The sequence below is a fragment of the Sceloporus occidentalis genome, unplaced genomic scaffold, assembly GCF_023333645.1.
Source record: "Sceloporus occidentalis isolate IW3139 unplaced genomic scaffold, rSceOcc1.0.p SCAF_165, whole genome shotgun sequence".
NCBI lineage: Eukaryota > Metazoa > Chordata > Lepidosauria > Squamata > Phrynosomatidae > Sceloporus > Sceloporus occidentalis.
In genome coordinates this window covers 44,505-116,593 of record NW_028317145.1, presented here as the reverse complement: position 1 = coordinate 116,593, position 72,089 = coordinate 44,505, and the positions used below count along the sequence as shown (strand labels likewise).

The 72,089-nt window shown below is 42.1% G+C and overlaps 2 protein-coding genes across 3 annotated transcripts; both read left to right on the top strand.

Annotated features, from left to right (window-relative positions):
- Positions 1-6,012: 6,012 nt before the first annotated feature.
- On the top strand, positions 6,013-6,816 carry LOC149279452 (thyroxine 5-deiodinase-like). Its single transcript, XM_089501159.1, has one exon. The coding sequence runs from the start codon at positions 6,013-6,015 to the stop codon at positions 6,814-6,816; it is 804 nt and encodes a 267-aa protein (XP_089357285.1).
- Positions 6,817-32,346: 25,530 nt separating this feature from the next.
- LOC149279451 (serine/threonine-protein phosphatase 2A 56 kDa regulatory subunit gamma isoform) lies at positions 32,347-65,037 on the top strand. 2 transcript variants are annotated; one of them, XM_089501137.1, is made up of 16 exons: positions 32,347-32,373; positions 34,094-34,159; positions 35,775-35,934; positions 53,408-53,607; positions 54,106-54,216; positions 54,738-54,830; positions 54,928-55,058; positions 55,604-55,663; positions 56,732-56,840; positions 57,817-57,870; positions 58,419-58,589; positions 58,964-59,091; positions 59,293-59,394; positions 60,960-61,032; positions 63,279-63,395; positions 64,906-65,037. In XM_089501137.1, exons 1-16 carry the CDS (start codon positions 32,347-32,349, stop codon positions 65,035-65,037), a joined length of 1,734 nt encoding a protein of 577 aa, XP_089357263.1. The 2 variants fall into 2 exon arrangements, with proteins under 2 accessions (XP_089357263.1, XP_089357264.1); XM_089501138.1 differs by lacking the exons at positions 32,347-32,373; positions 34,094-34,159; positions 35,775-35,934 and adding an exon at positions 45,799-45,862.
- Positions 65,038-72,089: the final 7,052 nt, after the last annotated feature.

The following is a 72,089-nucleotide window of genomic DNA, read 5'->3' as shown; positions in this document are numbered from 1 at the left end:
ACCAAACACATAGCACTGAGACATACCTTTAGACTGAAGACTGAGACAAACAGAACACACAGGTGGGGCACACCTTATAAAGGATACAGAGCTGAAGCAAAGAGCTGATGCAGAAGCAAGGAATGGAAGATCAGAACAAAGCAAAAGGAAATCCAGGAATGGATCGAAGCAAAACAGGGAAACTGAAACAAGACAGATATGCAGCTCCACAGCCTGGGCAGAACGTGACAGTCCCGAGCAATCCGGACATACAGTGTCCGTTGGGTGGTTCCAAATTCAGCGGGAGGCAACGGGAGGGGTCAGGGAATAAATTGCTGTGTGTTGTGCTGTCATTCCATATCCTCATTGATTGAGCAAAACAGGGACATAACTGGATGCCCCAATCCAGACCTGAGGTTCCAAGCACCACTCCCTGCAAGGAACCACCAATGATCATACCACCACATTAACCCCTTGGATATCTGGCAAGCTACCGGCCAATGACTGTGACTAATGCAGCAACACCACACCAAAAACCCAACCACATAAGGGGAGGGAGAGTGGGACAAACTCCAGGTAAGGTTTTACAAAAAAGCTTCTTACTCCTGTGACCACCAACCTTAAATACCCTCCCACCAAAAACTCCTCCCCCAAATTCCAGAATTCCCACCTTAGACTACTCCTTTCTTGCCCCGTGGGCTTCATGATTATAGGATCATAACACAGCCATCAGGTAATTAACATAAGCAAAAATGAAGCAGTTGGTTCACGGCCCTCCTTAAGGGCCCACCTCATAGGTGTGAATCCTTTCTGCAATTTGTAATATAAACTTGACCTTAAAACAAGCCTCGTGTGCAGAGCCGGCCCAAGACATAATGCCGCCTGGGGCGAAGTGTAAAATGCTGCCCCCCCATTATCTACCCTATCCCTCCCCCTTTGTACTTACCTTTCAGCAGTCCTGCAGCGAGTCTCCCTGCTCGGTCTCGGTTCCGGCTTGTAATGCTGAGCGTCGGAAATGACGTCATCTTCTGGCGCTCAGCATTACAAGCCGGCACCGAGCTAGAGGGCTCGCAGAGGAGAGAGAGAGAGAGAGGGGCGCCGAGCGGGTACTGACAACTTGGTAAGCAAAAATCACTTGGCGCCCCTCTCTCTTCTCCAGTTTAAAAAAAAAAAGGGCTTGGGGCGGCAAAGTGCCGCCTCTTCAAAAGTGCCGCCTGGGGCAGTTGACCCACTCGGCTCCATGGTAGGGCCAGCCCTGCTCATGTAGCTCTGCTCTGCTGCCTCATCCCACTGTTTCCTAATCTTCACATCAATGCCCAACAAAATCTGACATTAGTTTCCCTAAGCTTGATTTAAGAGACATAGTTAATTTTTACCTTTACAGTACAAGTACGTACATTACATAGAATATACTGCACACATGAAGCAGCCATCCTCCTCCTTCTGAGAATGCACCTGCATTTTTCAGCACTTGAAATATCCAGCTCCACAATCTTACAGCTCATGTTCTGCACAACCTAGCAATTTATTGTAGCGGGGAAACGATGATATGTGAGCTATAGAAGCAATGCACTTCGGCATAGCTCAAACATACAGTGTGAGGGACCCCAGCAGACCAAACAAAGACGCTGCACAATCCTATCCTACAGAAAAAGCTTTCTGCAGACTTATAGGAAACATGGTCCAAGCAGCTGCAAAGACACGATGACTCCATGCAGAACAAAATGGCATTCAATTTTGTCTGTAATGCATCTATGTATTAAAATAGCGACTAGAGGTTTATCTTGAATAATATACAATGTACACACAGTTCGCTAGCGTGTAGAGAAACTTTAACCATTCAAGAGCCAGACGAGCTGTAGTTCACGGTTTGAGGTTGATGGCAAACTCTGGTCCGTAGAACCTTTCAGGGTTGCCACCAGGATAATTTAAAAATATAAGACTAGTCACTAGACATAAATGTCTCCAAGATAAAGAGTGAAAGCAATAACAAACAATTTCTTGACTAAAATGGCCATTCATCACTTTTAAACTCAATATTTTTCATTTTTAGTTTTTAGGTAATGCAAACGGCACAAAATTAGGAATCGTTCCTGAGACTTAAGCCTTTCTAAAGTGGTTCCCAGACCCCAACATTTTTGAAAACCCATTATACAGCGCACAGAGTATGATAATACTTTATAAATCAATAAAAAATAATCATTAACAAGCCTGAGGGACAGGGGGCAATTCCCTCCCGGGACGGTCTAATATTGTTCACAAAGGGCCGTTCCCTTTGTGAACAATTTTGGACCGGCCTGGGGAGGCAGGAATGTAGCGGGGTTATGTAACGTGATGTTATGTGAGGTAAGGGAGTGATGGGGTGAATGGGAGAGTAAGGGAGGAAAGAAGTATGTATGTAGGTATGTTAATGTGAATGTATTGTGAGTGCATGTATTGGGGTGTGTGTGTGTATGTGAGAGCATGAATGTGTATGTGTAAGTGTGTGTGTTAGCATGGATGTGTATATGTATTTGTGTGTGTCAGCATGAATGTGTAATTGTGTGCGAACATGAATGTGAAAGTTTGTGAGTATGAACGTGTATTGGCAAGTGTGTGTGTTAGCATGGGTGTGTATGTGTGATTGCATGTGTTCGCATGAATGTGTAAGTGTGTGTGAGTATGAACATGTATTCGTATGTGTGTGTTATGCACACAGCAGCACTGAAATGAGTATATTAAAGGAATATCAGATGAAAGCATGGGTGTGTATGTGTAATTGTGCGTTAGCATAAATGTGTGTGTGAGCATGAATGTGTATGTGGAAGTGCTTGTGTGTGAGCATGAATGTATATGTGTGAGCTAGCATGAGTGTGTATCTGGAAGTGTGTTTGTTAACATGAATTTGTATGTGTGTGTGAGCAAGAACGTGTATTTGTAAGTGTGTGTGTAAGCATGGGTGTGTGTTAATGTGTGTTAACATGAATGTGTATGTATGTGTGAGCATGAATGTGTATGTCTAAGTGTTTGTGAGCATGAACATGTGTGTGTTAGCATGAATGTGTATGTGTAAGTATGTGTGTTAGCATGAATGTGTGTGTGTATGTATGTATGTGTTCCAGCCTGTATTTGATATATTAGGGTGCAAGGGGCTAATGAGGGATCTTGGCTTTACCTACCCCCCTAGACCAGTAGGTGGCAGCCCTCACAGTAAGTGATATGCTACCAGGTCAACTCTAACTGAAAAGTGAAATATTGTATAGAAACAAATTGAGTTTAACCCCTTGTGCCATATTGTCCTTCAGATAATTCCACTACCCATCTTTGACATATGTTACAAGGCGTCAACTGTCAAACTTCACTGTTTGACCCTCCAGTAAATCTCTTTTCTGCTTCTAAAAATGTTAATGACATTCCCATTGCACAAAAGAAAGTGACCCATCTGTATTTCTCCTATAATAATCTTCTTTATAATAGATTGATGACTGGTTGTTGAGAAAAGCCAGTGGTCTGTTCTTGGGTCTGGCCATGCACTTTACAGGATTGGCTTTAAACACACTAGAGGCACACAGCTCTGAAGTAAGTAGGATTGTGACCTAAACGGCACTCTATCCCTGAATGTTCCCTATGAGTGTCAGGATTCACTATTTTACCCGAATCCTCTAGTCTAATTCTCATAGTGCAGTTGGGGACATAGGTGGCACTAACCATATAAGTAGCTTAAGTGTGGAGCTATAGAGTCTTCTTCAGGTCTGGGAGGTCAAGAATGATTCCAAATGCCTTTTAAGGTCACTTTAAATGTAAAGGCTTCCATAAAAAAAGTTAATTTATCAATAAAGCTTAAGAAGAATAGCCCTTTAACCTTTAATGTGCCAGAAGAATAGAACTGTTCACCCTTGTAATATAAAGGTGTAAGTGTATGGTAAAGTCTAGGATAATAGTGAACCTGAGTACATTTTATCTTTCATTAAAATTTTGCTGGATCTGGATTTCTCATATTCAGGCATTTTAAGGTATATTTGGCCATAGGATTACTGGTTATAATAGATAAGATTAGTAGTTCATTTTTTGGTCTGATTTCCATACATACCATGTCAATTGACTTTGAAGTCACATATGGTTTCATATAAGCATGAAGCATTTATTGCAATCAATATTTGAGAATTTTATGGAACATAGTCACAAGTTCACAACCCCATATATTTATTTAGGGATCTTCCATTATTCAATAGCACTTTTAATGACAATCTATCACATGACCACTTTGGCCATTTAGTTACCAGGACACCGCAGTATGTGGAATATAGAAACTCACACTAAGTAATATATATATATACCTGTCTTGGAGAAAATGGTCGATATGATCACTTTAATTCTATCATCCATGACGAAAGAGTTACATTAAATTTTTACTTAAGTCTCCCCTTAATCGCTCTCCCCTACAATGGGCATTTCAATCCACATATTTCTCGAATAATTCTGGATCATTCTGGAACTAATACAATATTACTTGGTGTATATTTTGGAAATTAATTATTTTTTTACTAAAACAAATATTTTACAATTATTTTATTTGAAATGTTATTTATTTTAAAAATGGTAAATGAGCATCCTATTGTTCTAGAATGTATTTGCAGAATGAAATTGAGTTTTAAATACAAGACAAACTGCTCTACCCTATGGCTTCCTTTATTTACTTTGCATCTAGTAACTGCATGGATTACAATGAAATGCATTTTATGACACACTAGTTCGGACTAATACTGACCCTCTTTGCCATTGTAGTACACTTATAGGTTAGGGTGAGGTAATGACCTCTGTAGACCTTAACTTGGCAGATGGTAATCTGTTTTTGTTGTTGCGGCACACTCTTAGTGTTTCCATACAGGTTTTGTATATTCCATAAAATTCCCAAATATTGATTGCCATTTTGCTGGGAAATATGACACTTATGTAACATTACAAACCCTCCAAAAAAATCAGGTATCACAGCAGGTGGGGGTAGGGGTAAAGTCTGCAATGCACACAGCAGCACTTAAATGAGTAAAGGAATATCAGACAACAGCTACCTCTAGTGGTAAAGTGAGGAACTGCACTAACCAATTTCTCGCTTGCAACAGGTTGGTATTATTGCTCCTTAAAAACACATTAAGAAGATAAAGTGTCTTTTAATCGCTAACAAGGGCTGACTACATGAGGCACTTTGACACCGTCAATCAACCCTTTTGCAACATATTACAACCTTCCCAGGACCAACAAGGTCAGTCAACAGATGTGTATTGGCAAATGTGTTTGCTGATATTTCGCAAATAATACAAAAAAACTGTGATAGGACATTTAAAGGACAAGTGGCTTTCATCCCAAGTCTTATCACATATTATGTAATATGTCATGAACAGTGAGGGTCACCCCTGGGGGAGGAGGTTGCAAACGTAACCCCTCCATTCCTGATCCAAATCCTGGGGTTGGGTTCTGAATAGGGAGATGATATTGCTTTAAATCAAGTAAAACTTGTTGCTATGCCCTGGAATAACATAACTTGGTTTATGCAAGCAAATCAAAGCTTCTCTTCAATGCATGGAACATATAAAAAAATCAATGCACAGCCATTTATTTGTTTTAAATGGGTATTTGTACCTAAAAAGGAGCCCCTGACCACTGGATATCAGAAGCAGAATCTTACAGTAGAAAAAAGTTGGATAATCAATAAAAGAATGTGATCGGTTGAAATAGGTGTGCATGGATTTGGGGGCTGGCTGTGAATTGGCTCACTCCTGTCCCGGTGGCTGCTTCCCGGCAGGGAATGCGCTTACCCCTGTTGAGGGCACATGTATGTGACTCATAGCCCTTTCCTAATGGGTCATTGGAGTGGATGGGGTAGGTAATCCCCAGGCTCAAGTACGGAGAGGCGGGTACTGTCCGGAGGTGGAGTCATGCTTTTCATTTAAACGTGTGGCTATAAAAATTGGGAAAAGGCAGAAGCGTGATCTCAGATGTGCCTGAGAGCCCCTGAGGAGGTAGGTGGAGGGGTCAGCGGTGCCAGGCGAGGTCATCATGCTGCACTGTGCCGGACCCCACACCAGCAAACTTGTCAAACAGGTGGCCGCCTGCTGTCTGCTGCTACCTCGCTTCCTGCTCACCGCTCTGATGCTCTGGCTCCTGGATTTCCAATGCATCAGACGGAAGGTCCTGCTGAACGCCAAGGAGGAGAGCACCGAGCGAGATGACCCTCCGGTGTGCGTGTCGGATTCCAACCGAATGTGCACGGTGGAATCCCTCAAGGCTGTGTGGCACGGCCAAAAACTGGACTACTTCAAGGCAGCCCACCTGGGATGCTCGGCTCCCAACACCGAGGTGGTCACGCTGGATGGTCAGAGCCTCCGCAGGATCCTGGACTTCTCCCAGCGACAGAGACCCCTGATCGTTAATTTTGGGAGTTGCACCTGACCCCCGTTCATGGCTCGCCTGCAGGCATATCACCGGCTGGCAGCCCAGCACATTGACATTGCAGATTTCCTGCTGGTGTACATAGAAGAAGCCCATCCTTCGGACGGCTGGGTGAGCACCGATTCCTGCTACCAGATCCCAAAGCACCAGTCCCTCCAAGACAGGGTGAAGGCAGCCCAGCTGATGCTCCAAGGTGTGCCAGGCTGCAGGGTGGTGGTAGACACCATGACCAATGCTTCCAACGCTGCCTATGGAGCTTACTTTGAAAGACTTTATGTCATCCTGGATGGGAAGGTGGTCTACCAGGGGGGCAGAGGACCCGAGGGGTACAAGATCTCCGAAGTGAGGACCTGGTTGGAGCTCTTCCAGCGAAGCATGATGGACAGCAGCTCTGTGGTCATACAGATCTAAGTGTCATGCAAATAAATCAATAAAAATTCAAAGTATTGCAGTACTGTAAAGTGTGGCAGCCCAGCAGTATTATACATCGGAGAAAGGATGGGCAACTCTCAGCATTGCAGATTTTCAGCGAGCTCCAACTCCCATCACCCTCACGCATCCCGTGGAGAGTGATGGGTCGCAGCTCACTTTATCTGGAAGGCTAATGGTTGCTTGTCTGTGCCACTAATTTTTATTATTATTTTTCATTTTTAACGCCCCCCTTTGCTGACAGAAAAAGAGGGGGGAGCATTATTGCTCGGGAAGTAAAGGGTTAAAGACCACACATGTCGATTTGTACGCTGCAGAAATAAGCTACATAATGTTTTGTATGTCCATTATTATTATTATTATTATTTTGTAGTGTTCATTCTAGTCGGTTTGGAGGAGTATATTACTTATTACTGTAACAGTGCTGGATCAGCTGGTATTTAAATGACGACCGGTTTTTAAATGGTTATTATTTCCCAGAAAATCGTTGTCTGATGTCCCCCAAATACCTGCAGCTCTTAGTACCAGGGACAGTATAGAGGTTTATTTATGTGACTTTTGTAAGCAGACTTTTATATAAAATATTTTTTACGATTAAAACTGAAATATTAAAGTGTGTGTGGTTTTTTTTGTTTTCATTATTACTAATCTGAACTGAATTGGCACTTGCAACAACTTGTCCACTCATTTATTGACAGTGTGATGTGTAAACACCAGGGGGCGCACTCACCAGGAGAGCTTTGCCAAAGTTCTATATGTGGGGTCTGTAGGGCATCCAAATAATAATGGAGATATGGGGAGGGGTATTGCTTTGATGGATGGAGACAAAACATCTTTGGGGACACTTTACTTTATTGTGTGAACTGGGGTCAAGTAGGATTAACCCTATGCATGCCCAAGGAACAAGAAACCAATTGGCACTTAAACCTGTACAGGTTCCTGCTTACAGGTAGGCTTGGTGGACTTTGGATAAACATTGTCCAAAAGTATTCCAGAAACACATTCTAGAAATGGGCATAAAATTACTTTCTATTTCTTCTCAAAAGCTACTATTTGCACTTTTTTCACTCTCTTTTTCTTTCCCCTCTCTTGAAAGTAAGCATTGTGCCGTGTCTGCGTACATAGGTATTTGCTTTTTTTGTGTTTCTGAATAAAAAGGGACATGGGTGTGTGGGTGGAAGAATGTAAAGAATACCTACCTCTTTATTATGTCCTCTTCTGACTCTTTCTAGGGAGGTTGTGTGCTTCAAGGTATAAGATACAGTGGAAAAACCTCATTGTTTAATAATATAGAAGGTAATATTTCCCACGCCACCTGCCCAGAAACATACTCATGAATGTGTTTCCTTAATCGGATATGCTAACGTTTAACTCCCACAAGCAATCTTTGTGTGTGTTCATAGCCCTTTGTATTGGGAATGTAAAAGTGGAACTATTCCCCATATTTCCACATTTTAATGTTTAGCTGCTTCAGTGGTACATGGGGTATATGGGATTAGTGCAGAGAGTTTATCCAGGATTTATCCAGGATGCAGAATAATAATTTATATGGGATGTTCGCATATCCCTCGCATATTCCCCTATGAGTCATCCGAAGTTGAACTTCATTTTTGAAATACTAACTTGCATTCCACAGAAAGCACCCCCACCTCGTGATTTCTCTTGTGTTCAGGAGCAGATGTGTGCCACACTACAACTATATCACGAGAGGCAGACACGCTGTCTCTCCAGTTATACCAGGAAAAGGAAGAAGAGACCTCCGAGGTCCCAAACGCTTACGGGATCTGTATTGCCCCAATAAAAGGTATCACTTCGGAATAAACACTCTATCCTTTATTACACTACAACTGCCACAGACCTATACTGCATGGGTAGAAATAAGATACGTGTCGATGAGTTAAGACTCTATGGGTTAAGATATGATCACTTAAGAAAAGATATATGAATTCATTCATTTGGAGGGAAAGGCTTTTTAAGTGGACCGAACATGTGCCAGGTTTTCTGGATGACTGTACTGAAGCACTACGGGGTAATCCCTGGATCCTGAATTGGCGTGTTTTCCGGGCTGCTGGTAAAATTCACAGTTTAAGAATGAATATGTTGAAGATGTCATCATCATGTGGTCAGAGTACTCAGCTTATTCATCATCATCATGTTTAAGTCCTTTTAAAATGTGAATCCCTGGTGACTTCAGTGAGGACTCAGCAGTTTTCAGATTTTTACCCAGGAGTAGGTAGGGGTTATAAGCAATACGCATGCTTCCTAAATATATACCACACTCGATCGGTGTATGGACACTGGGCTGTACCAAAAGCCACTCACCCTTATGAGGTAGAGCTCTGGGATATGATGTCATATCCTGGCACTCAGCAATAAGAATAGCTAATACAGGGGTAAGTATTGGGTTCATCGCTGGCCTCACCCATTCTCCTACAGACCCAATAGTTAGAACTTGGATGCTGTAGTAGGCAGCTTTTCTGGGTCCCATATCGGCCTACCTTTGAACTCTCCGGGTTTCTGGGAAGGCCTGCTTGCAGCATGACTGCCCACCAATGCCAGCGGACTGCCAGCAATGTCAGCGGGACCTCCTGAGGGCCCCGGGTAGCCGGAGCCATAGAGTTCCCAGGTACGCATACCAAGACACTGGAGCACATATGACATCACACAGGTATAAAGTTGCAGCATTGAGATATTACAGGGTGTTGCCCATGCAAGTCGCCTTCAGGCCTAGGGTAGCACCCTTTTTAATAACTCAAGATAACTCTGAAAGGAGGAACAGAAGAGCATCAAATTACCAGAGGGAATACTTGGGATGATAGGGGTCCTTGCGATCTAGAGCTTGAGACAACTTATCCGTGACAAATATTACTGTGACTCTACATTGGGATAGGGAACGTCTTATTGCGCTGAACATGAATCAACAATAATATGTTAAGAAGCAAAATGGATAATATCTATGTAGTTATATTGGACTTCCACAAAGGGTAACCATATCCCAGCTTGAAAAGCAGCTGTGCCTGTCAAGCCAATACAATGAAAATCTTCTGCTTATGTTGGAGTAACTTGAAAAACTGGCCCGAGTCAGATATCCAGAGACTTAAAATAGATTTATTAACCCGTTAAAGCTTTTTGACATGTAAGACGTGTGCACATGTATTTTAATATGAGGGTTTGGCCATTACTTTCAGGACACTTTAATGTAAATTATAATTTGGCTGATGGCACTGACAAATATTTTTCACTTTATTTTGGTGTTGTTCAAAAAATAATCGTGCAATATTTCAGTGTTTTAAATATTTTTTAAAACACCTTTAATGCTAAAAATTTGTCCGAATCATTTTTGGGCCATTTGCACAAGTCTAATACACATATCGAAATGAATAAGCACTCATAGGGATTTGATTAAATAATCAAATAGTACTTTATATAAAGCTCAGCTTAATGATATGATCCCAAAAAAGAGATCTGGGACCCAGAATTGTGCAAAATAAAAATTAAAAATAAATATGAAAACCTCAACAAAATGTATCAGCCTCCCAAAGAAAAGTTGCCTTATATCTAAAAAACATGAGAGGGGAAGATTTTCATTAAGTCTCTTTGGTACAACAGTGTCCAGTGTCACAATCCAAACCCTTGTCTGTGTAGTAGTAGTTTAGATCTGTCCCATGGCTATGAAATGTTTCTCTCAAAGTAAGATCTTCTACAGACTTATGCTAAGCCACAAGGCTAGGTGCTCTTATATATGACATGATCTGTCATAGACGTAATGCTATGTCATATGGCCACATGTCACACAACCTAAACACCTATAAGAGCCCCCAGTTGTAACCAGGGATGTAACTAAAAACCACAGGGCCCTGGTGCAAAAATTGCCCCACCCCCACAACTTCACCAAGCAACATGTCCCACAGTGCCACCTTTGCCCTAAATAGCCTGTGAGCGCCACCTTTGCCCTAAACAGCGTGTCTTTTACCGCAAGGAGCTTATCGGTGCCATCCTATCCCCAAAACAGCCGGTTTGTGCCACCTTTGCCTGTAGCTTGTCAGTACCCCAAACAGCTTGTTTATGCCATCATTGCCCCCAAATAACTTGTCTGTACCTTCTTTGCCTCCAAACAACTTGTTTGTGCCTTCTTTGCCCCTTGCCCCTCTACCAACATACACTCTGGCACACATTTGTAAACACACATACACAAATTACACACAGTTACTCATACTCACTAACACACACTCCATCTCACCCTATTTACAAATATATACTCACAAACAAACACATACACATCCATGCTCACACACTTGTATGCTCACATACATACACACACACACGCCCCTACCATCCGGTACACTTACCCCTCCACTCCTGCAGCTTTTTGTGTGGTGTGAGCAGCTTCGGTTTCACAGCGTGGCCCTTTCTAAAATATTTTGAATGAGTATGAGGAGACAAGAACATCTCGGGGTCACGAGAGGTTTCATAAAATGGAATGATCAAGGTGATCACAATAGATGTCCAGAGTTGGGTGAGGATTAAAATGCGTCAGTTCTGTTTTACTAGATCCCAATAATGTAATTTTGTTTAACTTAAATTCCTACTTTGCATTTTTCAGGGTTTTTTTCTATTATAGCACATGAAGTGAAGATCCAATTAAGATGTTGGGTTATTTAAGGTAATGCGAGTTTTTCTTAAGATTAGGCATTCTGTTTAATTTTTGCATTTGTTAAAAAAATAAGCTCTGAGGCTGTGGATAGCGTGTTAATAAAAATAGTCATGCTAACTTCTGACAAAAAAGGTTTTTTGCGGTCTATCCTCCAAGAACAATATGTCTGTGGTTATTATGCCTTAATCGTTCGAGACTTGGACACGCTAAGGACATGCTGATGCTCACATTGTGTCCCTTTGTAAATGTCCATCTTCTGAACGGAACGTGAGGCCAAGCTAATTAGAATTAAAGAGAGCCTGCTTGTAGGATGTGGACTCTATTGAGCCGCGTAGCAATTCTAATCAGCCAGCAGGACTCATATGGCCATTCTATCCTTGCTACCAGCTGATGTACCGGTTGCGTGAAAACCATGATATCAAAAGTACCTTTGAAGACAAGGTACCTTCTTCATACTCATCACCATCTGTTGTCATGTGTGTGACAGTTGTTAACTAGAGTTATACATCTACACAAGGCTATGAAGAACACATTTAGTGTTAAGGGGAAAACAAAATGACAGCACCATGTACAAATAATGGAATACAGGTGTAACAACATCCTTCTGCCTCCACACCAGAAATAGACCATAGTCTCTTTCTTGGGATAATGATTTACATCCTAAACTTTCTCATTGTGGTCTAAGTAGGAGAATAATGGGTCACAAGTATGTTAGTTCTGCGGGAATTACATGGGAATGGGTCAACATGAGATCTGGCTAGCTTTCATTGACACTATATTTAATAGGAACTCTTTTAAGGGGATGTGGCCAGCTCCTAGTTATTAGGGCTTTGTGGTACTTTGGGTTTAAATGAACCTATGGCTTCCAAGTTTGTTGTTAGAAGCGTGAGTGATGTATTATGAATAGGTCAATTATTTCAAATAGGGCAGACAATGGCCTCAAAAAGGGAGTAAGCTCAACTGGATGGCCCATTGATGGCAACGCAGTAAGAGGGTGTCCCAAAACCACATTGTAAGCACCGAGGGTTACCAACACCTAGTAATACCCCATAGCATGAACTAGACAGAAAGTGTATTGTATAATCAGAGATGGGTTCCGCCATTTTGGAAATGCAACCAAATTACATCACATAATAAAGATGCCCCATGTGGCCTTATCCTGTATTGCAAGCATATAAAAGCAAGTTAAGGTTTTCTAGGCCAGTGTATGCGTAATTACCCTATGACCCTGCTGCTTAAAGCAAAATAGATCAGTGCTTTTTCTTATTTTCTTAGTTATTGAAAAAAATAAAGTGTAACCAGTTTTTGTCAATTGATGAGCATTTTCACACTCAGTCATGCCTTGTCTACTTTACAAAACTGAATGCGGAAAAACTGGATTCCACTACATATCGCAAATCCTTAAGGTGTTACAACATCAGGTTATTGAATGCCAGTCTTAGTTATTGTATTGTTTATTGAGGTCACCTGTGTGATTTTAGGGTTAACATGGGGTGCAGCCGAGGGGCCTGATAAATTGACATCCCCAAAATTGACACCCTTAGGGTTCAACATGATGAAGCAGGAAGAACCTGATAAATAGTAAAAGATTTCCCTGCTCCCTCATACTCTTTCCCATAATGTTATCTCGTTACTGTATGTTATATACTGTTATGTCCTGCCTACCCTTTGAACAGCGCTATATAAAACAACAAGGTTGACCCCAATGATGTGTATAATTGAGTTCTAATTTCACACATGTTCGGAAATGCAGGCATTCAGATCCACAATAAGATACGAGTTCACGGAGGCCCCTAAAAACAGCTTGGAAGGGGGCCTCAACATTTAGTGTTACCCCTCTGCACTAAGGAACCCTAACTCCGTGTGAGGCAGGGTGAGAATCAGACCCAGTGAAAGCACATGTTTCTATCGTGGCTATCGTATTGCGAGGAAACACTTGGATCGGTTCCTGACAGTCCATCTCGATTGAGGAGACTCAAGTGACAACTGGCAGCTTAATGAAGGTGAGCTGACCAGATGAACAGAGGCCACTCTAAGCTTTCCTCGTGTCATTGAGGACCACTGTTTGGAGGATGCCGTAGAGCATCCTTTGTCACTATACTGTTTAAGAAGGTAAATTAAATGTATTAGTTTGGTTCTAAATACATACGTAACTGCTAGTAGGTGAGAAAATACAGCCATGTCTATTATGAATATTTAGAATTAAACGTAAAGCAAGAAACTGTAAACTTTGCAAAATGTGGTCGTTATGGTACCATTTTTTTGCCGCTTATGCACAATGTTTTTGATTAATTAGCCGCTGAGCAAAGAAGTGGATGTTGAGTTTTGGATTTGGTAGTAAAGTAGGAATTATCTGTTTTATTTCCCTGTATTACTGCGGTTACATAACAGAGTTTTTGGAACGTTGTTGTAAACCAAGTATTGCTAAACAACTTGCATCCTACACAGAGCCTTTTTTATTTCAAGCAGTATTGTGATGTGCTTGGCTCTCTCAGGTTTATTATTAACTCCTTCCGAGGACCTGGAGTACCTCAGTCTTAACATTTAAAGGTGCTTTTCCACTTAGACAAAATATTAAGTAATTAATCTACTTAGTGGAATAACAAAAACTGTTGGGGCTGCCCTGTGTCCTACACACGGCACAGGCACAGTAACATACACACGCATACTAACATGCACACACTAAGACATAAACAGTAAAATACTTACACACACACTAACACAACTTACATACATATCTCCTAACACACACACCAAAATACTAACATACTTACACAAACATACAGTAACATTTTCACATATATTCACATAATAACATACACACACATACTAACACAGAGAGTAACATACTTACACACACAAACATACACACAGTGACATATTTACACACTCATATAGTAACATACCTGCACACAGACTAATAAACACACAGTAATATACTTACATAGTTACAGAAACATACAGTAACATTTCCCCATGCATTCACATAACATACATACATACATACATACACACACATACTAACACACATACATACTTACTAACACAAACTAACATATACACATAGTAACATATTTACACACACATACAGTAACATACTCACACACATACACCTACCATTATATGCCTGGCCTGGGTAGTGGTTGGAGGGGCTGTTGTTGGGGGGGCCCACTAGACAGGGCCCCTCTGCCCTCTTTATATCAGTGTATCTACTACATCAGGGAAATAAACCTTAGCAGCTCTGTCATTTTATTCTTTCCTCTAAAGATTCTATTACATAAAAACAACAAAGAAACTTAAGGGGATCTTTTAGTTTCTATGGTAACAACCCATCAGTGCTGCTTTGGTGTCACATGACAAATTAAGTGCTCCCAGCAAAAATGATGAATGAGGCAAAACTTTGCTTGATAAAATGATTATTTCAGGCAAAGGCTTGGACGTTCAATGTTTTTAAATGTCGCACAAATGTTTTAACAGTCAGCAGCGTAGGTGGAACAGCACCTGTGTAGGATACAGAGAATCGGCGAATAGGGTGTGAATACCCCCTGAGGAGAAAGTCTGGATGCGATGACAGGAAAATGCATGAATAGGTGGGAGAGAGAGAGAGAGTGGGACCTGTTTGTCTTGTTACCTCTCTTCCCTTTCACATTCCCTCTCTTTTTCATCTGGTCATGAGCCAAGTTCAGTTAGCCTTCTTTACTAAGGATACTCAGTACCCGGAAACCTTGACATTTTTACCATATATTTGTTCAGCCATGATTCCTTTTTATACTACTTTTCAATGAATAGCCCATCATTTATTAATAAAACATTAAAACTGAAGATATTTGAACCGTAATTCACACTTTTGCATGGTTCTCAATTAGTTGAGTTGATAAAAATATTATACGTGTAATATAAATGTGAAAGGGAAATGTATACCCTGTCTGATTTTTATATAGCTTATGGAGCTTGACCCCCATACTTCGCCCTCATGGAAGGGATATCCTGCCTAAATATAAGCCTCCCTTTGTATAGCGTCAGGGACTTGTTGATGCAGATATTCTGCTGCAGGGTGTAGAAAATAAAATGGAAATAAATGAGACAGGTGGTTTCATTTGTTTCTTTGAATTTTGTAAAGCCTGTCATCCAACAGTTTTTTAGAATGATTTATCGAAGAGGATGCTGCATGGTAGAACATGGAGGCAGCGTACCATGTGATCTCTGTGATTAGCCAATCACAACAATTGCATTACATATCTGGGTGCTGATTGGTCCCTCTGGACAGCTTCCGGTAGATGGGCTCCCATTTAACGTCTCATAATGTGTGTCACGAAGAGCAAAAGGGTTGCTATGCACGTTTTCCAAAGGGGCCCTAAGTGGACAGCGTGTGAGGAGCGAGATGGCCGGAGAACTAATAATGTTACTTTTATGTGCTCCGACCACCAGGAGAAGGTTGTCTATGTTTTCCACGAGAGTCTTCCAGAGAAACCCTCCTGTGATATCTTCTCTCTTTCTAGGTCAAACTGCTGCCAGAATGTCTTTGAAAACTTAAGATAAATGATTCTTTGGCACAAGTTTTATCATATTACAAGACGTTCCTTTGACCAAGGTCGCTATAAGGCACCTCTTGGCCATGGCGACATATTTAAATACTATCTGTCTCTGCTCTGAACCCATAGGAAGGAATTTATCAAATGGTATCATGGAATTAACAATTAGTGCAATGTTTTCATAAGGTCTTCTAAATCATTGGTCTTCTAGAATTAATATAAATATATGCTGAATTTTATTTCCTCCTACATGGCACATCCTATAGGTTACATACACCTACTTAATTAAAAGTAAAACCTCTGACAAAAATTAAAAGTGTTATCTGAGTAAAACCTAATTGGCCAGTCTGAGAGGAGCATAGAAGATACATTACAAAGCAGACCTGGATCATAAATACTCACCGTGGCCCAACTGTGTATGGTCATCGTACAAGCATTCAATGACGTAATCTGGTACTGGAGATTAAAAACCACTAAGATTTAAGAATAATTTTGGTTTCCCAGAGAAAAGCCTAAGTATTGGGAGGTTTTGTTGTTACTTCTTGGATTTTTTTTTAAAAAAAATGGCATACAATTATTTTCTGCAGCTTCCCGATTTACAGATTATGGAATGTGTTGAGACCCAGGTATCATCCAACGCCAACCAACAGATTTACTGCGTCTGCAGTATGCAAACCCTACTTCTGCTCCCATATACAGGGATCTCTAATAAAGCGACCGTTATATCATAAAATGGCTCAGCAGTCATGGATAACCTAAAATGTTATCAGCTTTTGAACAAAGAACTTGAAAAATCCTATTTTACAGACTAGTCCTTATCCAGGATGGAAAAATATAACATGGTGTTATGTAAATAGAGGATCTTACCCGGAAAAAAAATGCTTTCTGGCCAATACCTCCATGATATCGTGCTTACTTTTCCAGATTCCGTGGTTTTTTTCGATGGGCACATTTATCCAAAACAAGCCCACTAAAAATGTACTACTTCCTCTGACTCAACTATAAAGAGCAGACGGGACGGAGAACGAAAGGAAATTCTATTGAAATGGTTTAGAATAGATTCTAGAGGATTAATTCATTATAGCATATGGAAATCATTGTCATTGATTGTGCTACCAGGAATAGTCAGTGATCTTTCCTGGTGGTCTCCCAACACTTTGAAATAAAAAGTCTCTATTTCCTATATTTCTACCACAAAATAATAATAATAATTTCTTGCAAATTATACCACATTTCTGTGTCCCAATGTATAATTTTTTTCAAATAATACTTTACGTTTTATAGTCCTATATTCCCAGCCAGCACAACGAGATGTATATATATACATATATATATATATATATATATATATATATATATATATACATCAACCATAACATTATGACCACCTGCCTAATATTGTGTAGATCCCCCTTTTGCCGCCCTGACCCCTTGAGGCATGGATCCACTAGATCTCTGAAGGTGTTCTGTGGTATCCGGCACCAAGACGTTAGCAGCAGATCCTTTACGTCCTGTAAGTTGCAAGGAGCGGACCTGAACCATTTTTCCTTAGGTAGGCAGCACGTATGAAAGTAACATCCACATAAATTGCAGGACCCAAGGTTTCCCAGCAGAACATTGCCCAAACCATCACGCTGCCTCTGCCTCTTGCCTTCTTCCCATAGTGCATCCTGGTGCCATGTGTTCATGACAAGGGCTGTTGTAGGGAGTTCCCAGTCTGCAGTGGTCGGTACCTGCCAAAAGTGGTTCAAGGAAGAAAAGGCTGTGAACCTGCGACAGAGTCATGGGCGGCCAAGGCTCATTGATGGACGTGGGGGGGTGAAGGCTGGTCCCTGTGGCCAAATCCAACAGCTGCTGTAGCTCAAATTGCTGAAAAACTTAATGCTGGTTCTGATAGAAAGGTGTCAGAACACACAGTTTCTTGAGTATGGGGCCATTTGGCACACTGGAAAAATGAAGCTGTATGGCCACCAGCAGGTTATGGATGGTCACAGACCATATCCCATGGAACGGGGGAAGAGGGATATCACTAGACCCCACCAATACTACAAAGCAAAACAGTCACCAAGAGAGCAGCAACATCTGGGCATCCCAACTGGATACTCTTAACAACATACTGGCCTCCAGTGCCAAGACCCCCAAGAGTACATCATGCACAATACATCAGCACTTATTGTGTGTTGTGCGCTATTCACATTTTTATGAATCAAACATTTTGAAAACAACGCAAACGACCCATGGCTTGGTGATGCACTGCACCTGTTACCTAAAAAGGAGTAATATGTATATGTAACTCCTGTGAGTTTACGTGACCTATCACTGGTGTTTGGAACATGGCATTTACTAGCATGTACATGGCTTCCTTCCTTGGATTGGCTTCACCAAGGTTGGTCTTTTTGAATAATAGAATAGAATTCCATACCTGGGAATTCTCCGGATGTGGCCAATGGTCTCTGGATGAAGCCTTGACTTCCCAGGTCTCCTGGTCAGTTTCTTCTTTCTCGGGAAAGGGAAACCGTGTGTGGCCAGGTGGGGTTCCTTCTAAGGAGTGCCTTTGAGTTTATTCTGTATATTCTATATACAACCACATGATGAATAACATCCATTCCTAATTCTTACTTTTTGGTGTCTCATAATCAGGTGCATCCTTATATTCTGAAATATAGAGTATTATTGATATTTTATAGGTTATTATCAATATTATTTTGTGACAGAATACACAATGTTTGTTTGCTCATGGATATCCCCATGGTTAATATGCAATTCAGGATCAAACATCAGAGGGTAGAAAAATGTATTCAAAATTACTTGATGGAAAAAGTGAATTTAAATTATATGTTTTTGTCCCAAATGTTTTTTATTGTTCTTTTATGTGAGCAGAAGTACAAGTAACGGGATAGATTATTTTAAATGGGAGTGCCACTTGCTCTGTGTCTTTCTACTGTACTGTAATAAAAAAGAAACAACTTTCTGTTGCCCCATACTGTAAAATTCAGTTTGCCAAAGAGTAGGCCAAGACGTCATCATAAGTATGATGCTAAATATTAACCCCAGAGTGGGGTAAGTTTACCAATTATACTTATTTGAATAAGTGTTTGGTCCGCAAGTTAGTTGTGGCAAATCCTGTGGGTCATGCAAAAAAATACTTGTTTATGCTGTCATTTACCACTAGGGGGCAGAATTGTCATGCTGCTGTATTTATGGGTCTGATCAAGGCACTGTCCACAGGCTTTGCAGCTAATTCTTTAAAGAACACCCTGCATTTCTTTCTCCTCTCCTTTGGGTTTTTGATTCCATCAAGATCTCCTAGATATGTGACACAAATGAAATGTTCAGGAATCTACCATTAGACCAGCAGCTGTCCAATGTCTACTGATCTGCTGAAAATCCAAAAGCCTCCAAAATGCAAAATCCAAATGCAATGAGCAAATAGTTGCCAACAGCCTTAGTTTACAGGGTCAGTCTTGCAATAATAACAATGGGCCTTGTGTACATGTAAAATAGGCCGAACTAGAACATAGGGTGGATGTAGCGTAAAATGACATCATACTGCAGGGTCAACCTGCCAAGGACTCTTGTTCTAACATTTCTCCCCCATACTTTGTTAAATCCCCCCTCTCTTCTCTTCTCTGAGCTATACGTATTAAGATTCCTTAGTCTTTCTTGGTAAATTTTAATCCAGCAGACCACTTACCATTTCACCATCAATATCTGCAGCCCATACTGAGATTTGGGTGTTTTTTTGTGATTTAAGGATATAATAATCCTTCCTGGGCATTGGAGATCAGCAAACCTTTTTGTTGCTGGTACCACTTTAATTTACAGTCAGAAAACATTTCTCTTGCAGCGATACATGTGCAATGGATGTGTAATAATAAAAAGTTATTTCTCTGTGTCTGCAATTGAATGTGCAAATTAAATTAAATGACCTGCAAGCCACGGTCACATTGTTCTAATAATAAAACAATTAAAAAAATAGAAAACAAGATTTCATTACAAGGTTGGCAGCTGATCTTGGCATCTTTACAGCTCAGTTGGGTTTGTTATGCTGCTGGTATAGTTGAAAGTGATCATAATAGAAATCTAAGCTTGGATTGTATTTATTGTATATGAATATTGTATTTCGAACCAAGTGTATTTTACTACAATAAATTAGAAAATAAACATGTTTTTACAAACTCAAGCAAAATTCCCTATATCACATAAGGAATAAAGAATCTTCTTAGCCGTCTGCAAACAGGACAAATTCCCCTCTTTGAGACAAACATTTCTTTCCATCTGCTTTACACAAGGCTATTTGGTTCATAGCTGTGTCCTTTCCAGGCCTTCCACTAAGTGTGGGATCTCCCTCTTCTGGAGCAGCATCATGTCGGAACACAAGAGCCTTTAGTGGGCGGTAACTGGGCGGGGCCAGGGGAAGTGGGCAGATAGTAGGTGGAACATGGAAAGGCAGTGGGCATGGCCCTGTGCGGAGAAACTGACCTGGGAACAATATATAGGGGCACATTACATACCACAGTCAAAACTGGGGGGCCACTAATAAGTTCAACTACTAAATCATGCCACTGAATAAACTAAATAAATATATATAAATAAGATGCCAGAGTATTGCAGTATGCAAGGATACCTTTTTTATTGGATTAACATATTACTTCGAAGACACGTTTCAAAAGTGTTCCTCTCTTCCTCAGATATTGCTTCCGACCTGAGAAAGAGAGGAAAACTATCGAAAGTTGTTCTTTAAAGTTTACAAATAAGTGTAATAAAGTGTAGTTGGCTCCTTTTGCACCTGAGGCAAGAATGGAAAATTGTACCCCCTCACCTATTTTACGGTTATGTTTTTGACACTGCCCTCACACACACCTGCCTATAAACACACATATACACATACACTACCCATACACACGACTGCCCATATACGCTGCCTTTATACATACCTGTCCATAAACATACATATACACATACACTGCCCTTACACACAACTGCCCATAAACACACACATACACTACGATTACGCACGACTGCCCACACACACTGCCTTTACACACACCTATTCAGAAACACACATATACACATACACTGCTCTTACACACACCTGTCCATAAACACACATATACACTGCCCTTACAAACACCTGCCCATAAACACACACATACACTGCCATTACACACGACTGCCCACACACACTGCCTTTACACACACCTGTCAATAAACACACATATACACATACACTGCCCTTTCACACGACTGCCCATAAACACACATATACACATACACTGCCCTTACACACACCTGTCCATAAACACACATATACACATACACTGCCCTTATAAACACCTGCCCCCACATACTGCCTTTACAGAAACCTGCCCATAAACACACATATACACATACACTGCCCTTACAAACACCTGCCCACACACACTGCCTTTAAAGCAACCTGCCCATAAACACACATATACACATACACTGCCCTTACAAACACCTGCCCACACACACTGCCTTTACAGCAACCTGCCCATAAACACACATATACACATACACTGACCCTACAAACACCTGCCCACACACACTGCCTTTACAGAAACCTGCCCATAAACACACATACACATACACCAGCACACAAAGACCTACACTGTCCTTACACACACCAGCTTACAAACACATGCATATATACACATACATTGCCCATACACCCCTTTCTCCCCATCTCTTACATATTTCATCTTCCATGTGAAGACCGGCCCAGGGGAGGCAACCTCACTGCTCGCCCCCTCCCCTATAAATACGCTACTGTTCTAGGGGATCATGGTGAATCGCATTGCTGATTGCCCTCTTGGGCGATCAGGCCCCCCCAGTGTGCTGCTGCTTAATTGGCTAGTTACAGGGGTATATAAATGTAAGTTCCAAAAAGCTGCAATTTCTTTTGCTTAAGGCACACACTATCAGGTGCCTACATCTGTTCTGCCTACATCTGTTCTGTTGATTAATAATGAGGTGAAGAATAAGGTGATCTTAATCACATGTTAGTCCTTCCTAGGCCCCTTGCTAAAATCTGAAGATATTAAAGTGATGAAATAATAAAAAAAAACAGAGGATTGGGCCATAGAAGAAATAGATCCTACAGATCACTTCATTCTAGGTCAGAACTAGAAACCAAAGTTTGCATTATTCAAAAGCAATCCATTCTAAGCAAGCAATAGATACCTTCAGAGACTGTAACACCAGTCAGCAGAGAGAACGGATACTGATTGACAACATGGGACATACAGTATAACCTTTTATGCAACAGCAGGGTCTCCTGACACACTGTGCTCTGCTCACATGGGGATGGATGAAAGGAACAAAGGTAGTGGCTTGTAGTGGCTGAGTCGGCTGATGAACGCAAGCCCTGCGGAAACTGTTAGCAAAAAATAAACCCTTTTTAATTAATAACAAGATTTTTCTATGCATGTGTTAGCATTCAAAAATAGCATGGAGCCCTTGGAAGCCGGATTCCAAAATGCATTATTTTTGTTCAGACCACAGATTCCACTTAAAGAGACAGTTTGGGGTCACTGACAGCTCCACTAAAGAACAATGCATATTAAAGTATATCATTCAAAAACAAAAAAAAATCACTTAACTTAGCTAGAAACTGCAGCTTTGTGGCTGCATTTGCCCTCCACTTTCATGGGCCACTGATTTCAAGCAGACAGTTAGTGGCAGGAAAGCGCATGTGCATGAGGGTCTGAACTGATCTACAGTGTTTGCTGAGCATGAACTGGAGCTGATTGGAGGTAAATATTTCACATGCATGGAGATATGTTTGACTGAATGCAGACATATGATGTGATGGAGTGTCCCTTTAAGCCCTACCTACACAGGTCACAGAGAAGATAAAATAACACAAATAAAACACTACATTTTGCTTACGTTCCACAAATCTCTGGCTTGCTCTTTGTTATTATATCAGCCATGTAGAATTCCAAATTTTTGTTAGCCTTTCAACGATATATTTAAGTGCCAGACATGGGCGTAGGAACCCCTAAAAATCTGGGGGGACAGCATTTCCCCCCATCAGATCCCCACTTTCTCCCCATCTCTCACACTATCTACCCCCTCTCCCCCTTCTCACACTTTTTTTTACTATCTACTCCCTCCCTACCCTCCCTTTTCACACTATCTACCCTCTCCCTACCCTCTTCTCACTAGCTACCCTCTCCCTATCGCCCCCTTCTCACTAGCTACCCTCTCCCTACCGCCCCCTTCTCACTAGCTACCCTCTCCCTACCGCCCCCTTCTCACTAGCTACCCTCTCCCTACCGCCCCTTCTCACTAGCTACCCTCTCCCTACCTCCCCTTCTCACTCGCTACCCTCTCCCTACCGCCCCCTTCTCACTAGCTACCCTCTCCCTACCTCCCCCTTCTCACTAGCTACCCTCTCCCTACCTCCCCCTTCTCACTAGCTACCCTCTCCCTACTGCCCCCTTCTCACTAGCTACCCTCTCCCTACCCCCTTCTCACCAGCTACCCTCTCCCTACTGCCCCCTTCTCACTAGCTACCCTCTCCCTATCGCCCCCTTCTCACTAGCTACCCTCTCCCTACCCCCCCTTCTCACTAGCTACCTTCTCCCTACCGCCCCCTTCTCACTAGCTACCCTCTCCCTACCTCCCCCTTCTCACTAGCTACCCTCTCCCTACTGCCCCCTTCTCACCAGCTACCCTCTCCCTACCCCCTTCTCACTAGCTACCCTCTCCCTACCCCCCCTTCTCACTAGCTACCCTCTCCCTACCCCCCTTCTCACTAGCTACCCTCTCCCTACCCCCCCCACTTCTCACTGTCTACCCCAGGGGTGTCCAAGTTTTTTCTGCAGTGGGACACTTCATCAGAATTGTATACGTGCACGGGCCGCACTAACTTTTCACTGTGAAAAAATATGGCCTTTAATAAAATATGCAGATTAAAATAAAGTAAATGACACAAAACCTTTACTTTTTATTTATTCTAGGGATGCACCAAAATGAAAATTCTGGATTCACGGTTCACTTAACCAAAACCGAAAATGACCCCCCACCTTTAAAAATAATAATAAAAACTCAAATTTTTTATAAAAGTAGGTAACACACCACAATTGGACAAAAAAAAAATAGCAATATGACTTGGCATGATAGGAGTGTGATTGCTAACAGCAATCACACTCCTATCATACCCAGGCAGCCAGTACATGCTGGTACAGGGTGGCTGTAAGTGATGTGCAGACCCCATATTGCTGGCAGCATCAATACACAAGAGGGCAGCTAGCTAGGTTTCAGCATGTACTGGCTTACTTGGCATGATAGGAGTGTGATTGCTAACAGCAATCACAGTCCCATCATGCCTATGTTCCAGCACTTACACATCCAACCAGTAAATGCTGGAACCTAGGCATGATGGGACTGTGATTGCTGTTAGCAATCACACTCCTATCATGCCAAGTCAGTCAGTACATGCTGGAACAGGGTGGCTGTATGTGATGTGCAGACCCCATACTGCTGGCAGCATCAATAGAAAAGGGGGACAGCTAGCTAGGTTTCAGCATGTACTGGCTGACTTGGCATGATAGGAGTGTGATTGCTAACAGCAATCACAGTCCCAACATGCCTAGGTTCCAGCACTTACACATCCAACCAGTAAATGCTGGAACCTAGGCATGATGGGACTGTGATTGCTGTTAGCAATCACATTCCTATGATGTCACGTCAGCCAGTACATGCTGGTACAGGGTGGCTGTAAGTGATGTGCAGACCCCATACTGCTGGCAGCATCAATAGACAAGGGGGGCAGCTAGCTAGGTTTCAGCATGTACTGGCTGACTTTGCATGATAGGAGTGTGATTGCTAACAGCAATCACAGTCCCATCATGCCTAAGTTCCAGCACTTACACATCCATGCTATCACACACACACACACTCATTCATTCATATACTCATTCATTCACAGATTCATTCCCTCAATCACGCATACTGATTCAAAGACCCTCCCAACCCCCTTACCTGCACTGCAGCTCCTCAATGCCGCTCACAGACTTCAGCAGGGGGCGCGGCCTCCCTCTGCGTTCTCTGGTACTGCACCGAGGAAGCAGGGTGTGATGTGATGTGATGTCACGTGAACTCTGCTGGTGTCCGCTTCCTCTGTGCAATACAGAAGACTCTCCCACAGGTAAGTAGCAGAGCTCGAGGTGCGGACCGCGTAAGATCGGTTACCCTGGCTGCCGCATTTGCGGCGTTTCTATTGGGGGGGTGGCCTACGGCTCTGGGGGGGATTTCTTCATTATCGGTCCCCCCCGCATGAGTTACTGGGGGGGATCTGACCCCCCATCCCCCCCAGTTTCTACGCCCATGGTGCCAGATATAGAGACATGAAGGTGGGTGGGGGGCTGTCAGGGAGAACAGCAGTAATTAAAGGGTCATACATTCTCACTGCTCTGATTAGCAGTGGTGAGACAGTTAGCTGTGAAAATGAAGTGGAGATAAGGGGCAGCCTTGTCTAGCTCACAGCTAATCAGAACTGTGAGAATGTATGACCCTTTACTGCTGTTCTCCCTGACAGCACATAGCCACCTTCATGTTTTCTTTTGGGTTTTTTTATGCTTGACTTTCGTGTCACTATATCTTGCACTGAAACATATATTTATCAAGCCTAACAAACTAAACAAACAAAAAAGTTGCAGCATTGCTACAGTAACCGTACCGGCCAGCGGGTGATGCCATACAGACTCATTTAACCCCTTAAGGACCGGGCTCATTTTTCGTTTTGTACCCTGTGGGACCAAGGCTGTTTTGACACTTTTGTGGTGTTTGTGTTCAGCTGTAATTTTCTCCTCACCCATTTAGTGTACCCACATAAGTTATATATTTTTTTTTCAGGACAAGATGGGCTTTCTTCAGATACCATTATTTTGATCGTATCATCTTATTTACTATAAAAAAAATAGAAAAAACATGGTGAAAAATTGAAAAAAAACCACATTTTATGACTTTTATTTGAAAAATCTTTTACTCACCTAAAAAAGCAAGTAAAAAAACTAGCTAAATAGATTCTACTACTTGTCCTGAGTTTAGAAATACCCAATGTTTTTATGTTTTTTTGCTGTTTTTTGTAAGTTATAGGGCAATAAGTACAAGCAGCGTTTTATGATTTCCAAATCTTTTTTAACAAATCTGGTCAGTCTGCCTCCATCTCCTCTTTGGAACATCTTGGAAGCCGGTTAACTCAATTTAACCCATTCAAACCATATATTTTTGAAAACTAGACACCCCAGGGTATTCCAAATGCTGTTATTTTAACCCTTTCCATGCACCAATTATACAACTACACTTTGTCAAACTTTGTAATAGTAATTTTTTTTATTTTTTTTTCCACACAAATTGTACTTTAGTTATAGATATACAGGTGCTGGTATATGTCACTGTCAAACAACACCCCAATATGTGTTCAGCAACATCTCCTGAGTACAGCGATACCCCACATGCATGGGTTTGTCAGATTGTTTGGCTGGTAAAAGGCTACTTTTGGGGCATGCGTAATTCAGGTGGTCATTTGGTCATTGTGCCTCCCTCTCCTCTTTGGAATATCTTTGAAGCCGGTTAACTCAATTTAACCCATTCAAACCATATATTTTTGAAAACTAGACACCCCAGGGTATTCCAAATGCTGTTATTTTAACCCTTTCCATGCACCAATTATAGAACTACACTTTGTCAAACTTTGTAATAGTATTTTTTTATTTTTTTTTTCACACAAATTGTACTTTAGTTATAGATATACAGGTCCTGGTATATGCCACTGTCAAACAACATGCCAATGTGTGTTCAGGAACATCTCCTGAGTGCAGTGATACCCGACATGCATGGGTTTGTCGGGTTGTTTCAGATTTAAAATGCCACATTTGGGAAGTGCGCTTATTTTCTCCATTTTGGTCAGTCTGTACCTATGCCCTATATTTGAGCTAGGCCACTCCAATTTACCCCATCAGCCATTTTTTTTATATATTAGACACCCCTTGGGTATTTGAAGTGCTTTTACTTTAACTCTTTGTTGAGATTTTTGAGAATTTTTAGCACTTGCTCAAAATAATAAACTTTATTTTTTAATTTTATTTTATTTTTTTAATACTTTTTTTATATTTTTTTTTACACATTTTGCTGGTACTGGATGGTTCATCTAGTGACATCACTGCATAATTATTTTTAAATGTTAGCACTTTTTTTTAATTTTTTTTTCCATTTTTTTTTTTTTATATTTTACTAATCACATAGTGATTAGAAAGCTGGGCTCCATTGACTTGCATGGTTGAATGCAGTACCTGTATTCAACCAGCAAGTGGAGCCAGTTCTCTAGAGGGTCTGGAGACCTTCTAGCGAACTTTTTCGTCTTTATTGTTTTATTTCCCGGGCCGCCGCCATCTTGCTTGATGGCGAAGATCACCGGCAGCGGCGGCTGTGACCGCTCTCCGGAGCGGTCACAGCCCACCCAGAGGTAAGTGTTTGGTGTCGCTGGATGCCTCCTGATCGAGGCATTCCAGCGACACCATTTAAGTTTAGGAGGCGATCGTTGATCGCCTCCTAAACGCTTTTAAAACGGGCGTCCGCCGCCATACAATGTATGGCGGCTGTTGACGCCCCGGGGAGGGGCCAGACATGGCCCCCGATGCCGATCTCGGCCTTGCTGAATGCCTCGACATCGAGGCATTGCAGCAAGGCCGTTTAAGCGAAGAAAGTGATCCTTGATCACTTTCTAAGCTTATTTAATTTTTTGACGGTTCAGGACCGTCAAAGGTCATTTAGTGACCTTCTTGTTATGACGGTCCTGAACCGGCAAAGGTCGCGAAGGGGTTAATCTGAGCAGACAATATATCCCTATACACTTTACAATTCATCCGGCTGCTTCTGTCATATCAATAAACACTAGTGACCCAGTGCCATTGGAAGCCATGCATGCCCATGCCATCACATTGCCTGCACCATGATTTACAGAGGATGTGGTATTATTCGGATCATGAGCCTTTCCAAGTCTTCTCCATACGTTTTTCTTGCCATGATTCTGATACAGCTTGATCTTAGTTTCATCTCTCCAAATAATGCTGTTCCAGAACTGAGCTGGCTTTTTTAGATTAGTTTTGGCAAAGTCTAATCTGACCTTTCTAATGAGGCGTATGAATGGTTTGCACTTTGTGGTGAACCCTCTGTATTTATGGAAGGCTTGGATAATGATATTGCTACCTCCTGTTGAGCGGTTTTCACTTGGCTGGATGTTGTGAAGGGGTTTTCCTTTACCGTGGAAAGGATCCTACGAGCACCACTGATGTCTTCCATGGACATCAAGGCCTTTTTGTGTTGCAGAGCTTAGCAGGGGGTTCTTTTTCTCAGAATGTACCAAACTGTTGACGTTCCTGATATCTCGGATCGGATTTTTTTTTTCTTTTTTTGCAGCCTAAGGATGGCCATTTTTCACTTGCACTGAGAGCTCCTTTGACCGTATGTTGTGGGTTTAAAGCAACAGCCTCCAAATGTGAACGCCACACCTCAAATCAATTCCAGACCTTTTACCTGCTTATTTGATGAAGAAATAATGAAGGGACAGCCCACATCTGTCCATGAAACAGCTTTTGAGTCAATTGTCCAATTACTTTTGGTCCATTGAAAAAATATTAAATAGCCATAACTCCTAAACCCTTCATCCAATTTGGATGTGAATACCCTCAAATTAAAGCACATATTGATTATTTAACTGTAACTTGAATTTATTTTGGTAAACAGCTGAAATAAAACTTGCGCCAGTGTCCAAATATTTCCGGACCTAACTGTATATATATATATATATATATATATATAGCTTTAACCTTTCAATGTATGTAAAGCAGCTGTTGTAAAGCAGATCACCCGTGATAAAAGCAGGTAGTGGTTTATCTGCACTCTTTGAAATACTAGAACGTGCAGAATAGGAAGTACACTGAAGACCTAGCTCAGGATGTTGGTTTCAAACAGACTTTTCATACAAGTTATGCATAAGACCTGCTATGAAATGTAGCAAATACATAAACAGATTAAATTGGGATAGAATGAACATAGTCTATAATTCTATAATGAGGTCATTTATTTATTCGATCACCTATCAATAAGCTTAGATATTAGTCTTTAGGGTTTATTCACTAAGAGGAAATGTGCCCAAGAATTGTGACATTAGCACCCTGATTTCAAGTGTATGCTCCTGCACAATGCAAAGATAATGTGGAAACATTTACATTAAGTTTAAGGGTTGACCTTCATAATTCAAATCAGCCCTGTGATCACCCAAGTAAATCTCTGCAATTACCCATGTGTCTCCCGATGCCAACATCGTATGTATCATAACATATCATGTTTTTAAGAATCTACCTCTAAGAGATCCCCATTTCTAGCTTAGTAGTCAAATAAAAGAATAAAGATGGTATTTACAGGGTAGACATATTTTTTTTTCATTCAAAATACAGTTCTCTGATAATTTCATAAGTATTCTTCGTTGGCATTTGGTTGTGTGTTAATATTAAACACAATATGTAGGTTAAGCTTATTTTTGTTTATATTTAACAATTCTGTCTCTTTAATTCCCCATCTGCCTCCTTGGATCATGTTTCTATTTTAGTCATTTTTATAGCACGTGACGTCTAAATGGGAAACAGAAGTCACCTTTCCTTGCTCTCTAAATCTCTCGCCGAATAGCATAAATAACCTGAATCACAATGCGTTTTTCCTTATCTTCTGGGTCCCTGGGTGACCAAGCGATGACCTGGAGATAGATCTAAAATGTGTTTTCACTGATCTGTATAACTCAGTGTGTATGCGGATCTCACAGGTCTCGGCGTGTATACGGATCTCACGGGTCTCGGCGTGTATACGGATCTCACAGGTCTCGGCGTGTATGCGGATCTCACAGGTCTCGGCGTGTATACGGATCTCACGGGTCTCGGCGTGTATACGGATCTCACGGGTCTCGGCGTGTATACGGATCTCACGGTTCTCGGCGTGTTTACGGATCTCACGGGTCTCGGCGTGTATACGGATCTCACGGGTCTCGGCGTGTATACGGATCTCACGGGTCTCGGCGTGTATACGGATCTCACGGGTCTCGGCGTGTATGCGGATCTCACGGGTCTCGGCGTGTATGCGGATCTCACGGGTCTCGGTGTGTATGCGGATCTCACAGGTCTCGGCGTGTATGCGGATCTCACAGGTCTCGGCGTGTATACGGATCTCACAGGTCTCGGCGTGTATGCGGATCTCACAGGTCTCGGCGTGTATGCGGATCTCACAGGTCTCGGCGTGTATACGGATCTCACAGGTCTCGGCGTGTATAACAAATCAACACATCTGATTCAGTGCGATCATCCAGTGATGGAAAAGGACAGATAGTCTGCTCTGATTTATTGGCTTTGCACAAATCGATAATGCCAGAGGACATAAAAAACTGAATCAAATTACCCAACTGACACACGTTTCCATCAAAAAAGCTCTATGATTTTATGCCAGCTCCCCTTCTATAATTCTATTTGTGCAGGGATGGAGCTGCGTATCATATATTAGCTTCAAATAAATAGTAACCTTGAGTCTATTTTGCTACAGCTCAAGGTTATTGATGTTAAATGGCCGAGTGTGGCTGATTAAGTAAAGCAGCTTTAATTATAATTTAGGTTCGAGGAAGTCAATAAGAATGGAGGGAAGGCAGTAACATAAGGAAAAAGCGGGCTGCAGAAAGGTTAAAAGAAGTCATAGCGTAGAAACTTTCCACTGGTGATGGACCACCAGCAGAAGACATTAGAGATTAAAGGAGATTTTATCTTGCCCCTCATATGTTCACCTGGTGTTTGAGACTAAGAACCATCTTGCATAACAGACTTGAAGATATTCTAAATTCAACATTGTGATGGGTTTGGATCAAAAACTGGAGGCAAAAAGAGTAAAGCAGGGGGCAGGGAGGAGGCAGGAACAAAGTTGAGGGTGGTAAGTGATGGAGGAAAAACAAAAGGAAAATGACACAGGATAGAAAATTAGAAAAAAAAATGGCAGATCGCAGAAAGACCAAATCTAATTAACTGAAAGGTAATGTATAGCACTAGACTTGTGCATTCGGAAGGTGAATGATGGCGACACTGAATTTTGTTTCTGAATGGAAAAAGCAGTACCTATCATCATATTGTCAAGACTCCACTCCCGTGACCCGGAGGATTCGGGACTTGACCCGGAGAAGCGGTGCTCATCCGGCAATCTCTGGGTCAAACCTGGAGAGTTCCCAGGTATGCATATTACACTATTTTTTGTTTGTTTGTTTTTCCTTATGAGACATTTAGACACACCTTTCTGAAGCTCTACACACTACATTTATTGCTTCATATACCTCAATAATAGTAGTATTCATTTTTCATTATGTTCACACTCATTGGGTGTGGAAAGCGCAGTCACCGGGTGTTTATTATGAATAAGTTCAAATCAAATGGAAACTTTATTGTGTTTACAAATATACACATGGCGTCACCTCAAGGCAAAGACTGTGCATGTATGTATTATCCATAGGCAGGATGGGGGGCATTCGAAGATTAAACATTAACAATCATTGCCACCCTGCCTGATGCATCTTTCATACACCCTCCCTTAAACCTACCAAAGGGCTCATTGGATATACAAGTAGAGCAAATCCGGAACGCCGCTGCTGCTGCTGCTGCTGCTGCTGCTGCTGCTGCTGCTGCTGCTGCTGCTGCTGCTGCTGCTGCTGCTGCTGCTGCTGCTCAGTCTATATAACGCAGGGGTGGCTCACATGTAGATCTTCAAATGATTTCAATTACAACTCCCATGATCCCCCCACTAATTCTACTTTGCATCAGAACGATCACAGCCCATACACGCGATAAGTCAAGCGATTTAACCCACCCACTATCCCAATGACTGCCCTCGCCTACCCCTAATACCCCCGTTCCCTTCCGTGCCCCCGCCGCCTGCGTCCAGCCGCACACTGAACGTTAACGAGCACCGCTCGCGAGACCTGCCTGTCAGCGAGAAAGGGGTGTGGTTGCGTTCACGGGCCAGCATGAGGGAGGAGGGGCCCTGTAGAGAGGGGGTGTTAGAGCACGTGACTGGGGAGAACCAATGGCAGAAGGCGTGGCCGGAGGTGAGCCGCTGCGGCTGCTACAGCCTGGGAAGAAGAAGAAGAAAAAAAAGGGGGAAGAGCGAGAGTAAGCGGAGGGACGGAGAAGCTAGTGAGGCAGGCGGGGGAGGGGTGAGTGTCACCGGACTCCGACAAGCACCACCACAGGAGGGACACGGATCGTCGCCATGCCGAATAAAAACAAAAAAGAGAAAGTGAGTACACCTCCCTCCCGGACGGGGCTGCGCGCTACCGCTTGCCGCTACTGGGCCACTGTGCTGCGACTGTGACAGGAAGAGGAGCCGAGAATGCGGGTGGGGAGTTGGCGGGGCAATCACTGAAGGGAGGTGGGGCAGTGGGTGAACTTTAGCTGGCGCTCTGGGCCTAGTCGCCGGTTGGTAAAGTGACAGAAGTTGTAAAGGAAGTGGCTCGTCAGCTGGAGATGCTCAGCCTGGCAGCTCACTCCCCGCCCTCAGCGAGGGGAACCTGGACCAGCGGTGCGGAGAGCACAGTCCGTGATCAGCAGAGCCAATGAGTGATGCCCCTAGGGGCCAGGGAGGCTGCAGCTTTCCCCAAAAAGTTTGGCCCCCGCAGCTAATACTCTGCCTGTGATATTCCTTCAAGTACCAAGAGCTGAAAAGGGAAGCTGCTTGTTGTAAATGCAGTACTTGAATCTGTGCGACTCCATCACTCTGCTACAGCTGGGGGGGACCCCCGTCACTCTGCTACAACTGGGGGGGACCCCCGTCACTCTGCTACAACTGGGGGGGACCCCCGTCACTCTGCTACAACTGGGGGGGACCCCCGTCACTCTGCTACAACTGGGGGGGACCCCCCTCACTCTGCTACAACTGGGGGGGACCCCCCTCACTCTGCTACAACTGGGGGGGGGACCCCGTCACTCTGCTACAACTGGGGGGGACTCCCGTCACTCTGCTACAACTGGGGGGGACCCCCGTCACTCTGCTACAACTGGGGGGGACCCCCGTCACTCTGCTACAACTGGGGGGGGGGGACTCCCGTCACTCTGCTACAACTGGGGGGACGACTCCCGTCACTCTGCTACAACTGGGGGGGGACTCCCGTCACTCTGCTACAACTGGGGGGGGGGACTCCCGTCACTCTGCTACAACTGGGGGGGGGACTCCCGTCACTCTGCTACGGGGGACGGCCTCACACTTAGTAGAAAATTGCATTTACGGCTATTTTTGTTCGGTGTGTGAAATCTCGATGTGTAATGCGGTAGGAAAAAGCAATTTGCATAAAGGCCGGGTTAAAAAAAATAAATAAAAGAAACCGGTGCGGCTACTACAGCAGATCGCGGTAATTACGTGGGTTAGGAGGTGTTGGAAAGCAGCTTTGTCGATGCAGAGCTTGCGTTTTCACGCTGGCTTCATAAACGAAAGATTGACAGCTGAGCAGAAGTGAGATCATCAGTGGTTAAAATGTTTCACGTCTAGCTATCTACACGCAGCCATAATTCGTCATAATCCGTGATGCCAATTGGTGACCCGTTTGTTTTATTGTAGTACCCATTGCACAGAGACGGAGAACGGGAGGGTGGTACATTAATCAATAAATAATAGTACGTCATGGATTTTATTAGGCTCCAGCCAATCGGCACGGAAAGCCGAAAGATCTTTAGCCCACTTCATTAAAGCACTGCATTAGAGTGAAAATAAACTATATTTAATCATGATTATACTTAAATCGTGTTAGCTACAATACTAGAATTTTGAAGACAAATTCTAGTATTTTGTAGTTTTTATGTAATAAAAAAATATATAAAAATCACTAGACGCACTCGTACCACACCTATAGAACGTAGGGTATGTGAGTAGGTATGATGGAAATGGAGAGACATCTGCTGTCAAATGCTATGTTTTCTGCCAATAAGTGTATTAATGTTTTCCTTTTTTTTTTTTCTTCTTCGAGGAACCGCCTAAAGTTGGAAAGAATATTAAAAGTGGAAAAGAAGGCCAAGATAATCCCGAGCATGAAGTAAGTTCTGCTCCAGATTTGAAGCTCGCAGGCAAGGCCCTCTCTACCAAATGTATCCGTTTGCCCTTCGGTTCTGGTTTACATGTATTGTGTGAAGCGCTGTGTATATTATTGGCGTTATATAAATATAATAAGTATTGTCAATAGTGCGCTCAAGTTTATACACAAAGCTTTTAGTGATGAGGCTGCTCTTCAGGATGATCTATATAGCCACTAATGCAGGGTTCCTATCCAAATTAAGAGATCCGCAAAAATTGTAGATGACCTCAAATGCACGGGTTTTACCCCATTGTTTCTAACTTGTAGCGTATCATATATTAGTTTATTATACAGGTGTTTATCGACTAACTTACTGACATTGGGCTGTGTGTATAAGTAGCAGTTCTAAATATACTAGAACCAGCGAACCACAACGGTATTTGACTAGATTCACCTTTGGGGTATTATTCTGGGGCATAACGAGGTCGTTGACAGAGTCTTCACGCAGGGACATTTGCTTTTGTGCTTATTTTTGATACACTTTATAATTCCATATGTTTAAGCCATTTATTTTTTTTTAACTGTTTAAAATGTTTTTTGATCTGGGGAACTCTGTATTTTAGAAAATTAAATTAAGTATTTAAAAGATACTCTCAGCCTGTTGTACCGCACTACAGAGTTTGATGGCACTATATAAAACAATAAATAATATTATAAAACAGCGAGATACTGTTTCTTCTTTTATGCATTGCAATAAATTCACAGTTTAATGTTATAACCTGTAACTTTAGTAATTGCATCTGGTATACATATAAGAGAACAGAATTTGTTACATATTTTAGAATTTAAATCATTCAAAATTCTGCATTTCCGCAGATATAATGAAAAATGAATCGATGGATAAAGCCGTGTAAACATGCTGTATCGGCAGTATTGATTGTAACCGATCTCTTGCATTTAGAGCATACGGTTGAAAACATACATACATACATACATACATAAGTTTATACAACTTATAGGCAGTTGGTTGTAACTTTGTAAAGACGTTCACATTATTCTTGAAGCAGAGTTTGTCGGGTGCTGCACGTTTCTAAGAGGATATTGTGTTGGCGGAATTGGTCCTTGACGTAGCCGTTTGGTGCTCTGGAAAGAGAGGCTGTTTGCCATTTCCAACAAAATACAGCCGTCACGCTTTAAAGGATTGAACGTATTTGGCCTCAAACATCCAATAAGCCAACCAAAGTTTCAGAAAAGGCCAGGGAAACAAATATATTTTGTGCTACAAGACAATAATTATTTATATCAACAGCCTTGTAGTGATCTAGAAGTTCTTTACAATCATTCATGAAATCTAGTCTTTCCAACCCAAGATGCAAAGAGCAAAAATGACTTCTAATTGATCAGCATAAACAAACCATCGACTTCTGTAGACATTTAAAATAGTTTTCATTTGGTCACATTAACCCTTTATCGGTTAAATCGCATTTTAAGGTTCTTCTTTGGAATATTGAGGCCTCTTTAACTTTTAAGCGTCCTGATAAAATATCTTGTTTTCCACACAGAGCACCTGAATAATATATTGTCGTCCATGTTTGTTTAACTGCCCGCAAGTCTCATGTTTTCATATCTGTTATAGGGATCCAACAAGAAGGCAAACAGTGCCCCTCCGCCGGCTCAGGTGTCAAAAATAAAGGTACCGACTCCCCAAACCGTTGTAAAGAAGGAAAAGCGACAGAGTTCCTCAAGATTTAATGTGAGCAATAACCGAGAACTACAGAAGCTGCCGGCTCTTAAAGGTTTGCCTTTTCATCTCCTATTTTAATTGTCAGCTTTTGGGGTGTGTGTGTGTATGTGTGTGTGTATATATATATATATATATATATATATATATATATATATGACATACTATTTTATGTATGCTTTTTGATGTTTTTGCCACTGTAGTTTTATAGAAATTACATATATTTTGCCTTTGCTATCCTGGTATACCTGCCCTTGGCAATGTACATTTTGTGAGACTGAGCTGGTACCCGCCGGTGACGTGTTTCTCCCTCGTTATCCGATGTCTGTAGTTGTATATGGGTGTAATGCTGAACTCTGTAGAGACGTACCTGCCGCAGGAGCCTCCCACGTTCAGTTGACGTAAAACTATAATAAAGAACTATAAATAATGTATGAATTGGGGTTGTTTTAAAATTTCCCTGACACCACCACCGCTCTTGAGTACTCTAATAAGCATTCTTCCAAAACAAACAAGAAGAGCACTTAAAACAGAAGAGGCAGCCCTGCTGCAGCAGCTGCCTACCTCCTTAATTATATGAGTACTTTAAGCAGCTAAATAGACCCCATCAAGCAGCGTTCCATAAGCGAGTGCTAGAGGTGAGTATATCATGATATAGGTGATGTTTTCTGATGAACACATCTGCTGCAAAGCATTTGGCTGGGGTGGTGAAAAGCGAATGGGGTGGGGGGATTCTGGAGAATAGCTAGTGCCTGTCATGTAATGTTCTCCTTCCGGTTCCATGCTCCTCTAATGAAGACGGTATTGGAACCCAGTGGCCAACCTAGTTAGCAAATTGTAACACCCTAACTGTGTTTTTGCAGAGAGTAATAGATATTGAGATAAGTTACAGTTTTTCTGTAAACTTAATGCTTCCTATAGATGAGGATGAGACGGCAAAGTCGCGCTTTATTGGACAGCAAAATGGCAGCTCTCGTGCGGCTCAGTGCAGAATGAGAACGTATCGTACTTAAGAATATGGAATGCGACCGTTTCCCTTAACATGACATTGGCATGTCAACAATGCAAAACCACTTAAACCTTTGTTGTATTTTGTTATGTGTTGGTCTTTTTTCATACAATGATGTTTAACCTTTAAGTTGTCATTCCGGGGTCTCCATCTGCGCCGCACAACCAGTGCTTGCAGCGTGACCTCCCGTTCTCATTACCTGCAATCTCCCGGTAAAAAGCCAAAACATGAGCACATACATGCACAAGAACAAGAAAATCGCTCATCCAAGCCACCCAATGTGTCACAAATTCGCCGTTTTCGTTGGTTACATGCGTGGCATAATATGCATGTCTTGCTTTTATTAATGATGCTTCATTGGGATGGGGGCAGCTCCGCTTTCCCAAACCAAGCTTTAGAAATATGGCAAGCAAAGTCAGCTATTGGCATGGGAATCGTGGTGTCCAGCCTATAGAGGCGATATCTGCGTTCCATCAGGAAAAGCCAACGGTGATTCATGGGCTTGATATGGAGCCTAATATTAGGATATAATTCCACAGGATGCACGTGTGGCGTCAAAACATTGGGACTTGTTTTTAAAGTTACTTTCTGCCATCTGTGACTGAGTACACATGGGTGCAGCGTCTCGCCAGGATCTGAAGCCTTTTGTGGTATATTATCGCTGTAAATGCAGTTATCAGTGGGGGTGGGGGGGTGAAAGTGCTTGGCAACCCTATGAGCCCTGGCATCTAACATGCGGCTACTGGCACCTGACTCAAAGTAGTGTATATAGAAATCTGAGATATCGACTTGAAGCCAGTTGTGCCGTTTAGCAGGGATGGGATTGGCAGCCACTACTCCCAATTATTTTTTCTTCATATTCTTCATTCACGTCATGTTTACAGTTACAGAGAAAAAGAGAATTAGCTTTTTATTTGACTTTAATGGGAGTCTGGGTCTCGTTGAGTTGAATGCTACGGCGCATGTTCTGGATGTATAAGGCAGGGGTGTGGAATTTTTTTTTAAAAAAAATCTCCTTGTCTAAGGGACTAAAATGTTAGCCCAATCTACTTGTCCCTCATGACAATCTATTTGTCTAGATACAAAATAATTTTAATTAAAATTGTGTTTAATAAGGTCTATGTAGTATATAAATTAAATATGGCGTATGTGTTAACGGCTAAATAATGTTATATTATTATTATTTTTATATAGATCCAACAGTTTACGCAGCGCTTAATATAATACGTGTCTTGTCATACCCCTTGAATATGAGAATTGACTAAGACAAACAGATACATTAGGTGGAGAGAGCCCGGCTCGCAAGCTTACAATCTGGAGGGAATGGGGTGACAAACATAAGGCACAGAGAAAGGGTGAGAGGTAGTGCGGTGGTTGTTATCAATGACAAGGAAGTTCTAGCAACTAAGATGGCGCGGCTTCTCTGAAGAAGTGGGTTTTTAGATGTTTCTTGAATGTTGGGAGGGTGAATGCTGAAGGTTCCTTGGGAGTAGATTCCAGAGATATGGGGGCGGCCCGAGTGAAATCTCATAGACGGGAAAAGGTGAGGAGGAGAGCCTTAGCCCATGGAAAGAACGTAGGGATCGAGTAGGAGAGTATTTGCTTATGAGGGCAGAAATGTATGGAGGGCCTTATGTTAGTACCAGAATTTTAAATGTAATTCTAAAGGTAATTGGGAGCCAGTGGGGGGTTTCACAGAGGGAAGCGGCGTGCAAGGAAGATAAGCCTAGCAGCGGCATTTAGGACAGACTGTAGAGGAGAGAGTGGAGACAGTGGAGTGCCAACCAGAAGAGTGTTGCAGTAGTCAAGAAATAAGTGAATGAACCAGAGTTTTTGTGGATTATTGGGTGAGGAATGGGCGGATACGAGAGATGTTTTTTAGGTGCAAGCGGCAGGATCTGGCGAGGGACTGAATGTGAGGGATGAAGGAGAGGTTTGAGTCAAGGATGACCCCAAGGCATCGGGCCTGCTTAGTAGGAGAGATAGTCGTGTTGTTAATGGTGATAGAGAATTCAGGTAGTGGAGTGGATATGGAAGGAGGGAAGATAACAAGTTCAGTTTTAGAAAGATTAAGTTTCAGGTAGCGTTGTGACATCCATGAAGAAATAGCAGACAAGCAGTTAGTAATACGGGACATGAGAGATGGAGAGAGATCAGGAGAAGACACGTAGATTTGGGTATCATCTGCATATAGATTATACTGGAGGCCAAATGAGTTGATTAGCTTGCCAAGAGATGAAGTATAAAGAGAGAACAGCAGAGGGCCAAGGACTGAACCTTGGGGAAGCCAACCGAAAGTGGAAGGGGTGATGATGTCTTGCCAGAGAAGCTGACAGAGAAGGAACGGTTAGACAGATATGAGGAGATCCAGGAGAAAGCTGCATCTCAAATGCCTGTAGAAGCAAGTGAGTCAAGAAGAAGGTGGTGATCGACAGTATCAAAAGCAGCAGAGAGATCCAAGAGTATTAGAATAGAGAAGTGACCTTTTGCTTTGGCAGAGAAAAAGTCATTGGAGACTTTTGTTACACATCATGTCCGCAGATGTCAACCAGCATGACAGCATTCCTCATACGGAGCCCATCATCCTGGGGAATTCACCTCAGGAGTTTCTCCTCACATCCACTAAAATGCGGACGATCTGCTCCCCGGACTATTTCCTCCTCCAAGCTCCAGAAACAAACAGGGCTGCAGGAGGGTATCACGCCGGATATGAAATGACATCATATCCAGCGCAGTCACAACATAGCGACCTGCCGCTAACTGGGGGATATCCGTAGGGCTGCAACTAACGATTATTTTCATAATCGATTAGTTGGCTGATTATTTTTTCGATCGGATAAAAACAATATGCACATTTTTCATTTATTTCAAATAGTTTAATGAAGACTGGGTGTTTAAAACCAAACAGCAGAATAGAAAACGTAACATTTACATTAACGTGTCACTGTACACTGTGCACACAACACTTTTATCTCCATCACAATGGCATTTCTCTAATCACCTTTGTAAAAAGCTATATCTTAAAGGTACAAGAACCCAAACACAATATTTTACTAATTAATTTACATGTAAAAACATTTTTATGCCCCCCCCCCGGCTTGCCCCCGTGCTTCAGACTCCTTGGTATCTAGTGGGGGCAGCTGGTAGACCTCTGTGCGATTCACGTAGACAACCTACGCTGCTGCCCGGCACTTCCGTCGAGGGCTTCTATGACAGCGCACCGAAAGGTCACGTCACACCGGTGCTCCGTCATAGAAGCCTCGGCGGAAGTGCCGGGCAGCAGCGTAGGTTGTCTACGCGCATCGTGCAGATGTTAACCGGCTGCTGGAGAGGAGGATCCGGGTCCCCTGCGGCGCTGCGGGGGATCTGGGTCTTAGTGTTATAGTCAGACTAATTCAACTAATCATTGACAACAATATTCATTATCGATTAGTTGTTGCAGCCCTAGATGTCCGTGCTGACTGTTGGGTGGATACGGGTCCCCTGCAGAGCATGTATGATGAACACTTTTTCATACAATAATCATATGACAGACGTGACTATTTATAGCATGACAACGGCTGACACAGCTACTTAATCTTTAAATTATGCATATTTCTGTGATTTCTTACTCGTGATCAATGTTTCTTCATATTACTCATAGCTACCTAACATACCTTGTTACACTCCACTCAAAAGAACAATCTAGTCCCCAAAAGAAGTGTGTTTTGTATGAGTTCCAATGCATTTTACTGCCTGATAATTGGGGTTAGAAAACGAGGCTTCTGTGTTTTCTGAAACCCGAAATTATTAATACATGCACTTCTTTCTCGGTAATACTCCCATGCAGGGCAAGACAAATCCCAGGCGCCATGGCGACTCAGAATTTTGTCCTGGCGCCTAGGAGTTTGTCAACCTCTTACATCCACAAAAAAATGCCCCCGCGTCACCACGCGGGGGCGCTGCTGCTGCTGTCTGCCCAGGAGTGTGGGCAGACAGCACAGCCACTCAGAGCCCGCCCCCGAGCCTGAGATCCCTCCCACGGAGTGATCCTGTAGGCTGAAACCGCGATTGCAGGAAAACCTGCAATAGCGTTTTCAGCTGCCACAGGCAGCTTCAGGAAAGGGGGTTGAGTGTTGATTGGGTCCCCACACGAGTGTGGGGACCTGACACAACATCCCCCTGCTGCCTGACCGCTCCATGAGAGCGACAGGGCAGCGTTAACCTCTTCAATGCCACGGCATTTAGGGGTTAATTCCCGTTTTGTAAGGGGCTCTGCTGCTGGTGGTTCCAGGCAGACCAGCAACAGCAAAAACGAGCCCCCACAAGCTCTTTGATGATTCCTGTAGGCATGGAAGCCTACAGTCGTCATCAAAGATACTCCCCCTGCAATGGCTGTTCTATAGACCAGCAATTGCTTCCCAGCTGCCAGAGGCAGCTTCAGGGACAGGGGAGAGGGTTCTTTGGTCTCCACATAAGTGTGGAGACCAGCCCCAACCCTCCCCTGCTGCCTGATGGCTCAGCGTTAGTGCAGCGTTAACCCCTTCAATTCCACAATTGTGTATAACACATTTGTGGCATTGCAAGGGTTAACATTTGTCCCCACAACTAAATATCAGTCAATGCTGTGCTCCAATGGAACATCAGCATTGAAAGCATTAAAAAATATATATCTAATATATATTTATAATCTATCAAAAAAAAATAATAAAAAAAAAAAAAAACAACAAAAAACAGCACTGACCTGAAAGTCCAGGGTGCTTCCAGGTCAAACGCTGTGAGTTTAGTAAGTGGGCTGATGATGATCAGGTCACTCCTAACCAACTGTTTCAAAAAAAAATCCTGGCTCCGAACTTTTTTAGCTGGCGCCTAGATTCACAACAAATTTGTCAAGCCCTGCTCCCATGAAGCAGCATGTATGGTAACAATATATCCGTGTCCGGATCACAACATACATGCGACTGGCTGCTGGGATTGGTTTAAAACAGGAACTCATTGCTTTTTGACTATGTATTCTACCGAGCATGCGCATTCTGCCTGGGGAGGACTTATGTATCATTTACCATTCGCAAAAGAAAGCAGTAAAATGTCCCGGAAAATTGATGACGGTTCCGTGTAGGTGTTCCATATTGTGTGGGTAATTATAAATAGATAAGATGTGTAATGGCTCCCGAGGGCTAATCTTGGTGGGAATCCGCAGACTGGGTGATTCAAGCGTTCCTGAAAGCTGGCAGCGTGCCTTTGGGTAAAATGAACGGGGATTCAGGCAATGGGCGTGAGTAACATTAACGCCATTTTACTAATTGTATCTACGTTTTAGGTGGGGCGTCACAACTGAACATTCAGGGTAAACGCATGCCCCGTCATCATGCGCATGGCAAGCTGCCGCTTCATCGAGGGTACCCAGTAATCCTATTGGAGTGGGACCTAGTGGATCCCTTATTACTCTACGTGTCTATTAAGTGTCATGCTTACCTGCAGCAGTCTCTGCCGTCCGCGATAAGGCAGATGACCGGTCGTTAACTTTGCGCTCGACACGTATGTGACTTTCCCAACTAAAAGTTTATGCGAGGTGACCGCGGTCCTCACGATGGTGGTGTGAGCGGCATCGGTTTTCACATGCTTTGCAAAAAATGTAATGTAGTATCTAGTGTCTGGGTACTTAACGTTAACAAATCTGAAAGGATCCCTGCAATGGGCTCGATGTAAGGGTCTTTTTTGAGAGGTAGATGAGGGGTATAACCTGGTCTTGCTTGTTCTTCCACATGTAGCAGTGAGGGTGCCTCATGTATCGAAGGCTTCAGGCAGTGACGGGAGTCTCTTCTTTCTCCATGGGTTTTCCATACGATCCCTCTGTGTTCCGCACAGGACCGGATCGTCCGCTTTCAATGTTTTATCTGTCCCAGGCCGTATTAGTATGTCGTTTGGTTGGCCTTGTCCGTTCACCTTGGGCTGGAAGTTTAGTTCTCCAGAGTTTTACTTAAAAGTACCAAAATTCTGGTGGGTGAATTATGTGAAAATCGGTCAGCGCCTATAGTTCAGCGGCTGGAGGGCCGCGGGTTGACAACGCATGCGGTTGGTGTTGCTGAGCCATGTGTTCTGGTTGAAGGCAGCCTTGTTGGCATTTGTTTAAGACAGATTTTCATACCATGGTACATAAAGTAAACAGAAAAACATCTGTCTGTCCTTCTGGGGATGTCGGCTTTAACTCTAAATTATACTTATGAACGTATAGCCCCTCCAAGTTTTGTCTAGAAGTGTTCTTTTATCCAATGTCAAACTGAGCTGCAAAATCAACCATATCTGTGTATAAGGCAGCCTGTCATTAAATGCATTCTAATTTGCCGTCTCTGTGAGAGATTTCCTCCCCGCAGGATGACGCAGCTGGACAACCTTTTAATTGAAAGCTGCAATATGTGTGTGTATTTTTTTTTTTTTTCTAGCATATAAATATTTAGTACGTCGCATGACCGTTCTGTATGTGCTCGGACCTACCTGCAATTCAAAAGGTAAATATTTAACCTGAAAGCAAACTGCATGGTCTCTTTAAATATAGCGTTGAATAGGCATGGTATCAAGATCACGCCGATACGAAAAGCAAACAAAAGAGCAGCAATAAGAGCTGCTCGATATTTAAATGATTCTATATTGAAATGTGTGCCGTAGCTTGTTACAGTGGATTCTATAAAGTCTTTCTATAAATGGGCCATTTCCATTTACCTCCTTTTAAAAATAGTTGCTCTTTTTCTTCCTGTGCAACAGAATTCATTGTTAAGGTAGTCTATATATATATATAACCACCATATGTATGTATATATATATAACCACCATATGTATATATATATATATATATATATATATGTATGTATGTGTGTATATATATATATATATATATATATATATATATATATAATTTTGAATATTAAGGAGATGAGCCTATATTCAGATTTTCCGAAGTAAGGCAATGGCTGTAAAACCACATGCTTGGAACATCAGTAGAAGGGATCCATAAATGTACTAATAGTTCTATAACAGGGTACGTAGGGCAGCATATATACAAACACTCAATAGGTTTATTGAGGGTCGGGATTGTTGGCGAGAGGACACCCGGCTGTCCCGTGCAGCCACTCCAATGAGAAGGTATATTAAAGTATGTTTTAAAATGCGTTCTTCGACGTGTTAAATGAGTGGCCGCAGAGTCTGCTGTTGAAATTAACGGCGGAGCGTTGATTTTTCTGCATTGGTACTTTGGCATCCCGGCTGCCTCCTTGAGGAGCTGTTTACCTGCCGGTGCTGCCGCTAGCTCCTTCAGTCATCATCCTTGGATGGAGTCCAGCACCTGCAACAATGGCAGCTTGTTAGACCTGATATGTCTTCAAGAATCGCTTGATTCATTAATGACATTCTTTCTCGATTTCTTCCCTATATTTATGACTTCCATTGATAAATCTCCCCGGCCCGGCAGCTATATTTAGATATCTGTAGGTATCGGTTCGTAGCCATAATTCTGTCTCACCCCTAATTCTCGTCCTCTGCCTCGTTAGATGGTTACTTCGTGTGCTTCCACACGTTTGGGGGATGTTTGTGAACTCAAAGACCTTTCTCCTTAAGTTCTATGTCTTAACTTCCAGTTGTCAGACTTGTTTACATTTTATATCTATGGTGCGATAATGCATTATTTCCATATAGAATATTAGAAGATCAGGCAAAAGTTGGATATTAAGCAGTTAAAAAAAGTCTCCTTGTTGATACGTAGGTAACAGGGAAAGAGAAATGTTACAGAAGTACTCCTAGAGCAATATTGTATCATATTACAAAGTGACATACATTATTATTTACATTGTTACACTTGATTCGTATTCAGATATTGAAACTCCATGAAAGACAACAAACCTTAAGGCAACTGACTCAAAACATTAACGTAACGTAACCGCAAATGTTTCCTGCATCTAGTCCTATTTAAACTGCGTGTATTGCAAGGCTTTACTTAAGAAATGCCGTTTTTGGTATATTTTGTTCGATTTCCAGTGTGCTGCTCATTGCGGACGTTACCATATTGATATGTGGATAGGAGGAACCTGCGGCTTTTTCCCCGGCGGTGATTTGCTGTGTCTGGCCGTATATACGATTTGCTGTGTCTGGCCGTATATATGATTTGCTGTGTCTGGCCGTATATATGATTTGCTGTGTCTGGCCGTATATATAATATGATCCCCTATGTCTGGATATATATGTATGTGTATATATATATATATATATATATATATATAATATATAATGTGATCCCCTGTGTCTGGCCGTATATATGATTTCTTTTTGGTTGCCGCATCCTATATTCCTGAAATTATTTGCGGAGTTTTTTTCCGCTTTAGCTTTCTGAAACAATTAGATCATTGTGTTCTGGAATCTCTGCCCCCTGTGTTGTGCATCATAGCTTCCTGTTGCAATGTCTTCCCATTTCCCTGTTCCTTTAACACCTTCGTGTCTGCTGCCTTAAAATGCAAATGATTTGGGGGGGCTTGGTTTGTGACAGGCACCCCCTGTTGCGTTGCACACAGCCCCTGCTAGCCCAGTCACTTAGCTGCAACGCTGTGACCTCCGCTTCCCTAGATTAAAAGTTGAATGGAGGCTACCCTAAAGCTGACATGTATTCAGCCCTGATGCACTGCGACAGCCAATCAGCAGTCCTTTTCTATTTGTAGTTTTAGTGTCATCTTCAGCTGCAGCGGCTGGCCAATGGCGTGTCTCCTGCTTGCTGACATCACTAACTAGCCAGTTCCCTCCAGCTGCGGAGAGCTGCCTGTTTCCTTTTTTTTTTAATAACTAAAATGGAGGCTGAGTCCCTTCCTTAAGGAGTACGCTGCCTTTCCCTGCTGGTTTCTTTCGCGCTGACATGTAATAAAAGCAAGCGGCGGCAGCAGCAGCAGCAGCATGGTGGTAGACGCAGCTAATTCGAATGGGCCTTTTCAGCCTGCAGCCCTCCTGTACATTCGAGGTGAGTTGCCTTTTTGCTTCATTGATAAATCGCTTTTTGTGCTGGCTGGAAACAGAGGCAGGAAGTGCCGTCCATTAACTGTTTACTGCACAGATTGCCAGACAGAGATGAATGCAAGCACTGCCTTAACACCCCCCTCCCCTTGGTGTTTTAAGCGTTAATTGATCCTTGCAGTAAATCTGGCTTTGCTGCTTTCTTTCTGTCCGCCTCCCATCCCCCTCCAGCGTAACGCTTGTGTCAAAGGATGTGAAATCACTATGGAGGAAGGTGCTGGGGTGGGAGGCCGAGACCCCTGCCTGCCTGCCTTCTGCACGCAGCATTTTATTTGCTGCTGTGTGTCGGCGAGTGTTTGCTGTTGCAGGTCGTGTTCCCAGTGCCTTCGGTTCTATTAATGTTGGGTTATGACTTATGATTAACACAATAAATAAGCTTTTACTTACCACTGAAATAAAAAGCAATAGTTAAGAAAGTTAACCCTTTTTAAACGGTGCTTTTTGTTACGCCGTTTTGCACTGCTCTTAAGGGCTGGCTGGCTGTGTGTGTGTGTGTGTGTGTGTGTGTGTGTATGTATATCTATATCTATGTGTGTGTATGTATATATATGTATATATATATATATATATATATATATGTGTGTGTGTGTGTGTGTGTAACAAAAATCTGTATGTTGTGTGGCGCTTTCTACAGAGTTGCAAACTGTCTTTAGAAGGGGTGTGTGTGTGTAATAGTGTGTGTGTGTGTGTGTGTGTGTGTGTGTGTGATGCCACATTTCCTAGCGAATGCTACATTCATGTTTGGGTATGCTTTGTTAGAATCGGGTTTTGTGGCGACGTTTCATTTGGTCCACTTGTGGCATGAGACCGTTTTATGGAATTCTAAATAATGGATTCCTGGCCGTGGTTTTGGGGGAGCGTGTGACTGCGCATCACCAAGAGATATCTCAAACATCTAAGGACTTAATCCCCTCTAGGACCGGTATAACCATATCCATTCTCATACGGATCCCGGGGCGAGTAGCTGCTCCAGATCGAATGAATTGAATCCATTATTTAAAATATAGCGTTTTAAAAAGTAACAGATAATTACATTTGTTACACAAAACTTCTTGTTCTAACGGGAGTTTCCGCGCACGCTTGTGTTGGCTGGCGTTCCGTAGAATGTTTTTGTGGAATAAATCAATGCTCGAGTCTGCAGTTTCCATCCCCCTACTCATCTCGGTACAAGTTTGTACAGGTTTACTGCCTGATGTTACGGCAAACCTTGTGTAGTTCAGATAACGGTGAGCTTTTATTCTGTTTAGAGCCGGCTTCTGTGCATATCTTTGTAAATAAGAGAACTATAGATTCCGTGCAGATTGGGGGCACTATTACTTTAATGGAAAGTGACCTCGTAATGCTTGCGGTCGGCATGGCGACCAGGAATCGCATCAGGGCACCTAGGATTTCGTCTGCTGGACGTGAGCCGTCTCTTTTCATTTGTCCAGTGGGTGGGACAATTCCTTTGGTTGCTATGGTGATAAGATCACTTATAAAACTTTGCACCATTGTCCTTTTTATACACGACATCCGTAGCTGTTGTGAATTTTTTTTTTTGACCCGTTCTGATGTTAAGACTGTAACTTTTGGAACATTTAAAATGTTTAAGTATCTAAATCTGAATCTCCGTATCCCCGCTAATGATAACAGATTCAGGCCTTTTCGGAGAGCGTTTCTCAGCAGCCGAAGGCCGCGTCTGATCAGGAACATCTCTTTGATGTACGGCCGTAGGAGTTGACTTCTGGCTACTTGACATTTGAGAAGAATTCTGCAGAAGCAAAGCGAGATCCCGCGGAGGGCTCGCAGACGCAGGTCACATGACTGGTTTCCAGGCTACTAAACAACATTTCATTAAGTTCGCTGTTTGAAGAGAACCGATCAGCCGTCTGTATTCATGGAGAAACTATTTTTCAATTTGGGATGCGGTTCCAACGCGTCTGAAAACCTGCTTATGCTGTCCCTTTGATAACATATGAATTAAGAAATGGCGCGCTGGTGGTTTTCTCATTGATGTATTCTATCCTAGTCATCCTAGCGATCGTTTAGAATGCCTGTTACGTTTTGGGGAAATAATCGACAGGTATACATGGGGTATTTACCTGTTGAATTACACCTCCCCTGTAATATCTCGTATCATATTTGGGCTCATTAAGCATTGATTGTCACGTTAATATTGTGTTGCATTGAGAAATCCAAGATCCAGGTACCTCGGGCTCCTATTCTTCTTTTTGGGCAGTATTGATGAATCCTGTAATTTTTTTTTCCTTAAAGGAACCGTTTTGGCACAGAAGCCATCTTTATGGCAAGCGTAGAAGTTTCGTCATCTAGAGGAAGCACCACTAGTGAGCTTCTTTTGCAGGAGGTGCTTAGGTGGCCCTGTATAATGTATAGTTAAATCAGCGAGATTTCAACAGTCTCCTTACACAGTAGATTATGCATTATACGGGGCAATCTCAACCCTCTTCACTGGAGAAACTTGCCAGTGTGGGCCTTCGTAATGAATAATGACCACAGCTCTCCCCAAAGGCTGTCCTTCCAATTCTCCCTTTAGTGAATAAATACCTGAGTTTTTATATGTAAAACACTCAACTGTGATACTTGGTCCTTGTTTTTCCAGGGCTGTATAATCTATTGGCAAGAGACCCATCGGTACAACCAGGTCCCTGCATGGTTAGATTCTGAAACCAGCTGCGATATAGGATATTATTGGGAGAACCCCAACCCCTGAACATGAATGTGTAGCCCACCTGGCAATACCAGCATTCATAGCAGAGCAAAGTTTATAAGAAGACATGGTGGAGGAAAAAAAGAATAGTTAATACATGAGCATCATCATCCATGAATTGAAAAATTACACCTGGGTGATATTTAGTTGATTATTTTAAACGTGAAACGTTTTATTTTACGACCAAAGTGATTTCTACATTCATGCCGTAATTCCACTTTTTTCAAGGGATCCGTAAATCAAACTGTAATCCGTAATATCCCCGCAGCCACTTATACGTAAGAATTGACATATACATTCTAGAGACACTTACAGTTGGGACCCTGAAGCACTGCCTACGCACGCACAGTAACATACTTATGCACATACTAACAGACGCACACACGTTCGCACACACGTTCGCACACACGTTCGCACACACGTTCGCACACACGTTCGCACACACGTTCGCACACACGTTCGCACACACGTTCGCACACACGTTCGCACACACGTTCGCACACACGTTCGCACACACGTTCGCACACACGTTCGCACACACGTTCGCACACACGTTCGCACACACGTTCGCACACACGTTCGCACACACGTTCGCACACACGTTCGCACACACGTTCGCACACACGTTCGCACACACCAGCATACTTACACTCAGTAATATACTAACACACACATACACCAATCGGCCGTAACATGATGAGCACTGACAGGTGAAGTGGATGGCACTGATAATCTTGTTATCATGGCGTCAGTCAGTGGGGGATATATTAGGCAGCAAGTGAATATTTCGTCCTCAAAGTTGATGTTAGAAGCAGGTAAAATGGGCAAACGTAAGGATCTGAGCGACTCTGACAAGGGCCAAATAGCGATGGCTGAGTGACTGGGTCGGAGCATCTCCAAAACTGCAGCTCTTGTGAGGTTCCCGGTCTGCAGTGGTCGGTAATCAAAAGCAGGCCAAGGAAGGCTCACTGATGCATGTGGGGGGGCGAAGGCTGCCTGTGCGGTCAAATCCAACTGATGAGCTCCTGTAGCTCAAATTGCTTAAAAGGTTATTTCTGGTTCTGATAGAAAGGCGTCGGAACACACAGTGCGCCGCAGTTTATTGCGTATGGGGCTGACACATGTCCGGTGCCGAAAGTGCCTACAATGGTCACGTGAGCATAAGACCTGGACCACGGAGCAATGGAAAAAGGTGGCTGGTCTGATGAATCACGTTTTCTTTTACATCACATAGGTCGCTTACCTAGAGAACACAAGCTGGCGGAGGCAGTGTGACGCTTTAGGCCATGTTCTGCTGGAAACCTTCGGTCCTGCCGTTCATGTGGAATGCCACAAAGCAAAAGTGATGCAGGTATGGTTTGAGGAACAAGTAGTTCAAGGTGTTAACTTGGCCTACAAATTCCCCAGATCTCAATCCAATCGAGCATCTGCGGGATGTGCTGGACAAACAAGTCCGATCCATGGAGGCCGCACCTCACAACTTACAGGACGTAAAGGATCTGCTGCTAACGTCTCGGTGCCGGACACCACAGAACAGCTTCAGAGGACTGGTGGATCCATGCCTCAAGGGGTCAGGGCTGTTTTTAGCGGCAAAAGGGGGACCTATACGATATTAGGCAGGTGGTCGTAATGTTATGGCTGATCGGTGGATACCCACACAGTATCGTATTTACACAGACTAACATACACAACTACAGTAACATACCTTTGGCTTTGTCCACTCTGACATGACAACATTAAACTTGCACGATGGAAATATCTATATAATATATATATATAACGTGGTACATCTTTCTCCTCCCCATAACAAAACACTTGCCACCGTCTGGCTTGCTGTCGTACCCCTTGTAATAATTAAGAAACGTATAGTTTATTCGTGTGGCCAGTCCAGCCCTCACATGCAGGGGGTCTGACGAGGAGCGTGTTCCTGCCGGCGAGCGATCGGGGATCGGTATAACGTTCACCTCCGGCGCATGATACCGCGCACGTCGGTAGAAACGGCACGGGGTAGAAGGATATGTGCTTGGTAGGGAGAGGGAGAATTTTAATGGCGTGTTGGAGGAATGAAAGCTGTTGTCTCTGAAACGCAGATATTTTACATTTTGTTTCCATGTCTGGGCTTGAAAAGCAGCAAATAAGGTTTGTGTGATGTTTATACGAGAATACCGAGTGTGTGATTGACGACTAAGCGGCTCTCCTGCGTTCGGTTAGTACTCGCAGCTGTGGGAGGTTGTGTGTGTTTTTGCTGCGTGTGCGTGCTTGTTCCTTTGCTATGCGTGGGGGGCATGGGCTTCTTTTTTTCCTGAGTTTACTTTTGCGCCCCCCCCCCTTACTTTACTTTTTCTTAATGAAATAGTGATTTATAGGGTAAAAACCACAAAAATGTATGCACGGTACTAACGCGATTCCGAGCAGTGGTAGATTTCAAGAGGAAAGATTTTGAGTTTGACTTTGTCCGCCCTGACACGATGGCAGAACGTGGCACCGTAGCTAGACACTAGAGCTGCGACCGTACGACATTAAAGTTACATGATGGAAATAAAAAAAATATATTTTTAATTATTTAAAGGTGTGCGTTTACGCTCTAAACATCCTTTTAATGAACTCTGTCATAAACGAAGTCTTTAAATCTATTCCTGGGGTTATTTATAGTCCCGGGAAGCCGTGTTGATGAGCGGCTGTCACTTAGCACCTTTCCAGTTAGAGAGCTCTTGGCCATCAATGGTTTCCTGGCAACCGTGACGACGGCTGTAATTGCGTTTCTCTGTGTATTGTATGTTATTTACTTTGATCAACTAGTCGGGTGCCGGTTATACACTCGCTATATGTCCGCCTGGATCTCGGGGAGTAGTAAAGTACTGACAGATGAAAATATACTTTATCGGCTTAATGCTTTTACTCCTGACATCCGTTCTGCGTATTGTTTTTATAGTATGGATGTAGACAGCGCAGTGTTGCTTATTGTACCAGTAATTACCGACGAACGTGACATCAAAGGGTTGTGATATTGGTTCTGCCCATTGATAAAAGTCCTATACTTGGCGGAACGCTTTACCTCCGCGCACCCGCAATGCCTACTCCACAGCCATGTTAGCAGTGCTTAAATGACATAAATTGGGGTTTTTAACATAAAGCCACGTGTATTCTTTTGTCAGGAACTTGGCTACAACAGAGTATAAACGGTTTGGGTTTTTTTTCTACCGAATCCCCGGCACATCACCTTTAAAATATTATTTGGGTGCCGCTCGGTCTGCAGATGTAGTTGTTGAAACTTCTATTCTCCCTACCTGCCCTTCACAAATAAAATGTTTGAGATGAGCTGAGAGGGCGTACAGACTCTTAATAGCCTGTCCTACGGAGCTTCCCCGCTCGGGACCGTTTGGCTCTCTTGTGCCATTAGAGGAAACATCTCCAACATCTCCGTCTGATCCTCCACCCCCCCAATGTCAGACCAATTTCCTCGACACTAGGGAACCAACAACTCTGGACGTACGTTTCTGCCTTCGTGGGCCTCATCGCTAGAGTCTGGTTGAAATCCTTCTAGTCGCAAGTGAGCAAAGTAGGTCCATGTCTGGACCCACCTTTCCGCTTGGGGTGGACCCCAAGTGATCTTTGAACTTGTTTGTATGGTATCCCTATCTGCCCCCGCTTCACCGGCCGCATTCACAGACAAAGGCGCATTCACTGGGAAGATGACAGGTGTGCTTTGGCCTGGGTTTGTGCCAGCATATTAAAGCGTTCAAGTAATCTGCGTGACAAGATGAGCCACCGGTCTCCACGACGTGTTTTTGTCACCTGGACATAATTTCTGGTGTATTTCTGGTGCACGTCCTCAGAAATGTTTTTGAGAGTTGTAGATAATTTGATTCCTTTGGTAGGTTTGTCTTGCGGAATCCTGCTTGTAAACGCAAAGGAAGCTTCTTGTCTCGCTTCGCCCCGCAGAGTGTTTCTTAAGGGTGATGGCTAGTTATTCTACTCTGCAGAAGCCGGGCACCCGTGGAGAAGGTGTCTTATTAGCCGATGTGGCCTGGTATTTGTCCACCAAATGTGCAGCGCGGTGCGACCTGCAGTGTCGAATGCAGGGAGGGGGGGCATTAATCCAAACAAGCAGGAATGGTGTACTCCTCTATCCCTGTCACTGCAAACCCTGACATCGCTGCCCCTTTATGATATCAAGAGTCTTCTAGCAATATATTGCTAAACTTTGCCAGAAACAGGTTGCCAACCATAAGGGGAAGCGGTCGGCGTCTTCTGCTTATGAGTGGTTTCTGTGCTCTTCACAGATGATTTGGTTGTCCCTGATGTGTATTTTCGGGGTAACTCCTAATGATAAATGTTAGTATTATTTTTAACTGTATCGCGTAAAACTTGTTTCACCCAAATGTTCATTTCATATTTGCTGTATGTATTACAGAACTTACCCCGATATTATAGACAGTCGTGCATTTCTGTATCTCATGGCTTTCGGATACGCATTATTATGTCTGGGCACCGTGTGGTTTGTGTTGGCAGCAGCCGAAAGCCGCTTTGCTACCTGTTGTAAGCTCCGGGCTCGCGGGGAACGCACATTTACTGTAAGAAGAAGTGCGGTGTGGGTGGGAAGAAAAGATGCCTTCGTACACACGGCGATTCAGTAAACCAGTATATTGTGTTTTACTATAACAATCACAGTTTCCATAAAGCTCCGCGCAGCCATCCTTATAAACTTAACGTTTTTGATGATTGTTGTTTTTGTTTGGGGGGGGGCAAAATATTTAATTTACATTTTCTTATTTTTTCTTTCAGATGTTCCCCCAGCAGAACAAGAAAAGCTATTTGTTCAGAAGCTACGCCAGTGCTGCGTTCTGTTTGACTTTGTTTCGGACCCCCTAAGTGACCTCAAATGGAAGGAAGTAAAAAGAGCCGCTCTGAGTGAGATGGTGGAGTACATAACACACAATCGCAATGTGATCACGGAGCCCATTTACCCAGAAGTGGTCCACATGGTGGGTATTGTGGCCTTTGCTCTCCTCGGTCTACCTTCCCACATCACCTGCTGTTCCAAAACAGCACGGCCATCTTCTTAAAACGCGTTTCTGTCCTCAACGTCTGTAGCGTATGCAATGTTTTTTTGCTCAATTTTGTGCAGTCTTGGGCACTTACTGGAAATGTTGGTTCTTACTGAAATAACGTTCAGTCTTTAGTACTGTGGACAGAGCCTGAGCTTCCACGCGTTCCATCTATAGGGTCTTGTGGTATGTGCCATGTAAACCCATCACCTAAGTGCGTCTTCAGGGGTTTCGGAAAGTATTAAAGGGTCCTCATTCTTGAAAGGCGGTTACAGAAATAACCTGTTTTAGTGTATTTACTATATATATATATATATATATATATATATATATATATATATATATGTGTGTGTGTGTGTTTGTATTCTTAATTGAGTGTGTAGGTGATGATCATAATGTGTGTATTTGTTTTTTGTTCCTCCTCCCCCATTGAAGTTTGCTGTGAATATGTTTAGGACGTTACCACCATCCTCCAACCCAACAGGGGCAGAATTTGATCCCGAGGAAGATGAACCCACATTAGAGGCAGCGTGGCCTCACCTACAGGTACATATACGCCTGTATACAATGCTCTCAAATAATAGATTGTAAGCTTGCCGTATCAGGGTCCCTCCTGTTTCTGTATTAATATGTTTAATAAAAGTATATTAAGTGCCCTGGCTAAGCAGTATTAGCGAGACTCTGCATAGTCTCTATTGGGCGCAAGTAAATGTAACACAGTCATGCGCTGAGCGTATCTTCTGAAGCTAGACAATGACAATTTGTGGCATGTTCTGACTTTTCCTGCCGGGTGATTGCCATGAATTCTCTGGAATTTTGCATAATTGCAGTAAAACATTTCACTCACCTGAACTTTTTAACATTATGAAATCTTTTGGTTTTTCAAATATTTACCCACCCACTATTCCTATATCTGCTCTCTAAATCTTTTCTGTTCCTTTTTAACCATTGTACTGTTGAATTTTCTTTTCCTAGTCTGCCCCGCCATCTTAATATTTAAGCCTAGTTTTAATCATAGCTCATTTTTGTTGACTTTCTTCATCTTTTTATATTTTTTTTCATTCCAGCTTGTGTATGAATTTTTCTTGCGGTTCTTAGAATCTCCGGATTTTCAGCCGAACGTAGCAAAGAAATACATCGATCAGAAGTTTGTCTTGCAGGTAAACCCACGTACTCCTGCTTTTAAGATGAAAACCTAGATATATGGCAATATTTTTGGACCTGCGCTCAAATTTTATATATGCTATTCCTGTCTAGTTATTGGAACTCTTTGACAGCGAAGATCCCCGAGAGAGAGACTTTCTGAAAACAACCCTTCACAGAATCTACGGGAAATTCTTAGGCCTCAGAGCTTACATCAGGAAACAGATCAATAATATATTTTATAGGTATGCCTATTTTCTTCAATTCCCTTTTCTATGTATGTGTTTTTGTGAAACAATACAAAGTTATAAAAGCTTTCATTGCTCGGAGGGCTCTTCAAATGGGACCTGAAAGATGAAAAAATTTATTAACTTTGACCAAAGACTCGGCTTTTCAGCAAATATGGATATATCCATTTTATATAATCATGTTAATTTGTGTTTAATATAAACATATAATTTGCTATGTTTGCTGTACCCTGGCATGGCGGAAGGCTAAAGATATATATAACTGATCTTTGATGTTCATTTAGCCTTCTTTACTGTGGGTCTTTACTGTTGTGTTATCAAAAATCATTGTGGTCTTGCGTGGCTGATATCGTGCTTCCGGTAATATTAAAAGAAAGTTTTGCCGGTTAAATAAGAGCAGAATTTAATCATTTTACAAATATAATAGAATACAGGACTCGAAGCAGAATTGGACATGTTTGTCTCCAATGTGCCGGTTCAGTCTGGGGCAGTATGGGGGTAAGAAAATTACTTAATTTTAAAATTTGTCACTTGCTTTGTAGGTTTATTTATGAAACCGAGCACCACAACGGTATAGCAGAGTTATTGGAAATCCTTGGAAGGTAAGCGTGTGTGTCCGTACAAAATGGGTACTACTCTTCTTTTATATAGTTTTCAGCTGTGTCGAAAAATGCATGGCTGTCCTTATCGTTGTGAAGCTGAAGTCTCCGAGTGTTTCGATATGAAAGGCGCCACTAACCCCCTTCATTTCGGTGGTTTGGAACACCTGCTTGTCTAGCCGGCTAGTGTGCCAAATTGGGGATAATGCATTTCCAAAGGATACGTATGCAAAAGAATCCGTGCTGCCCTGCGACAGCTGTAAATGAATGAGCTATTCATTCTTATTTCATTACAGCATTGCTTATAGGAAACGGGTTATAAGCTCCATTCCAATCATAGTCTTACAGGTTATGTCTCATCTTCTATGGCCATGTAATTATCGTAGGAATGCTTAGTAAATTACATGAGAAACGAGATGTTTCCATAAGCCTTTTTATTAATTTTTTTTGTACACCTTGTTAGTAATTAGCTAGTGGGTACAGTTGCAGGTAAGACTACTCATCGTAAAGTTAACCCCACGTGTGCTTTGTATATAATAATCTGCGTGGAAGAGTCATCCCTCTTGGTTTGTGTTTGGAGGAGTAGCATCTGGAATGGAGGTTGGAATGGCATTGGCAGATTTCTGCGTTTTGAGGGTAGATTTTAATTGTTTATCCATTGGGATCCGGATTAAACACGGAATAAGCCCAGTCGCATGGGCATGTGGAGGACTCGCATGTTGTCTGACCCATGTGTAAGCATGAGCCTGTATCCAGCGTAGCTCTGCGTTATACATTCCTGATAGGAAATTAACTAAATAAAAGAGAAAAAAAAATAATTATATTGGGCTTTGATCAATAACCTCTCCTAGCCTTACCTTACACAGCATAATAAAGGTTTTATAGCTTCACATTTCTCACGGCCTCTATGTAGTCTAGCAAAATGCAAAAGGCTTTTGAGTGTTCATCTAGCCAGTCACCAACGTGTGTGTGTATGTATGTATATATATATATCTATATATATATATATACACACACCCATGTAATACAATATAATGGGTATGTTAACATGAATTATTTTTTTTATTTCAGTATAATAAACGGCTTTGCGTTACCATTAAAAGAAGAGCACAAAATTTTCTTACTGAAGGTGTTGTTGCCGTTACACAAAGTAAAATCCCTCAGTGTCTACCATCCACAGGTAACCGGCCGATCTCTCTGTTCTCTTCTTTTTGTTTCTTTCTGTGTCTTTCTTTTACTTTTTTTTAAATATATATTTTATGCCGTGCAATTTACATTTTTCTATGAAAATTATTTGTACTTCTGATTAAACTGAAGAACACGTTGTCACGAAGTCATTAAAAATATCTTGTTTACCGGACTGTAAACTGTAATTCCTGCTACAATTTTCTGTGTAGTTATGCTGGGCAATGTTTAGAGCTGCAGCAATTATAGCCAAGGTTAGCTTAGCCGGGGTTAGTCTTGTATTGTTTTTTCTGGCCATATAAAGAAAATAAATAAGAATCTATGTGGAAATGTGCTAAAAGGAATAAACCATCCTGCCTATTTTTGTGTAGAATATCCTGTTTCCTGCTCTACAATAACAATGCAGAATTCAGAGTATAGGTTATATGACGTGGGCCAACGTGTCGGAAGCATTGGAAGGGGCTATCCCACGTAGACCGTACATTAAGTGGACTTTCCTGTATGTACAGCCGGTAGACCTTCGCAGGTCTCTTCCAAAGGATAACGTGCATAAAAGGCCCAACATTTTAGAAGCTTTCCGAGCTCCTATGGCAATGTATGACGGCCGCTTCTTACGTTGGTTTTCAGCAAAATATTGTATGTGATAAAAAAAAAAAAAGGAAAGGTGTAAAATGTTAAAAGCGAAAAGTAGGGTTGCAACAATTTGCTAAATAGCTTGTTATAGACACTAATGCAAGCACACTTTATGTTGCACACACACACACACACACACACACACACACACACACACACACACACACACACACAGGTTCCAATCAAAACGGGGTATAGAAGGCCCTTGGGAGCTCGCTTTTTGGGAATCTTCTGTACCTTTCAGTGATTTCATAATGTTTTCCGGCATTTCGCGGTGACAAGCAGTTAATAAGATTGCCACGTTACTTTTCAATGCTCATTTGTTTTTCCTTTTCTAGTTGGCGTATTGTGTAGTGCAGTTTTTAGAGAAGGACAGCACCTTAACTGAACCAGTAAGTTACTTTAATGTTTTACGGTCAGTTTTCAGTGTTTAAAAAATAAATTATATGACTGGGTGGCGGGATTTGTTTGCTGCTTTTGTGGTTTGCTTATCAGGCGTAGTTGTGTGTCAAGCAACGAGCACGACTCCCCCTAGTCTGGCGGTGGTTGTGATGTGTGCCATGGTACGTATCGTAGCGTGTCATACGTGTGTGGGTATATATAACGTTCATGCAAAATAAACCCAAATGCAGTAAACTCCAAGAAAAAAAACCCAGAGCGAGCTGCCCTGGGGAGAAAGGCTTTGGGTTGGCACAATGCCCCATCAGAAAAGAAAAAATATTGCCAGCGGGCCGGGAATTCTGTGCCGTGTTCCCTGAAAACCAAGCACTTTCATTCATTTTTATTTGTCATGCCCATCTGATTGCCGGTCGCTCAGCTGTACGCTGAAGCTGTGTAGACCTGATGTTACATGTGAATATCATCACCCGGAGCAAGGGTGGCGTGTGTGTCGGTGCGGCGCCGTTCTTTGCCTCTTTGTTTCATTTGACGTTTCTTTCAGGTGGTCATGGCGTTGTTGAAGTACTGGCCGAAGACTCACAGTCCAAAGGAAGTCATGTTTTTAAATGAGCTAGAAGAAATTTTAGATGTTATAGAGCCTTCGGAGTTTGTGAAAGTGATGGAGCCCCTGTTCAGGCAGCTAGCAAAATGTGTTTCCAGCCCGCATTTCCAGGTAATTTGTTTATTAATATTATTATTGTTGTTATTGTTTATTAATACATGTTTGGGGATGTAGATCAGTTGGATTGCGTATTTTAGCCCTGTGATTAAACAGCTTTGAGTTTTTGTGATCCAATGTGCAGTGTTAAAGCTTTGTACAGAATAGCTGTTTTCCTGCATGAGTAACTGGCGATATATATACGATAGAGATGTGATATGTATACGGCATATGGCTAACAGCCGAGTAAGCCGGGTGGGTGCGGAGTGCATGGCCGTTGCGAGAGTTTGTGTACCGGTAACATTAGTAGCTGCTTTTCACGACGACTGATCTGTGACTAGACAGTTCTGGGTTCCCCCAAAGTGACCGAGGATGCCCTTCTTTTTCAGGTGGCAGAACGAGCGCTGTATTATTGGAATAATGAGTATATCATGAGCTTAATCAGCGACAACGCAGCTAAGATTTTGCCCATCATGTTTCCATCCTTGTACCGAAATTCAAAGACACATTGGAACAAGTAAGGAGATGCTGGGCTTTCTGGTTACTGTATTCAGTGTCCTTTACAATGTTTTGTAGTTCATTCTAGTAGAACCTACCGCTTGCGTGTACCTTATATCTGCCAGAGCACTTTAGTTCTCTAAGTATATGTAGCTGGCTCTATTAGCAATCATTCAGAAGGATTGGGATTAACCATCGTTGTTTCATTCGTTTATTATAGGACCATACATGGTTTGATATACAATGCTCTAAAGCTCTTCATGGAGATGAACCAAAAATTATTTGATGACTGCACTCAACAATTCAAAGCAGAAAAACAGAAGTAAGTTTTTTTTTGTTTGTTTTTTTAATGAACATTTCTTACTGTTCTTACTAGAATATGCTTGGGTTGTCTACTAGAGTTGCATCTGGAAAAGCACAATGAGTTAAATTTTATATAGATATATCTATCATAATGTATACTGTGACAACTGGTCTATTTGAACAATGTACATAGTAACATAGTAACATAGTTCATAAGGTTGAAAAAAGACCAAAGTCCATCAAGTTCAACCTATATACATATTGTGTCCCTACTGTGTTGATCCAGAGGAAGGCAAAAAAACCCTTATGAAGCAGATGCCAATTGCCCCATACCAGGGGGAAAATTCCTTCCCGACTCCAAATATGGCAATCAGAATAAATCCCTGGATCAACGTTCTGTCCCTATTAATCTAATATCCATAACTTGTAATATTATTGCTTTCAAGAAACACGTCCAGGCTCCTTTTGAACTCTTTTATTGAGTTTACCATCACCACTTCCTCTGGCAGAGAGTTCCATAATCTCACCGCTCTTACTGTAAAGAACCCCCGTCTGTGCTGGTGTAGAAACCTTCTTTCCTCCAGCCGTAGAGGATGTCCCCTTGTTATAGATACAGTCCTGGGTATAAATAGGTCCTGGGAGTGATCTCTGTACTGCCCCCTTATATATTTATACATAGTTATTAAGTCCCCCCTAAGCCGTCTTTTTTCCAAACTAAATAAGATCAACCAAAAGCCCCATAAACAAAGTAACATTAATTTGAGTATAAGTAGGGAGCAAAAATATCAATAAATCTATTTTGGACGACCTTCATGTAGTCGAGGCCAGATTAAGGAGTTTTGGACCCGGAAGCAATTATACCAGAAGGACCCCATCTCTGGACTTCCTGCCTTTAGTAACCTGTTTCTTTCCTTGTTTCTGCCTCCTTGAAAAATGTAAAAGGCAGGCAAGCAAGATTAAAGAAAAAAAGAGAAAACAGAATAAAGTAAGGAAAAGATGTAAAAAAAAAACCAAAAAAACTGCACCTCACTTCTTGACATCTTTTCCTTACTTTATTCTATGTTTTGTTTTTTAATCTTCCTTTTACATTTGTCATCCTCTAACTTCTGTTTAACACACACCCCGTGTGTGTATAATTATATATTACACACTTACCGCCGCCTCCATTTACCTACTGTTTGTTCCTGTGGCCTGCAGCACTCTCACTCAGTGGCAATCCGATTGCTCCCATGACGTCTGGCAATCATCCTCCCTCGCTGACACTCGGCATCCGGAAACGACAGCACTTCTTGGCGCACAGTGTCATTGACGGAGAACGATTGCCACACGTTACAGGACCCGATCAGATCACCGCTTCATGGGACAGGTGAGAAATATGCATCCGTCAGAACTCTAGAGCCTTGCCCATGTCTACAGTGATTATTCTACAGATAATCCAAAAAAAATGGCATTCGAAAATAAATTTTAAAGTTCTAAAACCAACTAGAAGAGAAAGGGGGGGGGGAAAAAAAAACCACTTTTGTGCCCTCGAGCTTGTTCTCCCGCTGATCATCTGCTGAATTTCTGTGATCTTTTGTATTTCAGGGAAAAACTAAAGTTGAAAGAACGAGAAGACGCTTGGGTTAAAATTGAAAATTTAGCCAAATCTAACCCCCAGGTATGTATGAACTTGGTACAATGCTGAATTTGGTATGTTTTGATAAAACGTATAGTTTTTCCTCTTACTCTTTAGGTGTCGGTGTGTGCGTGTGTGTGTGTGTGTACACGCAGGTAGTTGTATTCCCCTTGATCATTGTGTCAGGTTACCTATTTTCGTTGTGCCGTAGGAGTAGCATCAATTATAAAAATGGTGATAACGGCTTTGTACGCAGACTGTTGTAAACATTCTAGCGCTTGAGTGCAGTCTGCTAAAAGAATGCCGGTAGAGAACAGAAAGCGGGCTAAAGCATCCTACTTGGGCTGACAGCGGGGGTCCGAGTCATCTCTTGGGGGATCATGGGAAATTATCTTAATAGAGTACAAAATATGCTCTTAACCATTTTACTGAGCGTATTAGGTTAATGGGAAATAAATTGCCAGTTAAATGCCAAGGGGACTCTCTTAATGAGCATCATATAAAGATTTATGGTAAATTTCAGATTTAAGACATATCATTAAAGACACGTTTACTGCCCCCGACACTCGCCTCTATAGAAGAATGCATATTGAAGTTCTTTGAGCGCTTTAATGTGCATTCTTCAAAATGAAATACAATAAATCTAAAAGTACATACCTGATGCAGAAAACTATCAGTGGCGGGAAAGTGCTGCTACTGAAATCAATGGGAGCTTTTTCCACCCCGTCAGGAGGGGAATGTCACATGCAGATATTTTTGGGCTGGCTGAATGTCCCTTTAAGGGGGAGGCTTTTGCCAATTAAATGTTTAAGTCCACAAATAACTAAAAAGTAATTTCTGTACATGGCACAGAGCTGATTCTAGCATATATATATATATATATATATATATAATATATATATATATATATATATATGCTTCTTAGGAATTGGACGGACTTGAATTTCTTTTGTAACAAATAGTTATGTTTGGCCATAAATGCCGCTACTGTTTCAGATGCCTGTGAGCGCTCGCAATGTTAAGTGCTGAATTTTATCAGCAACGTTGTTATCTTTCAAAATGTCAAAAATAGCTACTGACTGTATTCAGAGGCTTCAGAACTGGAGTGCTTCTGAAAATGAACCAGCTCAGTGCAGATCGGCCTTAGACAACCACCGCAAAGCTCGCGTTTGGGGGGGCTTTGGTGTCAATTGCCAGGCGTGTAACGCGTCCCAGGCGTGTAACGTGTCCCAGGCATGTAACGCGTCCCGTGTACATCTGGCCTTCACTGGGTGTTTCTGTTTAACTAGTTAACACATGCTTGTCATTAAATCTTTTCTCGACACGAACCAGATGTGTTCTGCGCAGCGTCATGGAAATGATCAGAAGTGTTCTGACATCCCGTTCTTCAAAACAGTGGGATTTGGGAAAAGTTGTTGCCATGGGGGGTTGCAAGCAAACTTGATTGTAAGAATAAATACATAAATAAAAACATATATATTCCGCACCTCTCTCCCCTCTGCATACACTTTTTAACGGAGGCATTATCGCTTCCACCATTAAACGGCTCATTTCGGAATGTCCGGCAGGTAAAGGTTGCCAGAGGGCGTTTATACTTTGTGTAGGTTTGTTTTGTTGGGGTGGATTTTTTCGGTGGGGTTGTGGAAGCCGTGCTGTGCTCTTCAGTCTTTAGTTATAAACCAAACATGCTTGTGGGGGTGAGGTCTAACCTTTCACGGAAAGGGTCTGCCAATTTTAGTCTAGCTTCCCCATTATGCGTTTAAATAATGCATTAAGTTACTCTTGTGGATGGTGTCTTTTTCCATGTGCAGTTGAATGTTAACCATGTATTGTAAGAATGAATATTAGTGCTTTGAGAAGAAATCGTCATAATGTACAAAGCCGCGCTAAGATGTAGAACGAGACGCAAATGAAGGGCAGACATTAGGTGTAACATGCGCGGCCGCGGCATCCGTTACTCTTGTTTAAGCTGCAATTATGTAGCATTCTAAACATCAGGTGATTAAACGGTTAAAATCCAAAGTCATTACAAGACAAGCCATTTTATCTGCCTTCATACTGTTTCCATGATACTGCTCTGACCGTCCTGCCATGTTGGCATAAAACACCAGTGACCCTTAGTGACCCCTATCGGGGGGTTGTTACCGGTTTTTGAGTGGGTTTTTTGTGAGCCATTAACACTGGTCTCCAGCCCCCCCCCCCCCCCCCCCCCGTACCGGGCAGTATGTATTTTAATATGTATAGTATGTACATTTTTGACATGACTGTCTCGCTGCTCTGTGTTTTAGTTCCCTGTATATTCTGACACTTCTGCTCTGAACAGTCCTGTTGCCATGGAAACAGATGGGCCTTTACTTGAAGATGTGCAGATGCTCAAAAAGACGGTGAAAGAAGAGGCCTCTCAGGTAAAGGGTTATTGAGACGGGAAGGATGCATACCTTTAAAAACGTTTCAGGGTCAGTACAATTCACCCGAAACTGCTTTAAATTACACCCTATATGGCAAGCGGTCTGAAAGGCTGCATTAGGGGCTACCAATGACCACTCTGGCTGGGGTTGGTTCGATATCAGATGGTCTTCTCTAGACCACTGTGGAGCAGAAGAGCCGACCGGGGCACCTTCAGCAAGCGGAGACTGTTTGGCAATCCTGTATCATCCTTCATATGGTTACTGGGGTCCCTTGGGGTCCTGATATACCATTCAGTATTTAATAATTTAATGTTCTGGGTCGTGAAACACGGCCTTGGAAGCTTTGTGCGCCGTCTAAATGCTTTACCCGGTTACCTTAGAATAACAGGTTTGCCTCGGCTTTTTTGGTAATTTTCCTGCCCTGATCTGCGTGTGTGAATGCCAGCGGTGGGCATATGTATTAAATCATGCGCAGAAAATTATGAGAAAACAAGAAATGGAGCAGCTGCTATTCACAAATACAAATCTAAACACTTTAATACACTTGGTAACTTGTGAACTGTTGTGTGGCTTTTTTCCCCCTCTGAGCATTTTTGGCCACCTTAATGGGAAGTGCTCTTAAACTGTGTATGAATGTATATATGTATGTGTGTGTATGTGTATATAAATATATATATATATATATATATATATATATATATATATATATATATATATATATAATACATTGTATATGTAGAGCAAGTTTAAAAAAGAAATAACTTCTTCTGATTCTCTATATGAAAATGTGTACGCCATATTTGTTGGCATTCTAGGTTTAGACAGAAGTTTAAACTTTTGGATCTACTAGTATTCCTGAGATGTTTTAACTGTTTGGAGACTCTTGGGTTGTATGGGGTATAGGGGGTATGCATAAGCAGGCATCTTCTACCTAGAATGGCTTTTTATGACTATAAAAAAAGAAGGGTGAAAGAGTGGGTGATGGTACCCTCCAACCATTCAGAAAATGCCCAAGATGAGTGCTTGGCTCTGGTTTTCTAACTGTCCAATGTAAGCAGTAACCCAACTTTGTGCGAGTGATCTGTTGGTCAAGTGATCACTATTAAGATCTGAGTAGAGCTATGTGGTCTGCTTGTCAGAAGAAAGTTTGAGTTCCTAGAAGGAAATCTAAAGATACGAGAGCAATTTGAAGATAGTGCCCACATTAATACGGTACGGTCGTACAAGTTAGTGGAATGTAGGGGGTCTTAAATTGGTGAAATTGTGTGTAATATTGTGAATTCAAGTGGTCTAATGGTACCTCCAAGACGTGCCCTCGAACCATTCAGAAAATGCCCAAGATGAGTGCTTGACTCTAACTGTCCGATTTAAACCGTAAACCAACTTTGTGTGAGTGATTGTGTTTGGTAAGGCACTTCTACGGTCATGTGTGTGTTTTTCAATCCACTTGTATGTACGAAATGTTCCTAAATCTCTGAAAATGTCTCAATTCATCCTTTGTTTTTAGGCTCTAAAAGATCTAAAGAAAGAGCGGCCTCTTGTACGACGCAAGTCAGAATTGCCTCAGGACATCTATACCATGAAAGCCTTGGAATCCCATTGCAGAGCTGACGAATTAATAACCCACGACGGGCATTAGACTATGACAATTAAATCTTATTTTCTGGATTATAATTTTTTTCTCCTGAAGCAGTTACACCGTAGAAAACAAAACAATTAACTTTTTTTTTTTGTGCCATACCCACCTGTTAACAGCAGTCAACATTTTCTTTGACCCGGTTCTGTAGGCAATAACTAAATACTGTACGCAGCTCAAGATCAGTCGTTCAAACAATGGTAAAATACCCGTCTCCGCAGAACGTTGGGTGAAGTCTGGTGAAACCACAAGTCTCGATTACACATCTACTTCAGGCGGTCTACCAAGGCTTAGAGTGTCGCCGTGCGGTCGCTTCAGCAAAATAACAGCCATGCAAATGATGATTTGGTGCTTCAAAGAATCTGTATATTAGTCCGAGTACTAACTCTTCTTTGGTCTCTCTTAACCGAGTGTCGAGTAGATTAGGGGGGGGACGGGGACGAAATAGGCTTTACTTGCATGTGCTATGTAGAGTTCATTGGGAAACCATTTTGACAATCCCGAATAGCGTTCTCTTCTGGGTTCTGTATATTGTTTGCTTTTGAATAAGCTCATATACCGTTGAAAGTACTTTCTGTGTATCGAAAGCCATATTTTCGTCAGTCCTAAGTATTACAGTACCTTTATATTAGAAGCGCACTAACACATTGTTCGTAGGCCTCGGGTAACAAACGTCAAACTCAAAGGAAAACTAAAGTGTTCAAACCTTTTATTGTTCTTGAAATAAAATACTGTTTCACTGCTGACCTTATTTTCTGAGCTTTGGAGCTTTTTGCCTTTTGTTCAGGCTCTGTCTTAAACATCACCGTTAAGTAGGGGGGGGTACTCCTCGTTTCGTACGCGGTGGTGGTGGTAGCATGCTTTCCGTACAAAACGTCACGTTTTAAACATGTATATTTTTTATTTTTGAAGAACTGCTTATGTGATTATTTTATATAAAGGCCGAGTATGAGCTAAAAGGGTTTGCCGGCAACTGTAATACATGAAATACCTTAATTTACTAGATTTCTCTTTTAGAAGCACAGGTGATATGTAAATATGTCCATGTTGCTGGTTTTTTTTTTCCCCCCAATGCTGCTATATTTTCCTCTGGGTTTCCTGCAGACATTTTTTTTTTCTATTTATTCTGTTTTATTTTTTCTCTCGGGGTGGCCAGTAGTTTATATATTTGGTTAATGTAGTAGGATTGCACTCTAGTTCATCCTGACATTACAACATTTTGGCCTTGTTTAAATTGGCATTAAATTGCTTCTTGTGCAAAAACAATGATACATATTAAAGTAAGTAATAAATGAAACTAGTATTGATAATGAAAATTCCGTTTTTTGATCAATTTTCGCTATTTTTTTTTTTTCTCTTCTCTGTAGCGGCAGTAACAGGGGGAAACAATCTGCTCTGTTTGAGTGTTAGAAACTCGCATGTTCCCTGTCAGACATTTTACCAGCATTACCAAATTATTGTAAAAACCCAATCTCCAAAAGGCACCCTGGTGCTTGTATATACCATTGTTTGAACCTCCATCTTTTGCTGTTTTTGTTTAGATCCTTTTTTATTATTATTATTATTATTATTTTGGTTGTTCGTTGGGCAACACTGCTGGATTAAAACCTATTTCTTATTGTTTTTACCCAATACACAAGCTGTATATCAATGTGTTTGGCTGACTGTGTGTATAAAAGAAAAAAAAGCAGCTTATAGAACCATCTATTGTCTAAATTTTATTTCTGTACTTTATTAAAGCTAAACATTCACCAAATAAAATAAATGCCATGGCTCTTCTGTAACGCATTTTTCATGTAGAAAAATGGTTCTTTGATTGTATTCCATGGTCCATGCATAGCCCGACTCCGTAAACATGAGCGGTGTTTTTTTTCTTTTAATATTCCTAAATAAAATGGCTATATAGGAGATACAAAACTAATGATTTTTATGACGTAGAAGCAAAACAGAAACCTTAGTTTTGGTGATTGTTTTTCTTGATAAAGTTTGTGTTTGACACTTTCACGTGTTTTCCAGAATTTTACCTGTACATTGAGGAATGTCAACAGTACTATGACGAGTGTCTTTTAGTGTGGCTTCAGTATGGCTTAATTTTAATATTGTACATACGTTGTACTTTGTTTTATGGTAAGAAGTAATAAAAATGTAGACTTCACACTTTGTACAAAATGGTCCTGTGTACAAATTAAAGAAAGCAAGTAAGTAGATGGCACTTTTTTCGTCCTAAAAAATATATTTTTTTTGGGGGGGGGGTCTCGCGTTCACACATCTTGTCCAAATAACACAAAGAACACAAAAGTGCAGTTACCAAGTTTTAAAAGATATGGTGTGTTACAGTATATGGACTGAATAAAGAAAATCAATTTTATTTATTTTTTTCTTCATGGGAACTGTCAGTTTCTAATGTCTAAAAGTCCGCTGGGTAATACCATTCACACAGCGCAAATATCAATATAATGTTAATTTTTGTAACACATTCGTATTAACTGCTTGAAAAGGGGCATCAGTGGTGTTGGTTGACTTACAGTAGATCCGTCAGTTATCCCAAATCCTATGTTTTACAGTTCTATCTGATAAATACGTTTATGCCTCTGTTTCTACCATTGTAATGCAGCAATACATACCTGTTTAAATATTATATGTATACAATGTGGAAGGGGAAGCATTGGAAAGTTGGTGTTATGTTTTGTTTTTTTCTAATACGTTTCCGTTATCTCCAGACCAAGAGGCTTCCATTGTTGTCAATCATGAGATATTTTGCGTGACTTTCTCTGCCCAAACACCACACTGAGCCAATGCTTTATGGCAATGCTAATGAAGTCCTCTCCACCATATACTTCTAAGTCAGAGGTTCGCAGGTGTGAGCTTCCTAACCATTAAGCCATCATTGACCCATTGTTAAGATTCTTCTTATTGTTGATTGTTCAGACTGGTTGTGCCCTTCTGAGACACAGATCTCAGCTTTTATAAGGTTACATTTTAAACTGAATGTTCCCAAAAATGATGATGGTTAACAAAATACAAGCTCTATAGGTAGTTTTTACTAAATAAATTTACATGCTGTGGTGACAATTCAGCTTCACCATGCTACCATTATAATATATACCATATTTACTCAGAAACATTATCTGAAAAAAACAACCCCGGCACAGCCGACTGAGCTGAGGTGTTTGTCTCTCACGCTCTCATTCACTCTCGCGCTTGGTTAAATGTCTATCTTCTCCGCCATCCGCTTCCGTGTCCCTGTCTCCTTTTCCGCAGCTCAGCTGCTTCTCTTGCCTCTTCTGGTTCTGTCTTCTACCCAGTATTAGCTCCGTTATCTACATACTTCTGCAAAAGGGTGGAGCCTCTGCGCACACCCTCTGCCTCTGATTGGAGGAACGAGGGAGAGGCCGTCCCCATGGAAGAGGCCAGACTATTGTGGGCGGATTCATGGAGAAAAAAAATGCTTCTCTGTCTCTGCAGATCTGTCTGATATTCTGGCCTCTTGGATTACTGCCATAGGAAAAGAAAAAGTGTCGGTGCGCTAAGCTAGTCTCAGGCTCAAATAATACAAATGTATAATATAAGGCCTACCAAACAGTGTGAGCATGCTGCAAATACAGTGTGTTGGCTGTACAATGTATACAAAAAACAAAATACTGTCTGCGCTTCTCACCCTAATAAAGTTGGCAACAAATATATAAACATAATATAAATGAGAGGTTTTGGTTATATGAATTGGCCAAAGCATAATTAAGCTCACCCGCCACGTCAAGGCACACTCTCAATAGGGTGAGATCCTACTCTCACCTCCTAGGGTGAGAAGCGCAGACAGTATTTTGTTTTTTGTATTACTGCCATAGGGGCAGCTTCTCCCCCATTCCTCCAATCAGGAGAGTGGGTGTGCGCTGAGGCTCCGCCCTTTTGTGGAAGTACATGGATAATGTAGAAAAGGACAAAGAAAGAAGACAGAAGAACAGCAGGCAAAAGTAGCAGCAGAGATGCAGGAAAAGAGACAGGAATACAGAAGTGGCTGGCGGGGATGATAGGGAGACATCGACAGAGAGTTGTCTTATATCAGCCCCCCCACCACCACCACCACCTTTCGTTAAGATGCGTGGTTTGGTGGTTGTTTTATAATCGATCAAATACGGTAATATTTCGCACAATATCCTAGTCTGGAGCCACTTGGTAAAAACATGCTTTGCCATTAGCATCGTCTGACGTGTTGCAAGATGAAAATGTTCTTTATAACAAATGGTCTTGACTGCCAAAATCATTTTAGATTAAGATTATCATTGATTAGGATTACTGTAGCGATTTGGATTTAACATCTGTTACAAGATATTTCATAGAGTCCCCTCTTGACTTTTCATAAAGTGGTTAAATAACTATAGAAGCAAAGTGATGAGATGACATCAAGCCGTTTCCCACGAAGAAATACTAAAGCGCAGGTACATAGAAGTTGAACAGCAAATATATTGATTATAGAGGAAGCGACTATTACGCAAGTCTTGCTTCTGCACAGCATGTAATTGCACAATCCTATGACACCCAGCCACCCCAAGGGTTTGTATTTGACAGTTTTTGGGTTTTCTTTCTCCTCTTTATCCATACTAAATGTATGTGGGAGACAAAATGTGCACTCCACAGACAAGGTTCTGAATAATGTATTTGATGGTAATGCATGACTGTTGTGTTTTCTGTGCTCTAGTGTCTGTTTTTTATCTAAACTTATTAAACTCTTAGTACTTGATGTGCAAGATATAAAATAGGATGCTGAACCTCATTTTACCGAAAGTATCAACTGGTTGTACCTTATGTATGGTTTTTAGTTACAGTATAGTACAAACAAATTATTTAAGAAATACTTAGTAATATACTGGAAGTTATAAATAGTATAAAACTGTGTGTGGACCAATGGTAACCTATGTCTATTGATAGCTGATAATTATATTAATAAGAAATCACAAAAATGAAAAACTAAGATATAGATGTGGATCCTAAATATTAAATAGAATAAATATATATACATTTTCTTCTGTGCATGATGACACAAATATATAAAGAAAAATAATGCCAATATATGATAAACTTATATGTATAAAGCATGTTGGCATAACTTAAAAGTAAGTATGACACTTTATACATACATACTTCTATGTATAAAAAGTTATCCTTGCCCAACATCTTACCCTATTTTTTTTCATTAGGCCTAAATTTAATTTAGAGCAAATATATTCTAAATGATGTATGAAACACCTGGAGTATATAAGAAGCAAAGCAATAACAGTGCTTATACTTAATGCAAACATATAATATAACAATACTATAAAACCATGCTTTCTTTGAACCAGCAAAGCTTTCTTCCTTTAATTTCCTAAAACTACATAAAAATATTACATAAATTGCAGAGAAAAAAACAATACATCAGGCGCTATAATGAGCAAAGTTGTTTGTAAACAAGTTACAGTCCATTAGCCTAAGCGACACATTATCAAAAGATTAAAGTTTACTTCATCTTTTAAATGAATTATTTGCCTTTAATGCTTTGTTATTGGCAAACAGCGCCACCTAGTGTTGGATTATAGTGCAAATCGGATTGGGGAGGGGGCTTTTTTTTACGAATTCGAATAAAAGCCTTAATAGAAATAGCAAATTTTATTTTCAGATCACTCTGACCTATAAACTATAAATGATTGCTGCATTGGAAGTTTGTCACTAAACTTGTTGCGTACCTGAACTAATCATCCTTAGGTCATTTGCTCGGGTATCAAATAAGATTATGGGCCTAAAATAAAGGCGTATTAACATGTATTCTTGTATACCGCCTACAATACTCACACACTTTTACTGCAGTCCCCCTCCCAGCATCCATTGGAAATCCATAAATTTTTCCCCCCCAATCCTACAGTATGCACTATTTGACCATACAAAGTGCTCTATTGCATCCCTGGTAAATACCGTATTGGCTCGGATATAGGCTGCACCCGAATATAGGCCGCACCCTAAAAGTTAGGTGCCTTTTTAAAGAAAAAAATTTCTTGGTAAAAAAAAAAAAAATAGAACAGTGGAACAGATATGCTGCCACTCTGTCCCTGCAAGATATGCTGCCACTCTGTCCCCGCAAGATATGCTGCCACTCTGCCCTGCCCAGATATGCTGCCACTCTGCCCCCCCCGAGATAGGCTGCCACTCTATCCCCCCTGAGATATGCTGCCACTCTGCCCCCAAGAGGTCCCCCCCTAGACTTACCGGTGCAAACTCCCCGGGGTCTTGCAGGGCCGGCGGGGGACAGCTACGCAGTACGCGTATTCAACTTCCGGTTCTGGCACTTCCGCCGTGGGAAGTGCCGGCAAGGAAGATTGTTAGCGTACATCACCGCCTGCGGCGATGCAAGCGTTAACAACCTCTCGCTGCTGGAACGTCTGCACGATGTGCTTTAACAATCTCCCTTGCGAGGACTCCCCCCGTGGGAATTCCCGGCAAGGAAGATTGTTAAAGCACATCAAGCAGACGTGCCGGCAGCGGGGGCTGTTTACGCACATTGCCGCTGCCGGTGAACGTCTGCGCGATGCGCTTAGACAACCTCCCGTGCCGGCACTCCCCCCATTGAAAGTGGTGGCAGGGGAGGCTGTCTCAGCGTATCGGAGAGTAGGATGCAGGTCCCCTGCACCGCTGGGGGGGATCTGTATCCTAACCCTGCTGCCTGCCTGGCGCCCGGGCACAGATACTACTATAAGATATTTAAGGTGCCTGACACACCATGCTTGCAGTCACAAGACATTACATGATGGCATTGCAGGCAGGGGCAGATCTGGAGTCTGACCCAGGGAGGGGCATCACACTAAAAGAAACACACACATTAACACACTTCCATATCCAATCACTAACATGCACACGCAGACACTCACACACACCCAGAAACTCACACACACACATACACACACACACACCCAAACACACTAACCAGAGCCAGCCCTTACATGGGTCCCAGTGGGGACAATGTGCTGCCCCGAGGCATGTCTTTCAGGTGGGGTCACGTAACGTTACATGAACTTGCAGAAGTAGCA

What these genes read in the sequence shown, in the direction of transcription:
- LOC149279451 (XM_089501137.1), top strand. Translation starts at nt 32,347, where the DNA reads ATGCCGAATAAAAACAAAAAAGAGAAA. An exon ending in ATAAAAACAAAAAAGAGAAA is followed by an intron (nt 32,374 to 34,093) that starts GTGAGTACACCT and finishes TTCTTCTTCGAG; the next exon opens with GAACCGCCTAAAGTTGGAAA. An exon ending in ACAGCACCTTAACTGAACCA is followed by an intron (nt 57,871 to 58,418) that starts GTAAGTTACTTT and finishes CGTTTCTTTCAG; the next exon opens with GTGGTCATGGCGTTGTTGAA.